Source organism: Diuraphis noxia, unplaced genomic scaffold (genome assembly GCF_037042655.1).
Source record: "Diuraphis noxia isolate RWA-SAM2 unplaced genomic scaffold, SU_Dnox_SAM2 contig0004, whole genome shotgun sequence".
In the NCBI taxonomy this organism is placed as follows: Eukaryota; Metazoa; Arthropoda; class Insecta; order Hemiptera; family Aphididae; genus Diuraphis; species Diuraphis noxia.
Genome location: NW_028301714.1, coordinates 55,152,463 through 55,224,551, shown reverse-complemented (window position 1 = coordinate 55,224,551; position 72,089 = coordinate 55,152,463). Strand labels below are relative to the sequence as shown.

General features: G+C 29.5%; 1 protein-coding gene across 4 annotated transcripts; it reads right to left on the bottom strand.

Annotated features, from left to right (window-relative positions):
- Nucleotides 1-18,010: 18,010 nt before the first annotated feature.
- LOC107170691 (Resistant to dieldrin) lies at nt 18,011-70,526 on the bottom strand. 4 transcript variants are annotated; one of them, XM_089226662.1, is made up of 10 exons: nt 70,186-70,523; nt 69,389-70,099; nt 59,893-59,978; nt 52,543-52,610; nt 26,754-26,980; nt 26,166-26,248; nt 25,745-25,882; nt 24,710-24,994; nt 22,623-23,053; nt 18,011-22,319 (listed from the first exon to the last, which is right to left on the bottom strand). In XM_089226662.1, the coding sequence occupies exons 2-10, from the start codon at nt 69,826-69,828 to the stop codon at nt 22,026-22,028; spliced, it is 2,052 nt and encodes a 683-aa protein (XP_089082788.1). In that variant the 5' UTR covers nt 69,829-70,099; nt 70,186-70,523; the 3' UTR covers nt 18,011-22,025. The 4 variants fall into 4 exon arrangements, with proteins under 4 accessions (XP_089082788.1, XP_089082789.1, XP_089082792.1 ...); XM_089226663.1 differs by lacking the exon at nt 52,543-52,610 and adding an exon at nt 36,834-36,901 and having other exon boundaries at nt 69,389-70,526; XM_089226666.1 differs by lacking the exon at nt 52,543-52,610 and adding an exon at nt 36,834-36,901 and having other exon boundaries at nt 18,011-22,316; nt 69,389-70,522.
- Between the last annotated feature and the right edge of the window lie 1,563 nt (nt 70,527-72,089).

Genomic DNA, 72,089 nt, shown 5'->3' with positions numbered 1-72,089 from the left:
TAACTTAACTGCACCATAATGATAATTAACTTCAAAAAGTTAAAATTAAAAATTAAAACAATAAAAATTTAACTGAATAAGTTAATAAGTTGAAAACAAAAATAATTAACTAGTTAAGTTAAAAAGTTAAAAAAAATTAACTTTTTAACTTAACTTTAACATTTTAACAAGTTAATGCCCACCATTGGTTTTTGTTGCCTTTTTATAAGTATAAAATTATTACACAATTATTATACAATATGTTATTCGACGACAAGTTTACTGTTAAACGTCGTTTAATTAGATAATCGTTAATTAAGATAACAATAAGATAAAATATTATCGAAGACCCAATTCGTATTTATTTTAAGCAATCATATATTGCAGGGCCCAACTCAAGTTTTCCCTCCGTTACATGTTTCTCACAAACATTATAAAAGGCTTTACACAACTTTTTAATAGGTGCCTGTACTTACTGTTTTTTTAGTAAAAGGATTTAAATAAAGAATGTTTTGTCTGATATTTACATAACAATAACAGCCAATGTATATTAATTTAATTTTAATATATATACACCACTATACTCGTTAAATACGAATGATTATATAGATACGTAAATAATTAAAAATATGTGGTTTAATTTATTATTTAGCAATTAATCATTCAACATAGATTTCAATTACTGAAACAATAAATTATGAATGTTTTTGAAGATCTTAATAGTAAAATAAAAATTAGGATATTATACAACTACATTAAACATAGAGTAATAATTGTAATAATATTGATATCCCAGAGATGAACTAAAAATGTTTGTTCGTAAATTATTATGAATGTACATTTCTAAAGCCTAAAAAATAATAGACGAGTTCCATTAACCACTGGTGTATGTGTGTGCGTGTGTGTGCAGATAGGGAGGGGTTATTATGTACATTAATCAATAGTGAATACCAAAAAATATATATTCGATTGTACAAATTTCTAGTAGCAGAATAAATATATGTACACCACTACAGTGTATGATATATATCGCCAGCATTAAACACGTTAAATAAATCCAAACTTACTAGCAGTTAGGTAGTAGTGTTATTTTTTTATGGATACTACGAGAGTACGTAGAATTTACTAGAAACTTAAGGAACGAAATGAAAAATCATTTTTTTATCATTTTACATTATACGTTGGGGGAGACCGGTAGGGTGTATATGATTATAAAAATCACTAATTAAAACTACAATAATATCAAAGTATTCAAAATCATGCTTACTGATGTTTCAGTCTGGCCTACACATCAACTAGTCCTCAAATGGTATCAGGTAGCAAGCTTTGGGTGGAATCAAACTCACAATTATCATTATATTTAGAAATTATCATGATACGAATTATATTAATATGATATATATACACTCAGATTTTTGCTAAAACGATTTTACCCTATTGTAATAATAATGCATCATATTAAAATAAATTACTTTATAGCAATAAAAAGTAAAGTTGGACATGGATCAATCCATAGTTTATGATTTTTATTTTTTTACGAATGTGAGTTGTAAATGTCAAAAAATGTGATAATCTTTTATCTCTTATACATATAAATATTTATATTGTTTTCTGTTATATTATAACACACTCACTATAATATATTCCTCACTTGTTTGTACGAAAACAAAGATTACACTCCATCTACTTACATAATTATAAGGAACGATGAAATAATATAATTTAAATATTACACGATTATTATTATTGATATTGTCGCTGTTATTTGTTTAAATATGGAAATATATGTATTATTACGTCGATCAAATGATATTTTTAGGATTTGTTTATTATGTTTTTTTTTTTTTTTTTAAAGAGCTTGATGTGTTGTACAAGTCTAACACACATGTATACAAACACATATAATATTATATTTTAGAATCTAAAACAAACGACTCATACACAATACATAAATGTAAATATAAGTGCTGACAATAAAAACTTATTTTTCTCGCATTGTCTAAACGCTGTGGTATAAAACGGCAAAATTTCGTCGAAGATTTTTTGTAATACTGAACTGAAATAATATCTACCAGACTTCAACGGTACAAAAAAACTCGCAACTTAGTTTAGTCCCCGAAGTTGTTTCGATTTTTTATATCGCCTTTTATTTTTATTACTCCGTTAGGTATATACTGTGTATGGTTGTTGTCGTATATCGTATGCATGGTCTGCTCTACACAGATATAATATGATATTTATACCCACACGCGTTACGGTTATTTTACGTTTTTCGATCTTGGAAATTTTTCAAGCAAATCTCATCCACCATGTAATGTTTTCATATTTGTTGGGGGTTTTTTTATCGATTAGAGAATTTTAAATTACATAATTGCGTTTTTAGATAGATGTCGAAAATATTGTAATATTAAAAACAAAATATTAATACAATAATCGTCGTAATCATATACTTCAAAAACAACAGAAAATACTTAGTTATATTTTTATTTTAACTATCTATAAAATATTTTTTGCTTAAACTCCATAATATGATGTATTCAGAGCAAAGCGGTGAATATATTGATTTTAAAATAATTAGTGTTTTTATTTTTTCATTTATTTTTTTATTTTTTTTAACATTTAAGTTCAAGAGACACCCATGCCTAATACAATAAATAAAAATAAAATAAATAAACGGTCTCTCCATATAAATCCACCAAATTAAACAGGAGGTATTGTTGATGGACGGTTTCCTCTTCAAGCCAATCAATTCATCTTTTTATTACTATTATTATCCAATTTACTTATTGCGTTTTATGTATAGATTGCAAATATAGCCATTTAAAAATAAAACATTTAAGTTCAGATACAATGTACGAGATTAGATATTTAAAAGAAGAAACACGATTCAAGATATTTTTTTATCGTCAAAAATTATTATTTATTGATACTTGAAACTTTAAAAGTACATCAATATGTGCTATCAACATAATGACATTTCTAAATATAATAATCTTTTAAAAAAAAATGGATTCGATTTATAGTATTACTTATGGTAAAATAAACTACTTTAATAACAATAATATCGTAAAATATACTTGATAAAACAGTTTAATAGACCTGATCGTTTTTCTTATACAATGATTTTATGTTATTAATTACAATTTTCTTAAAATTTTCAATTGCAGTGACCCTTACGATACATAATCTAAATCAGAGTGGTACTCACTCACTCACCAGATTTGAAATTTTACTCAATATTTTATATAAGTAAGTAAAGAAATTAATTTTGCAATTGCAAATTTTTAAATATGCAATGTCATATTTATTTTGAGTTTCATCAAATTTTTGTAGTTAATATATATATTTCATAAATCAAATCATCAACATTTTCTAACCTGTACAATACGTGTCTATATGTCTATATTTTGCCTCCCTAAAAACGTAATGCCAAAACACTACTTTAGTTTAAATTGGTAACATATTTTATTATGCATACTTTCCAAACGGAAAAAAATATAAACTACTAAAACCAAACTATTTTGTAAATAACGCATGCACGTTTATTTTGAAGCTGCTTTTTTCTCATCGTTTTAATATTAAATGTGGCTCTTTGATTTATAGAATCTATATAGATGTACTGCTTCGGCCAGTTATTTTATCAGAAAAACGTTTTAAATTTATCAATCAGTTTTCATTAGTGCTGAAGTGGGAGTACAGTTAGCTGCAGTAGTAATCCAACGATTCGATGACGATGTATACAATATATTATATAATAATAAGTAACAGTCTATTTAAACATGTTAAATTAGTATTTTATATTATATATACTATATAATAATAATAATATTCTAAATTGTATTTGTTCCATTCGTTAGACTCTAATGATTAGAGTGTAATAATTACCCATTTACAATATCACATTATTATTATTATTATTATACATTGTTGTATTTTTGAAATAATCGTACGTACACATTGCCGAATAGCGATACCTGGAAATCGGACACGCGACTCTGATGTAGCTAAATTGTCTATCCAATACGCCGTGTAACATGATAATAAAGTAAATCATAATATTATACTAATATTTTAATGAAAATTGTACTATTAAACTTATTTCTCCGGCAGTAACGAATATTATCAAGTATTTAACTGTAGTATACATTTATATTAATTACTAAGTACTTAAAAATAATTTATTTTTTTATGTGATCATGAAACTATTAAAATACCTATAATTTTGGTATTAATCTATGGTAATCAATTAAAATTAAACTTTCTATCTATTGTTTAGCTTTTTGATTCAGATGAAATGTATAATACAAATACAATTATAAGTCTTATGATTTTTAACTTTTTAATTCTTATCATATTATGTATAAAATATGAAAAAAAGATCTTCCTAGTTTCAAAGAATCTATTGATTAAACTTTAATTGATAACAGTCAGTGGCTTTGATTTTATAGATGAAAAATAGAGAAACATATATTTAAAATATAATTATTTATTCATGAATTAAACTGATAGAATTATTGTACAAAACTAAATTTAATATACAATTGTATAAATATCAATGATTTAAATTTAGTTATAATGTGTCAGTGCTATCGTTGGCACGTACCCTGTATAACAGTTTATGAGTTGTTATACATTCAATACATTCAACTAAATAGTTAGGTTAAAAAATTAATGATAATTTATTGAAATCGAAACAACATAAAACCCAAAGTTAAAATTATAAATTTGAATATATAATATTAAAATGTGTTTGGCGACGATTACTTGCAATAATAATATGCATAGTTATGTGTATTCCTGTTGACTATTTTCGTCGTACTGTATTTTTACCACGGTAATAACATACAATTTTGAATTTACAAACAAATTATAGCTGAAAAAAATATGAACGGAGAAAACGATACTACTGAAGAACTTCTACAAAAAGCAAAGAATTAAAATTCAACTAATTATGGTATATTGTTATTGTTATGCTCAGCACACATAATGTTTTCTTATTACGATCATATGTTATGATAACCATACATTTTTCGATTATATTTAGATATATTAGTTGTTATTCTTATTCTTATTATTATTACGATTATGAAATAAAATTGTCGGTTATTTTCTTTTTTTATTCACGTCACAAAATATATATTAAACAATACTGCAGAATATTAGCGCATACATAATAATATATATTAAGTTGTACTTTTTATTTTTAAAATGCAAATTTTTTCAACGAATTAGCTCGTACGGCGCTTACATTAATGACGGTGCAGTAAAATTAATATTTATGAGTTTTACCTGTGCTGCTTATTTTTTCCTTCTATTCTTTCGTGTCCATAATGCAAGAAAAAATGATATACTGTATACCTATATAATAATATTATGTAGATTCCAGGTATACTTAAATAATAATAGGTGCACAAAATATATTCAATTTTTTTAATTTGAATAATCATCTAACGCTGTGGTCCCAAAGATTTAGATGTAGATATTTATATACACTTGGACAATGAAAAAACTTATTACATAATAACTTTATAACCTTTACAATCAAATACAATAAATATTAAGATATGATATACGTGGCCAGGACTTGAGACTTATAATATTATTTATTTTGTTTTTTCAAAGAAATCAAATTTATAACACATTATAATAATACACAAACTCATTTCATTCTATAAAGATTTTAGAAACATATATTTTTGATGATTTTTTAATATATTTTAGGAATTTTTATGATTATTTTGACGTTATTTTTTATAAATTTTGTAATTTCAACTAATGCCATTTAAATTAAAGCAATTAAATTAAAATATTTTCCTTTTTGGCATATTATTTTCTATTATTAAAGCAATTGATGCATAAGAACTTTATATATTGTATTATTTTAATGTATTTGTATGTTTTCAGTTGGGATTTATATAATTATCGATATTATACCTACCACTCAATGATTAAATGTAAATATATGGAATTAAACATTAGATCGCAAATCATCTCACGTGTTTTTGATCCATAAAAATTAACCCAAAATTGAATAATAGGTATAATTTGTTATAACTATTTTGATTTGGAATTTAATGAGGTGAATTTTCCTCATAGAAATAACTACTAAAAATATTTTATAATAATTTTTAATACCTATTGTTTTTTTTAATTTTTATTAAGTTGGTCTAATAAATGTTATGTTCATAATTTATAAATTTGTTTTTTTTTTATATAAATTTGAATATACACCTATTTTTTTCTCTGTTATTTTAATAATATTATGTGATTGATAATAATAAGTTATGTCAACGAAATGTTTATACATTTAGGTCCAATAATATATTATATCTAATTATTTCACATTTTTTTAAAAATAAATCAGTACAATTGCAAAAAAAAGTCTGGTCACTATTTGAGTTTGTAATATTTCAATTCAAAATTATTTGTAACTATTAATTGTAGTGAAATACAATATTAACTTTTTTTTAAATAATTTACCCAAAAAAATAAATATTTTTGGGTTATTGTTGCAGTTTAGAACTGGGAAGTCGATCAATAATATTATCATAAACATGTGACAAAATATTATTGAACTATTTACAAACTGTAACAACGTACCTTGTCTTGTAATCCTTCTTGCACACTATAAATGCTCAGACAGCCCTATATCGCTCTATATTAATAAATACTGTGTTCGGCAAAAACGTAGAAACGATGGCATTATGTGGATATATTGTTATGAGTGGACGTCCGCAAATCCACAGCGATAACACGCACTGGAAGTATATCACACGTGTGTAACATATTATTATATATTAAACGTGCACGCACATTATTATATAAATATATATATAGCATTTTATTTTTGTTTCCAAAACGTCCGATTTTCAAAAACGTGAGGTTTTACGAGGGTTTTATACGATGGACTTTGGGACTCGTGGTGGGCGCAAATCCACCAACTGTTTAATAATATAGAAACAGCTATCATATTCCTTTCAGCTGTACCTATATTGAATTTTTAATCTTCGTCAATTATCACGGTGGTGGAAGACGATATAAAAATAAATTAGGAGCTCGCATTTATTTTATTGTGTCTTGCTATTTCCGTAATTTATGTGTTATGACGCCTATGAGTTTTGTATTTAATTACTTGAATGAAAATAGCTCCTTGCCTCGACGTTTAAACAGATATTGTATTTAGTTACATATTACCATCAATGATGTAGCTTATGAAATAACATAGATTCCTAGGTACGGCTGTACTATTGGGCAATTGCCCGTTTTTTTCATTGAATAAACATTATTATTATTATTATTGAAACACACAACCCTTGAAATTCTAAATACACGAGATGTCATGATCTATCATATCTTTCTCCACTACAGATTGCAAATGTAAGTAAAATTAATATCAAGGAATGAGAATATAATTTAATGTAGGTGACACGGGTATAGCTTAGATTAATTAAAATGTTATGTCATAAATATTGTATATATTATAGGGATAATCAAATAGTTTATTTTTGATAGATCGAATTTGAATCTTTCAAATCATAATATCAACTTATACATATTGATATATAATTAATATAATTAATTTAAAAAAATTTAGTGTCGTAAAGCATAAATACAAAATCTACTGACATAAAAATAGAAAAAATATAATACCATAAAAAATTACAATTTTAGTTTAAATGTCTTAAAATTTAAAACTTGTTATAATGATTTATACGAACATAGAAAAAGTAGATATGTTAACACCTAGTAGTATCAAGCTGAACACTTTAGTATCGGGCTGGTAGATGAGATAACGAAAAAGTGTCCGAGAATATATTACTTTGATTTTAATTTAACTATTAATTTCAAACTAAAACAATGTATGCCAGCTCCACTATACCTTATCCTAAAATCATATTTAGAACGCAGAAAATTCAAGGTCAGACACGGCAATGCTTTCTCTCCACTGTTCAACATCGAAGCAGGTGTCCCTCAAGGTAGTGACCTCTCACCTGACTTATACAACATCTTTACATTGGACATCTCTAAAACTGACAACACTCTACTTGCTATATTTGCCGACGATACTGCTATCCTCTCAAGTAATAGTGACATAACTACAGCTGCACAACACCTTCAAGAACATTTAAATCTTATAGATAACTGGGCCAATAACTGGATGATTATTATAAACGAGAGTAAATCTTCCCAAGTCACTTTCGCTCTACGCCCTGGCATTTGCCCTACCATCAAACTGAAAGACAAAAGTATACCTATTTCGAACGAGACAAAGTATCTAGGTATAATTTTAGATAAACGTTTAACTTGGAAACCCCATCTCCAAAACAAAAGGAAACTTGCCAACAGTAGACTCCATCTCTTCCGACCTCTTCTTAAATCTAAACTTAATCTAAAAACCAAAATGTTATTGTATAATACAATGATCAGACCTGTCTGGTCGTATGGTATTACATTTCCAAAACATTGCCCTACGTACTTTAACTGGTGCTCCATGGTACATGACAAACCTTTCACTTCACAACGACCTCAAAGTAACTAATGTCAATGACTACGCCAAAATTCACTACCACCGTTTCCACTCCCAACTCAACTCCAGCACTAATCCTCTCATTAAAGATATGGCTTCACTGCATATCCCAGGAAACCCCCCTCGCAGGCTCAAACGAAATTAGAATCGAGTTCTCCTTAAGTGATCTAAATCCAACTATAAGTTCTTAGGTGTTACCAATGGGTGACTTCCTTAAAAGTTGTTGTTTTTTAAAAAAAAATTATGTATATATTCTATATCAAAATTACTAAATGTGCTTGATGTACAGATTGTTTTTGAAAAAAAAATAAAATAAAAAAAAATAAAACTATCAATAATCGACATAGACTCTACCTTAATAACTGTAATATCAACTTGATATTTTGCTTACAGTTCAGTTTATCACAGAGTTGAGATGATGACTAATATGAACTTTAACAGCTAAAAAAAAAACCATTTCCAAATTGTTTATTCAATATGTTAAGTGTTAAAATAATATTTTAGCTCACTGGCATTTAGAACCAATAAAACAATATTTTGTATACGTCTAACATTAAATGTTAAAGTACATTATATTATTTTGTACTATGTATACCTTGTGTATTATCCTAAGTATGCTTTTTTAATATAGCATATTTGTATTACATTAGGTACCTATTATTCTATGTTAAAAGTCTGATTTATCAGAGAGTATATAACGAAATATATATGAACTCAATTATAACAAATTAAAATCGTATTGACTTCCTTAAAAATGGAATTAATAACTAAATTTTATTATAAAATGCACTAAAATTAAATTGTAAACTTACCTTTTAAAAATATCATAATAAATTCCTGCAAAATTAGATACAGTAAATATTTATGCATTACTTAAAACTCTCTCCAAGATTTTAGGGATAGTCACTATTACACCATATATCAACTAATGGTTAACTTGATAATATTTGTAAGAAAATGGAAATATTTGACTTCAGGTCTTGAATTTGCATATAAAATCAATAGGTAAATAATATGTTTTTGTATTTTTTTTAAGTTTATTGGTAAAATCCAAATAAAAATCTTACTAGAATGCAGTTATTTAAAATATTCAAAATTTTTTTATTAATAAACATAATTATTCACAAACTGAATATAGGTATGAAAATATTACAATACAATGAGACAACTTGAAAAAAATATAGCAGGTAATCTTCAACATTGATATAAATTATTTTTTAAACATATTAAGTTATAATAAGGGAGATATTTTTAAATATATTATTGATAATAATTATTTACAATAAAAATCTTAACTATATCATCAATTGTCAATATAATTTTAAATATTTATACGTCATGCTTAAAATTTATTACTCATATTTAATTACCTGTTAAAACATTATTTCATAAAAACATTAAGCTATATGATACATTGTATTAGAAAATAACTTGTTCAATGAAGTAAAATATTATTCTACGCCGTACAGATTGAATATTAATCACATATTTAAAATCCCGCAACAAGAAATTAACATAATTAATGATTTTTATATCTAAATTGAATTGTGTTTATTAACATTAACTTTGATTTATAATTTAATCTTCATAAGAGACTTGTGACTTGACTTTGCATTGTAATAATACTTTTCTAGTCTTGAAGTCAATTATGTACCTAACTTATACAGGTGCAAGGCATTATAGCATGAGCAGAAACATCACTATTAGTCATTTAAATTATTATTGAAGGTATATTATAATATATACTTATGTACTTTTAACGCTTTCCTCAAATCAAAAGATAAATGCTTGATGTTTGGAATTGAATTTACATATTATGAATGCGTGGCGCATATGTTTTCATTTTTGTTTGAAATTAAATATTTTCTAAACAAAATCATCAATAATTATAAGTTTTTTTAAAACCTTTTTAATTAATTAAAATTATTCAAGTACTTTTATTAATAAAACACTGATTTACCAAATACATGTTTGACGATTTTATTCAATGAAATGGGCGGCATTTTTCTCCGGGCAAATCACGGTATCTGGAGAACAAGTGCCGCCATCCCCCACTCCGGGTCATGGCAGAAACCTACGGATACTCCATTAGAAATTCTGCCAAACAAGCCTCCGGTGTAGGTTAGGTTAGTACACCCGGACAATAGCGCCACACGAGTATTTTTTTTTTTATTCAATGTAATAACAATATACCTATTTAATGTTTAATAACTGTGCGTTTATTTTGTTAAGGAAAAATATTTTTTCTTTTAATTAACCCGCGTAAATATAGGCCATTGAGTTTGGAGAGGATACTGTAGATTTTTAGGTCGGTTAGGTCACAATTAATAAAATAATTATTCAAACAAGAATGTATGTATAATCATTACAAAACTAAAATTGTAGATTGAGAGCTATTTAATTACTAAATATATACTATATAAATAACTATAATAAATTGAATACAGAATACCAATAATCAATAATCTAAAAATTAAAAATCAATAATTAATGTCCAATAAGCAAATTTTGAAATATGAAATATCCAACCAAAATATAATATACTAAAACAGTAAAATAAATACTCTAAGTTGAAAGTAGATCAAAAAATACTAACGGTATACGGTATAATATGCAATTCTTAAAATTTACTATACACAAATTTGTATGACATTGGTACCACTACGGTAAAATATGTACTTTAGTTCATAATATCTAGTGGTCAATATTATCACATTCAATAATTAAAATCACAATTTATTACCTTTTATTTTAGATTCTGAGAAGAGCAATGAATGTATTGATTTCACCAGATGTGTGTTTTTATTTTATTTTTTATTTTTTTTTTGTGTCTGTCATCACGTTTTGGAGCAGTAAAAGTGCTTTGATTTTTGACTTCAGTACCTCGTTTAGATCAGAAAGTGAATCTAGTTGGTACTTTGGGGGGTCAAAAAAAAGCCAACTAAAAATTAAGGGAAAACGGGAAATTTTACTCATAATCAGTTTTCGAAAAAATCGATTTTGGTTTTCGATGTAACTTTAAAACAAATGACCATAGAGATACATGCAATTTTCACCCAATTTTTTTAAAAGTATATTCCATCTACCATGCAATTTTCAAAAATGTTCGACTTAAATTGAACTATTCATAGGCATTTGAAATTTTCGAACATTATTAGTTTTTTTTAAATTAATATCGATAAAAATTTATTTGTTGGGTAGAAAAGCTTGAAAATTTAATATAAGGCTCCTAGCATATTTTTACGATATCAGTTGAAAAATAAAAGATACCTATATATCGGCACAATTTTTTTTTACAAGCGTTCAAATTTTGAATTTTGACAACATACGTAAAAGTCACGAAAATTCGCAAATTATTTTAAGCTAGAAATTCATAAAAATTTTTCTTTTTAAATCTAAGATTTCAAAATTAAATACAAGATTCCTTAAAAGTTTTTCAATCTTTATTACAAATAAAAAGTCCACCGGAAATTCAAATTAAATTTTCAGGAGCATTTTAAATTTAAATTTTTACAACATTGGATTTTCACTTTTAGTGATTTCCTTATTTTGGTGTAACTCTAAAACAAATGACCACAGATACTTGACATTTTGACTGAATGTTTATATAGGCATTTTCTATATTTGATAAAATTTTGTTTTGAGTGGTTTACTGACATTTTAAATTTTCAACTTTTTTGGTTTTTTTTTTTCTATGAATATCGATAAATGCAGATGACACAGGCATAATATCAACTAATGTTGACCTAACCATAGCATCTGATAATCTACAATCCCATCTCAATGAACTTCAAAACTGGTTCAACTTGTGGAGAATCAAAACAATTCCAAATAAATCTACCCACATAGCCTTTACTCTACGTCCAAACCATAGTCCCCCCTTGACCCTCAACAACGACACGATTCCCAAAGCACAAGCCACCCGTTACCTTGGAGTCCACCTCGACAGTAAACTCACTTTGGCAGTTCACATAAAAACAAAAAGGAAATCACTCAACTTTAAACTCCACAAAATGAAACACCTTCTTACATCAAATCTCCCTCTCAACACAAAACTCCTAATCTATAAACAAATTCTCCGCCCTTCAATGACTTACGGAATACAGCTATGGGGTACCTCCAAAAAAACCAACATTCAAAAATTCCAATCCTTCCAATCAATTTGTCTTCGTCTCCTCACAAACGCACCCTGGTACGTCAGCAACCTTACACTCCACTCTGAACTTAATATCCCATACATAAGCACCCTAGCTTCCCACTACTATAAATTATTTCACAATAACACAGTCAACCACCCTAATCCATTCATTTCCAATCTCTCATCCGTCACTCTCCCCGATAACCCCGATAACCCTCCACGTCGTCTAAAGCGAAATTGGCCCAGGGACCACCTCAATCATTAAAAAAAATAAATAAATAAATAAAAATAAAAAAATATCAATAAAAGTCTAGATTGAAGTAGTGTCGTTTGGACACTCCCTTCCATCAAGCCGTCCAGTTTTGTATATTAATCAACCATATTACTTATTGTATTGTTTATACAGATTGTATATATTTTCTTTTAATTTTTTAATCACTATATGAATAACTTATGAGGAACTTTGTATTAAATTTTCAAGTATTTTGATAGGGCCAAAAAAAATTTATCAACACTTCAAAAAAAATGTTTAGAAAAATTGAAAATTTCAGTTATCTATAAATACGAGTACCTCAAAAAAAGTCAAAATATTTTGAAAATTAAATCATGTAAAGAAAATGCCAATCTAAATAACTTTTTGAATTATAACAAATGTTTAAAATCGTTTGAGGATATATCGTTATTGTTACGCTATTTCGAAAAAATTTAAAATTCAAACGCACTTAAAATTGTTCCTATAACGACGCTTCGAATTTTCTCTATAGCTATTTGAAGGAAAACTTATGGAAAACTTAGTGTTATATTTTTTATAATCCTTAGTTATAAACAAAAAAAATTTTATGATTTTTAAACTTTAAAATTACTTGCAAATTTTGGCGTTTTCGACATATTTCGTAAAAATTTTAACTATAAACGCTTATAAAAAAAAATTGTGACTAACGATTTTTAATTTTTTTTAACTACAATAAGAACAATTTATAAGGAACATTGTATTAAATTTTCAAGTTTTTTTGGTCGTCCAACATTTTTTTACCGACACTTAAAAAAAAATTCTCAAAAAAATCGAAAATTTCAGTGGTCTATAAATAACTCAAAAAAAGTCAAAACTATTTGAAAATTAAACTGTATATATATATAACACTAACATAAACATTTGATAAAATTTTCAAGTATTTACAGTGATTAGTTTTTGAATTACAACCATACAAAAAAATCAATTTGGTCGAAAACTGGTTTTGCGTACAAATTCCAGGTTTTCTGTCATTTTTTTTTTGAAAACTGATGGAAAATGTTTACTTTTGACCTTTATAATGCACCAAGGATCTTCAATTTTACATCGGAAACCACCTCCAAAGTTTGAAATCGAAACATTATTTCAACTAGTTATGCTGTACACACACAAAAAAAAAACACACACACACATCATTGTAAAATCAATACATTCATCACTTCGTTCAGAATCTAAAACAATTCGTTTTATAATTATCAGATCCAAATTATCACATTATTTTGATATGCATAAACTATATATTTTAATATTTTTAAATATTTTCATCACTTTTGAATTCTTAGAATATTTTCATAAATATTTTTTTGAATTACTTTCAAGCCGTGTTCCACGTCCACCACGTGTAAAACGGCTGAGAGTGCGCGCAATAAATAAAATGATAATGATATTATAAACAAGTGTCGCAAGCGTTACTTATAATATAATATACCTAATGTAATTATGTGCGTAATATATAACTATATAAAGTATATTATAAATGTCTGCAGGATTGTAGATAAGAGAAATAATTCAGTTACGAAATAATTTCACCGCAGGTTTAGCTATCGTGCAGACTTTTGGCGCGGCCACCGACTACATCGTACAATATTACATGTAAGTATATCATATGTTATATAGCTGAGGTACGGTTCTAGTGGATGACAAAATGGTTGGCCGCACTACGCAATAATTAGGTTACTCCATATATATATATATATATATATATATATATATAGATTACTATGAAGAGAAATAGGACGAAAATCCAGAAACCCTCCGAGTTCTATAATATATAATATGTAAGGGTGCGTGCATGCGTGGTGCGGTGTACATAATTGACTCAAGAGGGCGGGAAATCTCTATATAATATTGTTATATACATTATATTATTATAGTAATGCCATTATATGCCACAGTAGTGGATTTAAGGGAAAAAGCTCAGTCCACAAACATTACAAATGACCCGGTAAAATAATCACTCAGTGGTAGTGTGACGTTTTTGGGTTTTTTTTTTTTTTTTTTTTTAAATTAAAATGCTCTTAAGTTAAATTATAATATAACATTAAACTATGAATTAGGTGTACCTTCGAGAATTCAACATTGAAATTTTAACTAAATAGCTATTCTGAAATTGAAATAATATTTATGGTACTGATATTATAGAACTCTTAAGAAAAAATACTACCTATGCAGAGATAAATAAAACAATTCATAAGCACCTAATAACTACCATTACCATTTGTTTTAAAGGTTACCTTTGGATATTGTTCTCGTCAAGTTCAAATTATCTGGCATTCGTAATATTTACAGTTATAAAAATTATGGAATATAATATGTATTGATACTTTAAAGATAAATACCAATATGAATATAAATCGTCAATATACAAGTTTGTACACGTTTGAAGTGTATGACTATGCCTATAATCTACCCAGGATTTAAATACCCTTAAAACTATAAAAAAATAATGAAAAAAATAACAAAATAATTTAAAAAATGTCTTTTAAATGCAATAATAATGTCTTTAAAAGATAATCAAACATTTTTGTAGGCAAGTAACTATACGCTATCGATAGGAAAACTGTCATGGTTTTTGATAAAATATTTTGAATTTTCTAATTTATACAACAATTATCTCGTATAATGTATGAATAAGGATATTATTAACTAAACATAATAAAATTAATAAAATAAATACTAAAAAAAAATTCTTTAAAAATGGAAAAACATCTAAAAAATCAAAATAAATGATGTTATATTGTGTTATTTTATGTGTTACATGATACAAATTAAGTATACTTGGAATGCATTACCTCCAATAAACCATCAGCTGTTTATTTATTTAGTATTTACCTATTGCACACTCGATGTACATATGCCACATAGTTTCAAGAATAATAGAATAGTCTCATTTTCCACTATGCTTAAAAAAAAAAAAAATATATTAAGTATTTTATACTTACTTGGGTAAGGCTATTACTTATAAATTAGTAACGTTGAAAAACTTGCAATATTAAATAAATACATTTTTTTTTTTTTTTTTATTGAAAAACTGACATTTAGATTTTTAAATTCTGTTAAATGAACTTATTATTGCGAAATCTCAGTTGTAAATAGTTGGATTGACAGCTGTATTTCATAATATAACCCGTGATCTGACTAATAGGTCCCACTTATAAATTAACGTGGTTTTCTATTTAAATTTAAATTTACTTGATATAACATATTATCATCTGACTGGCCAGGCATTTAGAAATCCCTATGAGTATTAAACTTTTTTTCTGTCAGTGTATAATATAATTATACATTCTGATTTTATCGTATTAATATTTTTAATAGTCTCTTAGACTGTATTAATATAAAATGCACTATATTAAAGAGTATCTCTGAATTCATACACGATTGTACGTTTACTTATAAAATGTTTTTTTTAACGTATTTAGTAGTGTAAAATTTAACTTTGTCATCAAAATATTATTCAGGTTTGGGTAGAGGAATTGTATATATATGTTTTCATTAAAAAGTAAAACATCTGAAAAATTAATTTGATAAAAAATAGTGAAACATTATAGTTTTTTTAAGAAAAATGTTATTTTCTAATGACTTAAAAGGTAATTACGCACTTAATAGTTAAATAATAGCACAGATGGATCACTTGGTATCACCTATATTGAGGCACAAGAATATTAAGGAGTGATTCAATTTGACTTTAATTTAATATAACATTTACTATGTAGAAAAACGAATGAATAAAAGGCTTACAAAAAACCAAACGAAAAAACAAAACATATTATATTTGCTTCACCATATTTATTGAGCGTATTGAGATTCAGTTGACTAATATAATTTTTTCATACACTTCAATTGAGTATTTAATTATATTTATTGTAACTTAATCGACGTGTTAAATATTATATATAATAATATACGTATATGTATATATATATAATAATAATAATTTGATAAAGAAAAAGAAAGAAAAAAAAAATACCGGAAGCATACAAATAAAACAAACAATATAATAATCATCACAATAATAATAATAATAATGTATAAACTATTTGTATATAATTAATAATACTTATTATTGACGTAAATAAAGGGAAACATAAAATAACATATAAATATATATACATATTTAATATAATATATGTAATTATATAATTATGACAATAATATATTATTTTTATGTTATTTATGAACGCAAACGAATAACGGTCTTACAATAATAGACTACGTAAACTTAAAATAATAACAGTTTAATATAATATAATAATATTATGATTACCTAACGAGATTTAGAATATACGACGGTAGTTTCACATTTTTACAAATTTTTTTGTTTTTTTTTTTTTTAATCTTTTCAAATAGAAACGCACTACCGTTGGCTTATTTAAACACTAAGGAAGTCAAATTGTATTATCGTTTAAAATGTGCGAATCACAATCTGAATGTGCTTTAAAAATATTTTCATTAAATAATTATTATATTAATGTCTAAACATATGCAATATTATAAATATATTACATAATATCATATCGTATTTAATAATACATAATATCAATAATATACCGTTGTTAATAGTACACCTATCATTAGGCAGGTACACATTATATTATTATTATTATATAATATCAATAAAAAGATGAACAAAAAAATATACATAAAATACGATTTGGGTTCACATGCCACGATCTAAAAAAAGCAAAAATCATATGTATTATACACGTCTAATTATCGTTATAAAATACGATATGAGATACCGCTGATGACCCATTTTTTTATTACTAAATTATTTGTTTTTAGTCGTGCGTTACCTATGTACCTATGTGGTTTCACTATTCTATATAAAAAATAGACTCTAACTGGGTCTTGGAAATATATGTTGTTGTTTTTTCACGACAAGCGGTTTGTGGTCTGACGAAAAGTTGGTTGATGTATCGGATGAGGAGGAGGAAATGGTCGAAATTTTTAGAATTTGTGTTAGTTGCTTACGTCCGGTGAGATACAAAAATCGGTAACCCCGCGATTCCAACATTATGCAACTACTATAGTAATCAATATCTACGCTAAAACCATCTAAAAATCAAAACAAAAATAGTTATACATTATAATCGTATTTCATTTATAAGTATAGCAAAATATAATGCACTTTCTGGCCATGTAATATTGTACGCTTCGTATTGTTAATTTTTTGTTTTCTCTTGATATAATATCATATAATACCGTCGAATGCGAACACTGTAAATACAACGGATTCGATCGACCCTAATACAATATAGCATATTATATTATTAGTATGCATAAAACGTCACTTAAACACATTTTATATAATATTAATTAATTATGTATATTGTATAGTTGGTAGTGTATGCGCGTACACCACCTCACGCACATACTACACGCATGGGCATACAATTAATATATAAATACATAATACCTTCATCGTGTTACACATCATCACCATGTATTAGGTATAGATATATTATAGTTTTATACACAAGGATATAATAATATCATAATATTAGTAATAATACATATACAGATATATATATATATATATATAATTTGCGACTTACAAAAATAAATTTGAGAAATTAGAACGGTGACATCTAATCAAATAATAATAGTATGTTCCAAATCAATCAAACATTAAAAAAAGTACTCTACCACTAATTATTACAATATTTATTTTCGTTTCATTTTAATAATACATAATATATCTTTATACATATTACAATAATATATAGTTTTGTAACCTAAAATATGCCACTGAAACAAATGAGCTAATCACTGGGCATTCTATATAATATAATCTATATACATATATATATATATATATATATATGTATATATTACCCTAATCGTATAACAACTAATGTCAAGTATATATTTTTATGTACATATGGCATAATATACATAGTAATATATTATATAATAATTAGGTATATTTTTTCAGTATAAAACACTACAAATAGTCGAGTTTTTATAGTATTATAATTTAATAATTATTACATAAATTGCTTTAATCGTCATAATTTCAGTCCTAACATTATCTTAACGTAACCATAATAATATAATAGAATTTTAGAACCTATTTTATATTAATAATTATAATTATAAACAGTCGCAGGTGCATTTCGCGGCCATAAAAATACAGTAATACACATATCACATCAATATATAGAATAATATGTACGTACATTTCATGTAAGTATACAGAATCGTCCAAATAGCGTACGTGAATGGAAGTCAAACGCAAAATTGAAAATTGTTCGAATACGAATGTTGTATACAGTGCGATAAGACTAATTTACCTTTGCTAGCAACTTTATTATACTGCAGTATTATTTAACAAGCGGTAAGCATGCTCACCCCTTTTTCTTAATTTATTGAACAATGCGTTTATTCAAATTATGGTTTAAGAGTTTTTAAATATACCTAAATACCACAGTATTTAACACTTATATTTTCAAATTCTTGAGAATTTTAAGAAATGTAAGCACAGTAAATTTATCAATTGCTTTTTAACAGGTAATTTTTTTTAGCAAGTGACCCCCCCCCCCCCAAATTAAATGACTACGAGACCAATATTTCAAAAAGATTATATTAATAGTCCACTCTCACGCAGACCAATATAATTATACTCCGTCTAGTAGTATAATTTATATGAATTATTCATAAAATATCAATTTAATGAAATTATTGTTGATATAAAATGTAAAATGATCAAACGTTTGAAAGGTTGGCGAACCTCTACTGATAGTATATTATATTATATAGTATATTATAATTCATCATACTTTTATTATTATCACCATTGTCACTGCTATTATAAAATGTGGTTTTAATTATTGTTGTATATTAAATAATAATTTAAAATATATATACAAAAAGTGAATAATACGATAATAATGTTTAAGTATTACCTTATACAATATGTATAATAAGAAGAAAAGGTGACAAGGTGTTCCTGGGTGTGTATTTATTCCCTATGAAAACCAAAATCATCATAATTTACCAAGTTTATAGAATTTAAGTAAATGTATGCAAATTTTTTGGTAAAATATCAAAAAAATATTTACATACAATTTACGTTTTTAGATCTTTTATATTTACCACTTAAAGAGTGGCCTGCTAAAATACAAACTTTGATTTAAAGTCATATAAGTATAGAACGCTTCTTAACTACTATGAGCCATTCCAAGAATTTGAATATATCGTCTCTAAGTGAATTTAAAAAAAAAAAAAAAAACTTAAATTGAATAAATTATTTCTAAGAGATAGTGAAGAGTACCTTTGAGCATGCTTAGTGGCTGGTTAAATTACCTCGTATAACAACTATGCGGGTATAGTCTAAAGTACAACACGTTCAATGCCACACCAATATTTCTAATCTGGTGCCACACGCCGCGTATCTCCTGATATTATCATACAGGGGATTATAAAATATATAGGTATATGAAAAAACGTGGGATACAGAAACCTACTACCGTCTGAAAATAATTTTTTGTTAATATGTTCTAAATGGCCGTGATAAATAATAATACAGTCCTCTATGGCCGAGTTATTATAGGCGTTTATTTTCAATAATATGCACTAGTGACGACCACGGATCGGCGGTGACCCCATTCTACCACCGTCGACCTGTGTTCGACAGCGGCGGTGAATGTGTAAGAATTTTATATTAATTTATTGTGTGAGAAATTTTCGTCTAGCCACTAATTAAATACGAATTAGTTTTGATAAAAATCTATCGGAATCAAGTGCAAGTGTAAATATTTCGGTTCAAGCGTTGCGTTCGATTTCGCGTTTGAAAATGTCGTTTTGGCGATGATTTTTTCGTACGAGTAATATAATTTACATAGACGTTATTGTACTTATTTGATATTATAACATACAAATATGTTTATAATGTTATGTATTATGTATTTTGTATAATGTGAGCTAATATATTGGTTTAATTAGTTGTTGAAAACGTTATAAGGTATTGTCATCTATAGTTTTTAATGTTTAATATACACGAATTTTAATAAAACATAATATTATTTTGTATAGTTATTATATTAACAGGCTTTTGAAAAAATAATGTTTATCGGTGAATCATTTTCCCTCAACGTTTTTTTTATCGATTTCGGTATATAACATTAGTATCATGATAAATTATCATTATTATCATTGATAATATTATTATTCATATCAGTCTCCGTTCTGTGCGTTTCTAGGTTTCGGTGAACACGACGTAATATTATAATAATATTATTGCTTTCGCATTACAATTAAATTGTTTATTGCTCATTGGCATAATAATTATTGCTATCATTTTTAGCGAATTTTTTCGTTATCGAACAACTATAATTTTGTACCGGTTGAATTATAAAATTATCATAAATAATATTATCATTTTTGTGGACGTTTGGAATGAGATTAATTTATTTTACTAAAAAACCACGAGCTGGTTATTGCCATAGAGGTGCCTACCCGGCCCTGGCGTACCATCATGATAATCTAATAATTATATAATAATAATAATAGTATTATTCTTTGATCGACAGTTTATTTTGAAAACGGGATGAAAAAATGCCCTGCTCTCAACGTCCACCGAGCATTAGTGCAATCATTGTCACGCGATTGACATATCGCTCAACACAATAATTATAATAATATAATTTGTTAATAATTATTATTCCGATTTAGTGTATAATAATAATAATAGTAAATATCATATTATTATTAAAACGTAGTCTATTCCTATTTCCTATGCGTATGAGAATCTGTGAAAAACCCTGCAGGCGTTAGATTCATCCTGTCTATAGACTTATATCATAATATAGATGAAGAGAATATTCTATCGTACGTAGTACATTAAAATTTAATAATAATAATTGCGTTAACACTACTAAATATCGTATAATATAATATATATATATATATGTATGTATATATAAATCTTACGGAATTTGTATTTCTTTGAGCTCTTATCACCATCACTAAATCTAAGTGTACAATATAAATTACTTAATCGCATGTAAGTAGTTTTTTACATAATATAATATTATATGGGTGTGTCGGTATATAAATCTGCAGCCCAATATAGACGGTAACCGAAGAATTCAGTCTGCGCCCAGCAGCACCAGATCGTCGGCGACCACGTCGCTAATGTGCAAATATATGATCCAGTACATGAGGTTAAAGCAAATGAAACACACTGGGAACACGATCCTCGAGTACTTGTCGATGTCACTGGGCGTGATGCCGTACAGCTTGTTAATGTCCTTGTTTGGGTGCATGACATGCTGCGTGGGAATGGGAGTGATGTTGTCGTCATCCCCGCGGCCATTGATGGTGTTCTCCAGCGAACCGCCTTTAAGGTAGTTTTTTGGATCGTGGGCCTTGAATCGCACCTCCTGGAACAAACGGGAATCACTTACAAGGGGCACTGCAATATATGTATTAATCGGGGACTAATAATATTTAAAAATATAATCTTAATTTCTACAACTGTTGTAAATTTTTTCAATTTTAACTATTAGAAAAATTGAATTTCAAACCAATACTAACGGCAAAATGAATAATTAGCTAGCTTCTATTTTTAATCTTTGAATCGTAGATGAAAAATCCTGAAGAGTTTCAAAAACTAGGAGTTTTCTATTTTTTTTCGAGCCCTTCAATTACGAAATATTAAGCGAGTAAATATTTGCGACGCTTACGGTTTGTCGGGGTATGTGATCCAAGTCTCCAACCATCAATGATCCAGACAACGTTCCCCCGTGGCCCATATTACTGTGCCGGTGACCGCCTCCGCCGCCGTCGTAACCATGACTGGACATAGTGCCGTGCGACGCCAGTCCGTGGCTGGACATACCGTGAGGGAGAGTACCGTGGCCGGACTGGGGCCCGTGGCCACCTGACAAAGTGCCGTGTCCCGACAGGGTACTGTGGCCGGATATAGATCCATGGCCGTGACCGTGCCGTGACGAGTGGTGAGGATGTGCGTGCGAACGCCCATCGTGGGCAGAGTGACTACCGACGCCGCCTCCTCCACCACCGCCTTTTTTCTGTTCGGCAATCTTTTGTATGGCCAAGAAACGGTTTTTTCGCATTTGTATCCTTTTGGCCATGTACCCCACAGTGGCGTATTCTGCAAAAACCGACGGCAACCGTTTCCGATTTAAGCTTGGATTTAATAATAATAATAAAATAACAACAATAGAATTCGTTTGTTGTAAACACAAAATCTTATGGCAGAGCAGTTTTAAAATTTACTATTCTTTAGCATAGATAATATGTTTATGGGCTGGTTACAAAAAAAGTTTCCGGTTGCCATAGAAACCAAACAATGACATTCAAATTATGTATATCGATTTATCATATCAATTTAACGTTATTCGATGATGTCCATTACAAAATAATACTTGTATGTGAAAAATGAATTTTTTTTATTCCTATAATAGTTATATATGTATCAATAGGTACACAACATTTTTATGGACGTACTATAATTATTATAGAAATGTTAGAAATCATTTTAAAGCAATTTAAGTACGATATTATCACGATTAGATATGGATCATAAAATATATAAACTTAGAGCAAATACATAAATTATGAACAAAATAATAGCCAAACCGGACGTAAATGAATATATTATTTCTTGCGTTATCGTATAACACAATAAAATTAATTTGCCCACTGAATGATAAGACACAGATTGTTAGTGCACTATCCTGTCAATGCACTAACCGGGTGCAACCGAAATAATTTTGTTAGGTGACGCGTCAATTGATTACCTATAGTAAAATATCCTCTGTACGGACGATAATTAATAATTATTAACTGCCTTGGTCAGTAGCGATTATTATTTTGCTGAAATCTCATACCTTCTGACAGAATTTCAAGTGATAAATAACCGGTAGCGACAATTGGTGTGTCGGTGGAGGGAATGGGTATTAGTTTTAGGTGTATACAATGTTATGCGGGCTTTGATGTATCAAACTTATTTCACTCCAGGCCGTTAATTGGATGAACATTTTTACTTCAACATCAAAGGCAAATAACAGTATGGTGTCCATGACGAAGTCTGACACAGACGTGTTTTTGAAATGGTTACAATACTGTAATGACCCGATGGAAAAGTTTATCCACCTTGCAAGCTGTTGTAATAATGGCTCGACGTAATCAACGAAAATAATTTTTTTTTTGTCTCCGGTCGATAAAAATTATTTTTTGAAATTAACGCCAAATGAAAATGTATTTACAATATTAACAATCGAAATAGGTATAATAAATTAGGAAATGACAATTCATGATGCAGAAAAAAAAATACAATAATATTATTTTACTTTAAAGTACCAAACATCAAACTTTAGAAAATAACACATGGACAATATAACAATATTATTATAAACAGGAATTTTCACCCAAATAATTTAATCGAATTTTAGATTTCGGGTACTTAATGTAATCAATATAAAAAATATTTGGGAGATAAAAACCACAATAACTCAGGTTAACGAACACAAGTGTTTAGTCTTAAGCACAGACCAATTTAGAGAGATCAGATACAATACGTAAGTAGGTATAAACCATAAAAAATATATTTTTTGGATATCATCAAAACAACTAAGACCTGCACTCCCCCGTCAAATATTGATTTTATTTGCATAATATATAATATATGATATGTTATAATATTTAGCTACAATTATTCGAATCATTATCTATAGTATACTCATATAATTATTGTTAAAATTGTCAAACACAATATTAATTATATTATTTTAATTTAGTTACTCACCCAGAAGTGAGGCGAACACCATGACGAAACACGTGCCCAGGTACACATCAATGGACTTGACGTACGATATCTTCGGTAACGCCGCGTTGGTGGACGACATGAGCGTGGTCATGGTCAGCACAGTGGTGACGCCCAACGAGACACGGGCCGGCGTTGCGCATCTGTTCAGCCAAAAGCTCACCCACGATATGATGACGATCAGCCCACTGGGTATGTATATTTGGATCAGATAGTAGCCCATGGACCGTACGAATTGGATCTCACAAGCCAGTCTCGAATAGTTGCCTGCAACGTTTGACAGTTGTTGTTAATATATTACGGCGCAATTAACTATAGGGCGCAACCGATTGAAGCCAAAATGAACCTTCCCCTTTTTGGTCATAAGTGTAAGATTTAAATAATTATGAAAACCTGAAAATTTAATATTACCTATTTTTATTTTTTTGTTTGTATTCAACTAGTTTGGCACAAGGATATGTGACCACCCTTATTACGAGTAGGCCATTTTCCCTTGTTAAGTTAATTTATTATATTGTAAACCAATACAATTGTTTTAAAATTATATTAATAAATGGGTAAAATCTTATAAATTCATAAGGCTTCTAATTTAAAAAAAATATATATATGATATATAAAGTTAATTGAAATTTTAAATTTTCAAACACTAGCAATTAACTATACAACGAATTATTTGTATGTATTTAGCCAATAGAAGACTTCATTTATACGCTGCATCGCGAACACAAGCCAAAACTCTAAAAAAGTAACTTTCGAATCTATAACAACAAATATACAAAAATTATAATCGTATCGTAAATGTATGCTTCTTCAACGGAGGGTATAACACAATAATATTTTAATGGACAATTTATTAATAGGTACTTAAATCTTAAATTGGTTACAAAAATATTTAACTGATTAGAAAATTTTATTAGAGAATGGCCGAAAAGAGTCCCACTATAACAAGATATTTTAATTTTTTTATTATTATTATTATTATCATTACTCTTATAGATAATTAATCAATCGTCGTACCCGTCGTCAAGCTTATCTCCATCGCTCGCTGACGGTGCCCTAGCACTTTGAATTGTGGCAATGACACTTCGTTTGAGACTCCCACCGAGTTTGGTCCCTTGTTCCATTTATACCTGATGTCCCTCATCGTGTATCCGACTGAAAATAAACGAATAAAGAAAATCACTAATCAGACGAAATCAAAAATTTATTATTGTATTATACGTTTTTAAAATATTTATATGTTTTTATTGATTCTAAGACCATTGTCGTTCGTTGTAGCAGCCATATTATATTATCATATAACAGTAATAATAACACGTTGATTAAAGTTTTAAGTCAACGCTGTTTATTACTTTCGACAATTATTACTTGCTATAATAATATGATATAATATGCATGAAATAATAACGATGACGGTTGTAAAAAAAGTATATCTTACAGCTTTCAATTTCGATGTGACACAATTGTCGGTCCATTGGGAAGTACTGCAAGTTCATGGGGCACGACGCGGTGATGGTCAAGCTGTGGAAAACAAAACAAAAGAATTAAAAAATTTATGGTTAACGGTATGCTCTATAAAAACGTAATAATAAAAAATATTATATGCACCTATATCACTGTGATTTACCTGTAAGAAGCTATAGCATTATATTGTTCATCGTGTGTGTGGTTATTTGCGGAAACAACTTTTTATACTTATATTCACCTAACATACTCATTCATTTTATATTTTAATATTGAATTTTTTCAATTTATTATTCCTGGACTTGATGAGAAATATTATCATCATCGAATATTTCGATTTTTTATACTGTAATAAATCATAGTACTATAGTAGGGATATTAACGAGTATACTGACAAGACATTAGTGGTTTAAGTGGAAGTGATGCTTCGTTTAGTAATAATTTACAATCCCTCTCGGATTAACATTGTTCTACAAGCGGTATTGACTTCCCCCCCCCTCCCGAGTGTGGAGTGTCTGTTAGCCACCAGGTATTATAATTATAATATAGTCTTAACGTTTACCGAATGCTCCGCGTTATGCTCCCCGAATGGTGTATCCGGATGAATTCATTGCTGGTGGTCGCTATGTGAAAGTACGACTGTTTCTCGTTGACGAAGAACGTGTCGGGCACCCAAATGTTCTTGATGAACTCCGATCCCACGGACAGTGTCTCAACGCCTGGCCGCTTGGTGAACGCCAACCGAGGATCGGTCCAGAATTGTCTGAAGTAAAAGTCAAGCGTGAAGTCCTGAAAAATTCGCGTACAACGACAATGACAGTTAGTACTCGGTAGGTATATGCGTATGATCTATTGTATACGCATATTGGTATATTATAATGATAATATAATATATTACTATGATTGCAGTCTTGTAAAAGGTACACTTCAAAACAATTTTAGTACGATTTATACAGATACTTGTTTTAAAAATACTATTAATAGATACTTTCAAATACTTTAAAATTGTCTACTTATTATAATTTGCTGTAGGTATTTTACTGAAAATTTTTTTTAGCATTTTCATGTTTTACATCAAATTTATGCATAATTGTACGTAAGCTTTTATGTTACGTAATTGAATTGAAAATATAAAAATATTACTAAAATTACAAATTATTTAAAACTTAGTTTATTTTACAAATTTGAAAGTACTTTTTTCAAAAGTATTTGAAGACTATTACTCAGATACCTGCTTTACAAGACTGAGTTTATAAAATTGTCTATAAACTACGATCTACGATCGTCTAAGACATTGTTCGGACAGACCGGATACGATCAAACGTCCCAAGTGATCGCGTAAGGTTTTAGAACAGCTGATTGGCAAATAAATTAACTACCGGGACTTCGAAAATTTGGAATCACGTCTACACGTCACTAACATTGAAGCTTAAGAGGACGCTAAACTAGCCTTTGTTGCACCTCTGTGTTTATAGTAGAATTTCCAAATTTCCATAACACAGAGAATAATTTCATCTGTCACATAGCGTTTTTATTATGTACACAACATTTATACAACTAGGTACGGTTATTATTTTGAGAACATTAAGTTTTTTTTTTGTATTTTTTGTTTTTAATTTAAAAAAAATGTTGGTTAATGCTATCAACAAAATAAAAACGCTACGACATAGATATAGCTCTTTCCTATGCGTTGTAGAACTTGAGTGATTCCACTAAAGAGAGAATATTATAGTTATCTCACGTAAAACAATTTTTGCTATGTTGTATATTTGTGAGATGGAGACAACACATGCAGGTATAGCAGCATCCTCTTAATAATATGTTTTCCTCCGGACCAATAGTCTTAGTGGTCAACTCGAAAGTGTCAGCGAGTTCTCAGAATCACAATACATTGAATGATCGTCATTGAACTTGCACAGTCGGTGTGTACTCGTGGTACATTAGTTCTCCGTGTTGGCATAAGTTTTTTTTAATTTGTGACCGTTCGAAGCGGATTCGAGGGAAAATAAAATTCTCTCAAAGTCAAATCATACGCAGAAAGTTCACTAAGACGTTCGAATGTATCCGATCGTGAAGATATAGTAGGTATTTATAATTACTATAATATTAATATATGAATATATTATTTATCATAGATCGCAATGATAAAGATGTATAACTAATATTTCCGTTCGTAATATTATATTATGGTTATGTTATATAAATATACAAATATTACTGCGATATATAACTATAATAATAATAATAATAATAATATTAATAATAGTAATAATAATAATAATGATAACAATGATAATAATGTAAAATACAAGTAGAATAGATGGTTAGTGCATGCAACAGGGCTAAGATTTAAAACGTACACGCTAAGGTTTTTCGTTAGATACATCGTATATCATTATGCATAGGCATGTATGTATGCATGGTGATTCTCTCGTCGTATCCAAATCTTAGCATGCACAAGGATTTTTTTTAATCAATCGTTTGTTAATGTCAAACTTTAAGGATAGGTACAAAGCTTAGATCATATACTATGGATGGAGCCATGGCCTGATATTTGAAACACATATAAGCGACAAGTCTCTCCTTGAGATTCATTATCTGCGCATGCGCGATTATACTCGTAGCGTCGTAGCATATTTATTCTAATGTTTTTAATTCTCCCAGGGAACTCATGAGTGATAACTAAATAAATATGCGACGAGTAGACTCGCCGCATACGCAGATAGCGAATCTCAAGGAGAGACTCATCGCTAACATGTGCTTCAAATTGTTTACACAGGCGAGATAGGCCATGGCTCCATCCATAGTATATAATCTAAGGTACAAAGTAATACTGTTCAACATGTTTCTTCGTTGATAAGTATTATTATTTTGTCCCTAAAGTGTAAACTCTAAAAAATGTCCACGTATTATAATATATTCTAAGATGTAAAAAATACAAAAGAATCACCTTGTTTATAATAATATTGTGTTATTATTATTCACAATTTTCAGATTGAATCAGTTTTTTTTTCGACATCATGCTTTGACGCGAAAAACCATGGCGTGTATCAATTGCAATCTACGTCATGCATCAAAACATGCGATATCATCATATTTAATAATATACATATGTAGTTTTACTGTGTATCGTTATATTGTCTGCTATTTGACATAAATTAAACAAATTGCATAATATTATAGTATCAAATTTAATATATAACAAATGAAGTTGTACTATAATGTAACTAGGTAGTATTGAGGATATAATCGACGTGATAACAATTTTTAAAATTCCCTTATTCACAATAAGCAAACAACGCTTTTTATTCCACTTATTAAAAATACAAAATGATCCTCAAAATTTGCTTGGGAAACTAGAAAATACACTATACACTATTATGTAATCAAGTATATAGATATTATGATAAATAAAACATAAAAATTCAGGGTAACAGCTATGCTATCTGTAATGTCGTGTTGTGGCCAAAATATGAGTTTGGCACAACTCTTGACATTTTTCGGCAGATAATGGTCATTGGACGAAGCTATGATTATAAAGACTTATCGAAATGTGATAAACGGTAGATACGAAAGAAGACACAACCCAGCTTAATACAACATAATATAGATACGCGCACATATTATACCCGATTTCGTTAGGTATATAAAATATTACATATTCTGTTATTGGTCAAATCAATATACGCGACGTTGTCGTTCATTTTAAATTTTTAAATACAAGTCTATCAACTGCGTTGAATATCATTTACATCAATCTAAAATGTTTATCCGAATTCAGATTTGACGCCATATAACGTGTATAGACAATTCAGTGCGTGTCGCGTCCCGTGATATTAAAAACTAAAACCATATTGTACCTACATACAACAAAGTGTATGCCCTTTTTTAATCATGCGAATCAAATAATATTGACGAAAACAATATAAAAATTGTTTTTTAACACGAGATGGTCACAGCTTTTTGTCGTTTCCCTTTTCGTCGGATTTTAAAGTGGACCAATAAGTATTTATATTGATTTTGATAAACATGTTTTAGACATAGTTTATGGAATATCTTAAAAACCACCGTATTTCGGTATTTAATGTAAACGTTTTGTACATTTGAATCGAAGTCGTTATTATGGTGACAATAACAAAAGTAAAATAAAAATCCAAAAATCCAAAAATAGTTGTGTTCGGTCATATTTTATAATATTATAATATGTAATGATTGAAAAATTATTTTCTATGTTAGTAATAAATGTGACTAACCTATATAAAAGGCTGGGCATTAACGAGTTTAAGTTAAGTTTAACAATCAAAATACTTTAAAGTTTTAAGAAAGTTACGTATGTAATGAGTTTAATTTAAAAAAAAATAATTTATGGACTAACGAGTTATTTTTTCCCACATAAAATGCAATTACTTATCATTTTTAATTAATTTTATTGTTTCGTTAAGTTAATTTTTTTCTTCACATATGAACATCATATATTAAAAATATATTATGTTTAGTAAAAATCTTGGTATTTTTTAAAAAGAATGAAAATGAATTATCATCAATAATTATTGTAATCCATATGAAAATACGATCTCACCCATAAGTCAATAATGAGACTACTAGATATCTGATCAGTTCTTCATCTGATGTAAAATTCGTGTGGTTATCTCTTAGAAAATTAATTTAAATAATACAATCAATGAATACAATTATTATTAGAATGATCTATCATTAAATGCGTTCTTTTATTATTATTTTATATTATATACTTTTGCTTTTTTCTATAATATTCATTGCTTTGACATTGATTTCAATTAATTCAGATAAAGTATAACAGATTTAAACATAACTAAGTTAAATAATTTTGAAGTGAAACTTCTTTAGGTGTGATAGTATAATAGTTGAATTCATAGGCTTAGCCAATGTGACCAAAAAGCATAACGGGCATGGCGAATTTTGGTCATCTACCCTAAGGTTTGTATGGTAATAAATAATAATCAATTTGTCTTAGTTTTGTGTAATAATAATAAATTAATCTCAACTGAAAATTTATTTTTCTATTATTAACTTAATATTTGACCGTGATAAACTTTTTTCTTTACATACTCTATGAAGAAGTTTAATCTCATCCACGGGTACCATTGCAACACGTCAGATTTTTGTTCTATCTAGCTCATAGCTTTTGTTAGTTAAAATCAAAAGATATAACTTTTATAGATTTAAAATGAACTTACAATTTTTCTACCCAAACTCAAATTTATTGAGTACCTAAATAAAATTGGTTAACTTGTCTAGCCTTGCAAATACATAAGTAGGTACTTAACATGTATGGCTTATAGTATTAGGCTGCTTGAGATTTTTACTTGTTGAAGGCAACGTCGTTTATGAACTCACGCAATGTATAAAAAGAAGTTTCGCGTGAAACCAACATAAAACGTAAATATATAATAATATACAAACGAAAAGCCGGTGTACGTTACACGCGCATTATATAGAACAACTCGAGTGAAGGGTGTCTGTGTTTTTTGACACTCGGTCGTTTGTGTATAAACATGACCTTGAATCGGGGGTTAAGAGCGGAGGAAAAATATTAATAACGGAAAGAAACATCATTCACGAACGTCTCTTTATATGTATATATTATATATATATAAATACATATACGTGGTAGACGTCATAATATCGTGTAACATAGGAGTCTCTATCGTTCCCATCGAGTCAACGAAGAAATTTGATCAACACGTTTAGTGTACAACGTATTACAGCGATATACCAAATAAATATATAATATATATGTATATATTATATAAATAGCGAGGCGTCGCGCGTGAATAAAGTACACTTGAGAGGCATTCGATGACGGAGATCGCGGTCTCGGTTAAGTCTTCGTGTCGTGTCAAATTATATTTGAGCACTGAGACGTGCACGACATTATTGTAAATAAAATTATAATATTACTCGTATTATGATGATGCGTATCGTTAATGGATCCGTAAAAAAGAGCCGTTACGTGTGCATAATATATACTGCTACAGAGCATGATGTGTTCACAGATAATATTATGACGCACGCTGTTGGCGACTGTGTATAATAATATATAGATTAGGTCGTAATGCAATATTATTGTTATTATCGTACAATAATATGTGCTGTTGCATTGTGTCTTAAGCGCCACGAGTTTGGTATTGCGTGATATTTCCACTCGGTAAACTTTTCGACGGATCAATAATAATAAGACTCGAGAAAAATACTGTAACAAAATAAACTAATAATAATAAAGATATCCTACAAATGTCAGTTATATAATATATTGCATGTATAATCTGGCAATAACAATAATAATAGATAAACCGTTATATAATCTGCTTTTTAAGGAAAATCGAACGGAGTGGCATAATAATATTATAATATTATATCCTAAAAGATATTTCCCGCAACATTGATCACATATCACTAGGTTAGTTAATATGATTATAGATGATGAGAAAAGAAGTTAGTTTGAATTGAATTAAACGTGTTTATTTATTGAGTTGAAGAACATTCCATACCAATTGTCAAGTAAAATTATTCTATAAAAATATTATTTCCCCAATAATCTTTGCATCTTTCATCCCCCAAGAGTTAACTAGGTACTTAAAATATAAAATGAACACACTATCTAGAGTTCAAATTTCAATACAAGTAGTTAACATTCAGTGAAAATAGAGGAGTTATTTATTGTCTCATGGTAAATAACAATCGAAAATAGAATATAGATAAAAGATCAAAGGACTTGTTCACTATTCTAAATGATGGGGTAACCAAAATGGTAATCTGCTGGAATCTAAACGGAATTTAAGCTGATTGACATGACACTAACTAACTACATGAAATTGTATTTTTTTTAAATCTAGTAAAACGAAAGGATCGCAATTGACTCATACATTAAGTTTCTTACGATGTGTGACTACTTCTATTATTACGCAAAGGATAGTTCACTTCTACCGAATATGATTTTAACGCAATTCTATGCTTTAGTTTTTGCAACGAACGCGTTCGTATGTTAATATTTTAAGATTAGGTTCGGTGATGGCGATTGATCGACATTGGTTTGTTTGGAAATGATTGTAATGTACGCTACGAGCTACGAGGACGGTTCGCATAATTTTATAACGGAGTGTAAACTATTCAATAATAATATTATACAATTCGTGGTTTTTATCATGAAAACGTGTTTGACGCTGTTTAACGGAACAAAAACAAACTACAGTAAAACCTCTCTATAACGGACCCTCTATTAAACTGAATCCTCCTTATGACGGAAAATGTCAATAGTCACAGTGCAAATAATATATGCAATTTCTATCTCTCTATGACCAATTCTTTATAACGGAAAATTTTGGTCCAATGCGATTCCATTATAGAAAGGTTTCATTGTATTCGAAAATTTCCTTGTAAACTCATAGCGATTATTTTATTTTTCATTAGGGCAACACGCGTTTTGATTTCACATATATACGTGTGTCGTAATATTATATTATGTTATAATATTGACTATCCGGTTAGGTAACCTCATATTATAAATTTAAATTATATGAACACTCTTATTGTGGTGTCCATCAATTATGTGATGGATACTTCAAATTTAATTTAACGAGTTTCGAGTACATGAGACCTCAAAATTATTATAATACTATAAACGATTTGAATTTTTGATAAACATCGGCTATTCGAAAATTTGTTTCCAGTCAGTTTTTTTCAATTTGGATATTTATATCACCTATGAATGTTAGACAAATACTTGCTAGACAATTATTGAACGCCAATGGGTTAACTAAGACAAAGAAAAGTGAACAAGGTGAATAAAGCTTGTGAAAGTATTCTGGTCGATCAATAATATTATGATGGTAATGATTGCTTGGTCGTTAATTTTATGATGTTGAATCGATAAGTAACACGATAACCGTATTAACTCAAAAATATCCAACGTAAATCAAAAATTTTCATCGATGATCATGTTATAGACTATCATCAATAATCATATTTTTTTTTTTTTTTTAACAAAATGAAACATAAATATATTGCTTCAGCACCAGGTAAGACCGTCCCAATTCAACGAAACCGTTAAGCACAGATTATAAACTATAATATTAATATTATATATGGCGTGGATCATTAGCAAAAATGACCAGTTATTGTCATGGTCTGTCAGACTCTCTTGGATGATCGCCTGTTAGTCTGCTTTATACAGAGTAATTCACCAAGGATGCTCTTTTTGAGTATGCTTTCTTCTCTTTAATAATGTATTTATTTTTTTAATTCTGATTTTGGGAATTTTCAAGTATTTATACTGACAATTCATATTTTTTAATACTCATATTTTTTATACAACTCCAAGAATTTCCATAATAAAACATTTTTCAAATAATAACCTTAGTTTTTTACAGTAAATTTTGGTGCTATTATTTTCCTTACAAAATGTTTACAAATTATAATTATAATAATTGTCAAATCATTAGAGCTCTCATTTTTTCAACTCATTATCATAGGCTATTATACTTAAACATAACTTATAATGAAGTTCATACTCCAACTTAGATGTATATAAAAATTTTCATTAAAAAAAAATTTACTGAAAACGGATGTTCCTCATTTAAAAAGTAAAAGTTTGTATCATCATTGGATACGTCTAAATTAGCTTAAAAATCTATTAATAATATAATATAATAAACATAGTTTTAAATATGGAATCTTAAATTGCACCTAAAAATTCTGAAAATCCAAATTTAAATAAACACATTAATTAAGTGAAAATGAGGTTGAGCATACACTGCGAATCGTTTTGTCTGTAGTTATAATAATATAGCGTATAAAATCCATAATGCGTCATACTCGAATATTGAAAAGGCATAGGTAGCGGTTAAGATAGGTAATACATTTTTAATAATTATTTACCATCCCTTAACTATATTGTTTAAAATGATCCAGAGGTCTCGGATTTTCAAAGATGAATTATTCATTGTTTTAAATGCTTCTTTTGGGGGTGCAGTGGCCGAGCGGACTAAGGCGTCGGTTGCGACGCACGCAGTCGCCGGTTCGAATCTCGGTCACGGGCGGCATCACTCTTTGGGCATTTCGCGATGTCTGGAGAGAGAGGCCGCTGGCCCCCAACCGGGCATGGCAGAAACCCACGGGTGCCCATTCAAAATTCTGCCAAAAACCCACGAGTTAAAACCTTACAGTTCCTTCCCCTACAGTTCCCCAGGCTAATGACCTCAGTTGTCGAAGCACTGACCATAAAAAAAAAAAAAAAAAAAAAATGCTTCATAAATAACTATTTTTTGTAGAAAAAATATTTTGTTTTCTAAAACTTTAATATTTTACATTTAAAGTCATCAGAACGTTATATAGATTATACTTATTCACTATGCATAATATGTATTTAGTGTCATATAATACATAATCACAATCATATTATATTATAAAAAGTTATAATTATATACGAGTATAATTTATAAACACTGACATCGGAAATTAATGGACCTAATAAAAACGCAATATTTTGGAACTGGATTAGAGTTATCTTTCTACTTGTTTTGATCTACTTTGATCACTGTTGTACAGCGTACATCATAATGATATTTATTATTTGAGTAGAGGTAACATATTTCATCATACGTTTTATCAGGTGATAACACAGCGCCGTACATAATATTATACCTAGATAATTATGTGGACATCTCAATATAGTCAATCATCAGACTTGCATGCAGGGAACGTCATTTGGTTCCTTTCATAGTTTTTGTAGCTAGTTTTCGTTATGACGAATCATAACATAATATAAGTATAAAGTTAACAATAACAGTAAAACTGGCTCGCTAAACAAAATCGACATTTTATATAAAATATAAAATATAATATTTATATTATATTATTTCATGTTTTCACGAGTAATTTAAACATTGTGTTTTGAAACAAAACAATAAGCAAAAGAAAGCGTCTGTTCAAACGGACGTATTATTGGAACACAAAATAATAAAAACAATTATTAAAATATAAAGGCATCAAGGTAATATTATACGACCATATATATGTATATATATATTTATGTATACAGAATGATCAGGATTTCGTGTTCCAGCAATGTTCTTACACATGAATATTCGAAATGGAGAAGGATATATATTGTAATATGAGTAAAACTTTATTATAAATACAATTTTTCAAAAGGCTTTTTTTTAACTCCCCTGGTTAGGTTAGATCATTCCAATTGTATAACCAGCTAAACAACGATAATACAATTTTTTGACGTACCTAAGACAATTAGAATTTCCATAAATGTATGTGTTTCTACAATTTTGTATTTCTACGTTTTTCTCAATTTTGCATATTTCCATTAGAAAATCGCTGCCACATGAAATTCCAATCAACCTGTACATGTAAACACTATACACACATAGTATAATATAAATCTTTAAAAATGTATGCGTATTTCATACATATAACACATAGATATTAATATTATATGAGAGACATATAATATCGATTAATATAACATAATATACGATTTTAGAAACACTAAAAAAATCATATTATTTCGTATCATATGATTAGGTAATTTCAAAAATTTTAAAATAATAAAAACGTTTTAAAACAAAAAATATTATTAGGTTATTTGTACCATGAGTACTTCGGACACGGAGCTTATACTGAGAACATACATGGTGACTCCGACCTCTACTGGGGGACCTGCAATGATAGGTTAAAACGTCAATACTTATTATGTATGACTATTCAACAAGTATACATAAAAGGATTTAATTTTCTATGTATTATAATAGTAATGGATTTACAATTTCAATATGGTATAATTAAAAAAAAAAAAAACGAAAATAAAACATAAACGAAACAGAAAAAGATTAACAAAGAATTTCGTTTAATATCTGTATCTTTTAGAATTACAAATCTCATATTTTTACCTTTATTCCCCTCTGATCCCGTTGACAAACATAATCAACCTAAAAGGTTAAATGTCGTATTTTAATTAAATTTTTTATTTTGAAATTTTTGAATAACATCATCAGATTCAGTCGCAAATGGATCAATTACTGAACATAACATAATAATACAATCCGTACATTCATAAAATACACAATACGACTATTTAAATATATAAACTATTTATGTTTTCTAATTATAAACATATATAAAACTATAATGTTAAATCGGAAATGTGTTTTTTACACCTGCTAAAAATTCCACATCATTGTAGTCAACTGAAGTCATAACTGACGAGTAAGTAGTATAATTCGCAAAAAATGATTCTTAGTCTAAGTCTCTCTATAAAATATTATTGAACAATTATTGTTGAGCATTTGAGCGCTTAGTTTATAGGTAGCTGTTATAAAATGTCTGTTGAATAAGCGCGCATTGCAACGAAAAAGTTCCAAAATGTTCCCTCGTCACTTATCTTTAAAAATCTAAATATTACAAAATAACCACTACTCTCTATGCCGTCGAATTGGCCTAGGAACGATATATTACGTCTAATAGAATTTATAGACACTATTTTGGAATCATTTTTTTTTTTTTTTTATCTGTTATTTATGGCTATCGGTTATTACGACCTATATTTTCCGTTTCCTTGAACTTCATTATATAAACAATTTCTACTGTTACTATAGGAAACTGCGAACAATGAAATATTACGACAAACTACCAACTGGTATTTGTAAATCTCTTAACTCTTTTCGGGTATCTGAAAAAGCTTCACTTTGTGTTATTTAAATAGGGATTTTATATTATATTGAAGAGTCTTGAAACACACTTATATTTCTTTCAACGGAAACTGATGTGTGGTTCATAGCCCGCTCTTCCTCCTCCTCATATTTTTCTCACTCACCCGTCTACCTACCACCAAGCCAAAATAATATTATAATATTTTTATATCAACTTTTATAGAAAAATAATTTATGCAGTGGACCCTCGATAATTCAAACGTTCAATAATTCAAAACCTTTGGTAATTCGAAGTAAATGCTCGGTCTCTTGAAAATCACGTGGTGATTCAAATAAAAACTATTCATTTAAGAACACTCGGTAATTCAAAATTTAATTTTGAGAAAACTGACCATTACCACACAAGGCCTCGTAACTGACGCGAGCGTCTAGGTGTCCGTACCCCCCTCCCGAAATGTTTAAAAGTAGAAACATTTTAGCGGTTAAGCAATGACAAGTATTCAGCATCTATATTTGGAAAAATTTTGGGTCCCCCCTCGCGAATTTTTTTTCATATACGACCTTGCTACCACGTGACAATACGAAGTATCACCCGTATAACGCTCAGTAATTCGAAGTATATTCACCTAATGTACAAAGTTATGAAAAAAGAAACTAAATTCAATGAAGCAAAAAACCATTACAGATATCTACAAAAAATAATAATCTTTTAAAATTATAATCTAATTTACATAGTATAATATTATTATATAGTTTAATTTAAAATTATGTACAAAACTAAATTAATTAATTTTATGCTGGAGAATGTAAAACAAAATAACAACGAATCTAATCCATTTAATAAAATAAATAGAAAATATTTAGTAAAATATTGATTATTTTAAATATAAATACATAATATTTCTTTAAGTACACGTTGTCCTCATACAAAAACAAAAATTTGATTCTCAGTATAACTACAATCTGTGGTAATTAAATAATTGAAATGATATAAAAGTTTATGAGGAAGCATTTGGTAACTTTATATTATTTGAAAACTGAAATGAGATGCCATTATCACCGCTTAACCTAGCGTCTTCAGTTTGCATGGTTTTTCACTTGGTGAATGTATTATTATTAATTTTCCGATAATCATTACTAATGGGCCTTGATCCCGAAGTCTTGAAATATGTAATTAAAATATTATACTGAGTAATTCGATCATGTTTGCTTCTTTTTTTCAATTATGCAGTAATTAAAAATCTGATTTTTTTTTATTTTGATTTTTAAATATACTTAAGAACAATATTTTTAAATTATTTAATGCATTTTTTATATTACTTAAAGAACGTGGAGGTACAAACTTTTGTTTCTTGGAAAAGATTTCCTCTTTTCAATGGTAATTTATTTGGTAGATAATTTTTCTGTACATTCTGTCACAACAGAATCAAAATGTAAACGATTATTTTTTTAATTATTTTACTTCGTGTACTTATTAATGATGGGTTGAACGCTGAAAATGCGTGGTAGTTTGAAAATAATATTTTAGTGTTTATATTACTTTATCAACATTTAAAGTTTGTAAAAATGGTCAACTTACAAATACTAAATCTAATATTATATTACTTAACTGTGAAATTATACATTAAAATTTTGAAATAGGTACATTGAAAAAATAATAATATGAAATAAATTATTTACAGTATATGGGAGGGGGAGCCCTAATTTTAAAATCAGAATTTTTTATCGCCTTACGATACTTCTCAAGTGGTAGTATATAAATATCTCATTAATGTTCGAATATGAAGTAAACATATTATTTCAAATGAAAATTTGAATAAACTCATAAATAATGGGAGAAATGGGAGTGAGCAAGCTTGGTGAATCATCCACCCTGTATACGATAATACACTAATACACAATAGTTTCGGGTGTACGAAAACTTGTTGGGTCGCCGTGCAATGGAACGAGTGCGAACAAGTCTGACGAAAACGTTTACAACAAGTTTTTTTTTCGATTTTTCCCCAGCACCACTCATCCACTAACGGGAAAACCAGTTATTAACGCTCGAATTCACCGTAGGATTTTCGTAATATTTTCTCTCTCATATCTTTTCATCACGTCCTTGTATACTTACAGCCATTGTAATACTTTGAATGATTTTAAAAATAATACTCTACTTATCCATAACTACACATATCACACGTATATTATTAAAAATTATATAGGTAAGGATACTATCATACTTCCAATAACTACACCATCACAAGATTATTTTAATTATTTTTTTCGGTGACACAAATTTGTTTACATAATCACATTGACAAGTCTTAACGCCAAACACTAACATATTTACTTGGTAGGGAAAATGTAATTTCTTCGTGTCACAAAATTTTCCGTCGACATAATGGTTTAGTCATTGTTGTAGTACGAGTATGCGAATACTATACAGTTATTTTGTTGAAAAAGCACTATTAAATTTGATTTCAAAATAGCAACTAGATTTTAAATTTTTTAATGGTTAATAATTTATACCTATGTCCGATCTAAAAGGCAGGGTACTGATTTGTAAATTTTAGACTGTTATGAAATGAATAACTGTCGGTAATTTCACGAACCGTTTTTTTGATCTTGTGGTTTGGTGGCAATTTAATAAGCAAATATTATGAATGATCATTATTATAATATCATCATGCCATCTGAGTATTTGCCGTCAAAACTATCACCTCGTGAATAATATTATTATATTAATCGATTTTAAGACGAAATTGATTTTAATATAATACAATTATTTATTACATCATGGTTCATTATAACACTTCAGACCGAACGTCCTAATGTAATTTAAATATACCAACATGTTAAAACCATATATTAACATACAAGTTCAGCACCTGAATCATTATCATGATCGGATCGGGCCACGAAAAGTATGACATTTTAATAACGTGAGTAATAAAATCACGACGCTGTACTATCATTATTATACATGAGCGATTAAAAAGTTAAAATATTGTTATAGATATGTATTTTGTCTACCACGGGCGTATCGCAATTGAATGTTTTAAAGGAACTATATAATATGTCACTTCAAACCGCTTTCTATGAATAACATATTATTATTATTATTATTATGTGTATAACTATGTATATGCACGTTTTACAGAAGAGCAAAAACAACATTTAATTTCATGCATGTTATAGATCAACATAATATAAATATATACCTACCATATAAAGTTACCGAAATGATTAAATTTTTTTAAGAAGTTATTACATCGTTTGTGTGAAACTGATATAAATAAACGATTTAAGACTTTAATGCGTACCTACTAACGACGGAAAATCCAGGGTGCACAAAAAAATGAAATTTTATTACAAACATATCATATTTTATCATATAATATCATATTATTATAGAAATCCATCCCATGAAATGTACGTAGGGATTTGAACATATTTGTACAGAATCGTAAATATTTAAATTTTTTTCTTCATATTATAGACCTCTTAAAGAATAATCAATGATAATAACTGACCAGAATATATAATATAAAATTCCATTTTTTTTATGTTTAGATTTTGACTTCTGATATATTTACTAAATGAATTGGATCACAAAAAAAAAAAAAACTATAAGTAGGTATGATGATATGAAAATGTAAGTAATAATTATTTATTAATTACACGATCATCTGCTTAATAATTTACAGTTAAAATGTTGGTTCTCAAGTTTGTATCGACATTCCTATTTCATTTAATGGTGTACAAAAATCTAAGAAATAGAAAATATGGTTTTTAAGTGAAATATAATACAAATTCTAAATTTCAGAATTTGAATAAATTAATTACCATAGAAAAAAATCTGAGGGTGACATGCTAGCGATAATAGAGGATCACCCTGTATGTATTGCATATTTTGACAAAATTCAAAATTTATTGCATATTGAAGTGAAAATTTAAAAAAATGTATAAAATAATATTTTGTCAAGTAGAAAAAATTAAACTAAATTTCATAGTCACTAAATATTAATTTATATATATATTAATTTAAACCTTTATAAGATAAATAATCGATTACGATTAAAAATTCATTCTATTTCTGGATCGAAAGGGGCAACACTTACTACAAAATTAAACGAGCTTTCCAACAAAAATTAAGGTCTGAAGATTCTACGAAAAATTAATTCAGTGTTATTAGGCGAAAACGTTCAGCTCGAAGATCTTTATCAAGACCCGACCATACTAAGTTGCTTCAAATATACCCCAATAACTTCGGTTGACGTCGAACGTTCGTTCTCAGTCTTTAAAAATATGTTAGCCGATAAACGACACAACTTCACAGAAAAAAAACTTGAAATGCATATAATAAATAAAATTTTAAAAATAAATTAAGGTTTTAAGAAAATTCCCTAAATTTTTTTTACTAAGCATTTAAATAATTAATTATTATAAGTTTTACAGTAAATTTTAAATAAATAAAAATGTTTGCATATTTTTTTAAATATTTTCATGATTTTGACTGCATATTTTTTGCATATTTTCATGATTTTTACTGCTTATTTTATGGCATATTTCGATACTTATAAGTGCATAAAAATCCACGCTCTAATTATAACTATATAAAATACAGTTTTCGATTTCTAATTGGATCTAATAGTTCTTTTTCAGTTCATCTAGTTTACTTCTGCAGTATAAGTAGAGTAAATAAGTAATTTCAGTATCATTTTTAGGGGTTTTGTTATCATCAATTGTCCGACAACATAATGGTGATGGTGCGCAGCGTAGCGGTTTAAGTTCTGAAATCGTATCGACCGACTACAGGCAGCTATGCGACCGAGCCCTGGGAATTCGTAATTGGCCTACTTGCTATTTATAATAATATTATCATATTATTATGTATGACTGACGAGCGCATATCGTTATGTTCACCACTGGCAGAAACGATACGATGTAGAACTGAGTGATTTGTTTAACGGTTGACATTTAATATATTATGCATTAAAAAGTAAAAAATTCTTTGAAAATTTTTTTTAAATATAATTTGGATTCATTGGAGAACATTTTAAAATAAAATAACATACAATATTTATTATTTACACACAAAGGTTTTAGGGTTATCCTAAAATATTATAACTATAAAAATTATTTTTTTCAAAAGAATTATCTTTTAATGACTAATTTACGTCAGTACTTTTACGTTAATATTATTTTTTCGTTTACTGTTAAAATTATCACCTTGTGCTTAAATTATTATTACTGACACGACGAAATGTAGTTGCCACCTGATGTAATCGTTATTTTAGAATGAAACCGGTAACGTTTTGGGAGGCTTTTTTTACATAAAAGTGCATACATTACATACATACATTACATCCGCTTGTTTTTCAAATATACAGAACGCGTATAATAGACTATAAAGTGATAAGAAAAATGCACGATTTTATAATATTATATTAAACAAATTTTAACTTTTAGAAACGATTTTGCTTTAAACTAGGAGCACACAATCTTAGAAGTCTTGAAAATTGTCCAAATTAAAACGATAATTCTGTATTGTTATTAAAAGTAATTATCTTGGTGGAATATACAGAATACATAATACAATATTTACCACCTAAATTGTTTTAGCATTGGTTAGTGTTGTGCATCGTCTTCTCCGTGGATTCATACACATAGTATAATATATCACATATATACTTATAAATATACGACTCCCGAAAGTATATTATATTATTACTATTACTATTATTGTTATAACGAACTGCTTCATATTCGTTATGGAAACCATACTATATAACATTATAATATACGACGTGTGTAATACTATGATGAAACTTTGATTAATGTTTTTCGCCATTTTCCTGATACGTTGCACCGGGGGCCCAGTCGGGTCGTTGTGTATTTATACAGCATGCATTGCATGCTATATGCTTTTACTGTAATATGTAATATATGGTTTGAAATTTGATCAAACGGTGCTATTATTGTCTTAGGTAAAAGCAAATTATTTTGTGTGGCGGCCCAAAAGAGGCTAACAAATATCGGGAACCGGAACCGGAAACTTTTTTACTCTTAAAAAATAAGCCTTTTCTGCTTCTTGCAATACGTACTAAAATTGATATATATTTTCAGATTTCCGTTAGATATAAAAAATTTTGTACCTAACATATTTGGAGTTGGTGAAATAGCGTTTCAGTCAAATACAATGTGGTTTAAAAAATAATATACCAAAACATAACAACGCTTTTTTCATTACTGGTGGATTAATGTGGGCTCAGAGATGTACCTACGTTAACTTTATTTGTGTTTGTTTAAAACATCACAAGTCTGTTTAATCAATAATTTTATTTTACAAGATATTTAATCTCCATTCACCGTTGATCGATGACATCTAATGAATATAATATTATCTCCTACACGATCGTAGAATGTGGATCTAAACAAATTATATTTTTCAATTTTATAATTAATATAATTTTTTAATTAAACTGCTTAAAAAATGTAATGAAAACAATGTTCATTCTTCACCTCCCAATTTCCGTTATTAGAACACAAAACTCTTTAGTTTTTATTGTTTTGATATGCATCTAAATAAGGACATTTATAAATTATTTTATATTCAAAACATCATTCCGTTTTTGATTTAAATACATAACGGTTTTAATGTGGTACAATGTCTTTCCGAAACTGACCTTTCAGTAATTTTAAAATATTGAAAAGACACGCGCTTTTATTAATTTTTTTTTTTAAGCATTTTAAGCTTAAATTGTTCATCATCTTCGCTTAGATTTGTTTTTCCGTATACCAACAACAGTATATACAATTTATTAAATTTAAACTGACTTTATTGCATGCTGTCTCGCTTTTATAACTTTTTTTAAAAATAATAGCAGTCAGTCGCTTTTTCCGAAGCACTTCAAGGAAAATAAGAATTTTTCTTAGTCAAAATATTGACCAATATCACCAAAAAAATATTCTTTATTACTTTTCTATAGACATTTCAAGCAGTTCAATATTAATATTGTTTTTTAATATGGCTTTATGGGAGGAGCTTAAATTACTTTTGAGCCAACTAAGCTCTCACAATCTCTTATGATTTTCTTCGAAGGATTACTATAATATTTTAAGAACTATATATTATATTCAAAGAAAGACGTATGCTTTGCAATGACTTTAATAATAACTTAAAATTATAATAGTTCCATCGAGTTTGACAAACGCATAATAAATATAACGGTTTATACGAAATACCAAACCGGGGAAGTTTACTAAGGTTAGGTACGTATAAAACGTATTTTTATTTTGATATATTTTATGAACATGTCCCAATACGAATAAGTTTTCAGCTGAACGTTGATGAGAAAATCAATGTCAAACCCGTTCACCGGGCTTAAACATATAATAATATATCATATTGTATATTACACTTTAAAATAATATATTATAAAATATTATTTTATTTTCACTCCCCCACTGGATTGTCACGCCGCGTTACGACGACGTCGCCGCTCGGCACTGTAATGTATAATAATAGGACGCCGTCCTTATTCGTACATATTATAATATAGTTTTACGTACTGCTGCGCTGCAGCCTTCTGCGGAAAATGTGAGTTACGTTTTTTCTATTATTTTGTTGATGTCATTATATCAAAACTCAGCCAAGTAATATTTTGATATATTATTTATAAATAAACTATAATATGATGTAGAAAATACAACAAAAATATAATACATCGCGTTATTGCACCACACGTACCCGGTACTTATGATGGCGTGTTTATGATGTTCTGTGCAGTACTGGTGATCCAATTCGTTTGTGAACAAAAATCGTAATTTTTACATAATATTATTAAATCATTGTAGTTATTTTGATTTTGATTTTTTTGATACTAATATAATATATGTATATCTGTTAGCGTAGAACTAATAACTTACATTGTAAATTTCGATTAAAAATCTGAACGACGGCATTTCTGGTCATGGCAAAATATTGTTTTCTTTTAAATTAAATATCTGTTTTTAGATTATTTTCCAACTAATTGCATTTCTACCTGGATCTTTTTAGGTTTCTATTTCATGTTGTTTGCCATTCCACTTCTAGTTCATCCAATAACTTCTTAACTCTGTATTTCTATTTTATTATCATGATATTCTTTTGATATTTGTCCTCTTATATAATGCCTACCATTGCTATATGGTCCATCGGTCCAACAAAATTGTCAAAACCCATTTTAATCTTGTTATTTTGATGAACTGTACTAAATTTTTTCTTATATACATCTCATGTAGTTAGGCATCGGTTTTGATTTTAGATTAAGATAAATTAACAACATATTATTTTTCTTTCAAAATACCATAAAAATAAATTTGTAGACAGTAGTCATCGGTGACTCTTATTTGTATAAAATTAAACTTGCCATCTAAAATTTGGCCGTTTCCATAATATAGAACACTGAAACTAATTCATTTAGTAAGTATATCGTATAAAGTATAATAATAATTAATCAAAATAAAATTATTATTCCAAATCCGTTTAGCCGAGATACCTGATTTTTTATTTAAGATTCTTGAAGAGTAAAAATGCTTGATGACGCAAAGACTTGCAAGATTACGGATTATAAAAATATTGTTATTACTATTATTATTGTATCATATTATCAGTTGCTATCATGTGGCTGACCTGGCGCAATGTGTAGGCAAATTATGTACATTTCTATGTCAGTATACTGTAATATAGACTAACGGTCTAACATAATAATTATTTTACTAAATTATCTACATTATATGTGCGTCGGTAGGAAAATAGAATAACAGATACGACTTTACCAGAACATTTATCACCCAGCCTGTATAAATCTATAATACGGTAAGAACATAAAAGTGGAATAAAATCTTCGCGATTCAGAGAGATGCATACGATTTAAAAATAAAAATATAAAAATATATAAAACCTCGTAAAATTTACTCAATGGAATTTATGAAACTCGAACAACGCCAATCGCTTTGTGTTGGTGAAGCTATTAAAATGAGGTGCAAACAAAATAACACGTTCCCCTTCTGATATCGTTAGAAAAATTCAAAACACCCACTACATAGCAAAACAACAGGACAAAAACATCACATACTCTTGGATTCCTGGCCACTGTAACATAGACGGCAACGAACTTGCAGACACAGCCGCCAAACTCGCTCACACTTCCCCAAATTCTATCAACCTACCCATTTTCTCTCTCAACGACATAAAGAGGGTCATCGAAAATGATACATTACTTCAGCGTCAAAAGGAATGGAATGAAAGGTCAACCAAACTGAACGAAATCAAGAGATCCGCCTTACCGTATCCTTCTCCAGATAACATCTCAAGAAAACACGAGACCTCTATAAACCGTCTCAGAATTGGCCACACACACCTTACACACTCCCACTTAATGAAGAAGGAAGACCCCCCAGTTTGCACATGTTGCGGAACACTACTTACTGTGAAACATATCTTAACCGAATGCAGAATATACGACAAAGAAAGAAGGCTATATCAAATATCCAACCACCTTGCTGAAGCACTCAACCCAGACCCCAACAATATACACAAGATCATACTATTTCTCAGACAAACGAATCTTATAAACAAACTGTAAATTGTAAATAATACTATTCACTTAACTCCTAATTATTACTACTTTGTCTTGTTTTAAATACTAAATCACTTTGTATATCTTTTTAAATATTAATGTAATATGTAAATATACTAATATATAATGTACTGTTACATCCAATGGCCATAGACGCCGCGGATAGTTGTTTAATAAAAAAAAAAAAAAAAAAAAAATAACACGACTGTCTCACAAAGGAATCGGCAGTTACTGTGTGTCGCGGATATACCACACTTTTATACATACGTCTTTGACTCGTTACGATACGTAGTTACTGCGGAGAGCGGCGACCCGTTGTTATAGAGCTTACGACGATAACTTTCAAATTTAAATATATAGGTATAGAAAAAAAAAGTATATTATAATATATATATGTGTATGATATAATATACGACTGTTATTCAGCACTCAACCGCGAGTGTCGTTAATATAACTTTCAAAAGAGTAGAAAAACGATCATAACTCGACGCCTCGTTTTATTTTTTTTAATTGCGAAACGACAAAACCACCACCGTATTTATAACGTGTATTATATGAAATAATAATAATCCACCAAGTATTCTGTTTATGTCCCTGTGGCGTTTTTGCCGTGTCCTCGTCTTCTGTGTGCCTGAACTCTAGGTTGACCTGATTATGATATAGAGTTTTTTCTTTGGTCATTTTTACGTCATAATTAATCAGAATGGACTTCGAAATGGTTTGGATGCCATCAAGTTGGTTGTTCGTGGAGACCGATCATCGTCGTGACCGATATGATGTTCGAGAAATCGTTTCACTTGGGTTCGCAAAACTTCAACAAAAACATAACAATAACGCAGATAAAAACCAAATAAAAAAAACCCTCAATGCTCCAGACAGCGGAAAATATATATATACAAAGTGTTCACTGCGTTTGTCTTCGTCACTCTACTTGAAATCTTAGCCACTAGTTATGCCCCTATATCCCATCCGTTCTTGAAAAAATCTAAAAAATACACGACTTTTAATGAAACTATAAATATAGTGGGAGGTTTTAAATATTTACCACGCGGATACTGATAATATATCAAAAGATTTTAAGATAACCGTTTTCTATTTTCCTCCTCATCTTCCTCGTTTTTTCAATAAAGGAAATGTTGATATTTATGCCGAATTATATCAAATCAAGGAGTAATTATAGATGGGAATTCTCTCCACATGTTCCAGTCTTCGGAACCGATGAGTTGTTAGACTGATGTAAATAAAATTTCTAAGTTGTATTTAACGGTAATGGAAACGTATGATATGTTAAACTAACACGATATATCAACGTATATGTACATTTATTCAGTATCTAAAATAGTAATAACACAATTAATTTCACCATCGCTCGAGTAACCATGTTCTTGAGGGTGCAATTGAATAACACGCGAAGTGACGATGTACGAGTTGAACAATTAAATGTTCATATATATTAATAAATTATGGTGGTAAAATGTATTATTATTTGTCTGTAATGGTGGTTATTATATCTATAGTAAATCGATTTAAAAGTTGACTGCTGTAAGTGACTGCTCCTCGATCAAAAATCGACTACAATGCTGTCTAATAAGTAGATAATATATTATGCATTCACACTCGACGTTCCTAGCTGTGTTCTGTTCCCCTGAGAAAATTCACCGAGTGACGAGTGTGATATAAACAACGAGTCAATGTGGTAAACCATTATCGTTTCATATAAACTACCTAACAACATTTAAATAATATAAATAAAGATAATATTTTTGGCTTAATAGTGACGATTTTTTAAAACTCTTGTTTCAATTATATGAATTTTATTATTTTAAAATGTGTAGCTACGTTGACCCGAACAAAGACACGTGGTGATACGCCCTAATGCAAAAATCGACCGAAATGATAAAGAAATGCGGTACCCTTTATATATTATATATATCTATATATATTATATATATTATATTTTTATTATAATATTGTATGTATACGTTGCGCGCAGGTTTCCGTTGTAATAATGGCACGAACAACCAACGCAGCCGCCGTACAGCCCATGAATATCAAAACAGTCAGCCTCGTTCAATAATGCAAAGCCATCCTCGTCCGAACATAATATCATAGGTACCTACGTCCGTCTTTTCAACGAACGGCGATACAAAAGGGTGGCGTAGTATAAGCGGTGGATGCGAAACCGTCGTCTGCAAAAAAACAAAAAAAGTTGTCCACTCGTGTGGGAAAATTTCCAGTCGAAAAAAAAAACTATAATATTCTACACTAAGCGTTTATATTATTTATATTATAATAAACGATCGTAAAATTGAAAACGTTTAAAAACGATTTCTGCAGTCATGTAAACCTACACATAACATATAATACTAATAACATCACCCATTTCCGGTCAGGTGATAATTTCCTGGTAAGATTATGTTTTGATCGATTTTTGTTTTCACTGGAAATTTTGACCGCTAAATCTTTTCTTTTCTATTATAAGGAATATTACCATTCTTCAAACGTATTTTTTTTCTTTTCTGGTATAAATTTTTCATCGTGCTTATAAATTATAATTTATATTATACACAACTTCGTGTAACACGTACGCTGAACGATACTACCGTCATTTTCTATTTTTATTCGGAAATCCTTGTGGTTTCTAGAAGTGTGTTTCGAGACTTAACAAATTTATACATACTTTTTTATTTTACCCTAAAGATGTGCTGACGATGTACGGAATACGATCCATTTGTCTGACTAATGACTATACGTATCGATTTTCGAAGTCTAATTTTTAAGCGAAATGACAACGGATACCCTACAAAATTAACACTATAAGTGTTTAATCAACGTAATATTATATAGAGTCAACTATTTGATAAAAAAGACCTGTATTTTTTTGAAAATATTCCATTTATATAATTTTATATCATTCAAAATAAATGTTTTGGTTAAAATCAATATGTTTAACTATGGTTTCTTAAATAATTATCATTTTGAAAGCAATACATTTTTAATTCATATTCTAAAATAGAATATTATTCAGAGTATTTTGATATCAAATATAAAATTTCGGACAAGTAGTTACAGTTAAAAATATTTTAAGTTATAATTTATTCACAAAATACTCGTCTGAATTGTTTTTTTTGTGGTTTGAAGAACTCCAAAAAATATTCTTCTTTGAAATAAAAAATTAAAAATGCTAGCCGTCAATTCGTAGTATAAAAAGCAAATGATTAAAAATTAAAGCTATATAAAATTAGTTAACATATTAAACACGTTTTTTCTTATAGTTTTATAAACAAAATTATACTTTAAAAAACTTTAATGGTTGTGTTTAAATAAAATTCAGCCCCGTTGAGACATTTTTATGTATTTCGAAAGTTATAATCTAAAAATGGACGAAATGTAAAGTAAAAATAAAAATTGTTTTGGTATATTTGTAGAGCGTAATACTAATATTTTAAAAGTAAAAACGCCAGGCTAGTTCTAGAAAATAAAAGTGAAGCCAGTTAAATGGATCACATAGCTGATGTTCTATATAAGATCTGACGTGCAGAGCGCGTACAAAATAATATTTTAAAAAACAACCATCAACGATCCTTATAATATAATATTTCAAATGTTGTAATATATTATATTTTGTTGTATTATGTGTGTATATATATAATATATATACACAGGTATCAATAATATTATTATCACGCTGTTGGTTGGTGTTTCCCGCGTTGCAGAAGATGTGAAATCCGTAAAAAATGGCGTCGGTGGCCACTATTAAATTTCATTGGTATTCCCGCGAGAAACCTAGCGTGTTATTATTTTATATATTATAATAATATACGTACGCGAACATCGCTGAATTTACATAAAAACGTACTAAAACGAAAATGATTTTCCGTAAATATCTCTCCACCGCGATTCTCGGTCGTCCACGGTTGCCACCCGGTGCCATTATTATTATACGCTATGTACCTATTATAGGTACGTGCGGTTCGTAGCTCGGTTGATCGGATCGGTGATTTATCAAAAATATATTCTCCGTGGAAATCCGGAAAACGGCGTACAAATTTTCTCCGGACCCGAATGCATTATGGGTGATGTGTGGGTGTGGCCATAACGTCTGAGTGCGTATACAACATGCTACGTTTGAGAAAAGTTCGCGGCGGGTGTCAGCGATAATCGTTATGTGTATTTATTTTTTTTAAAGCCTTTTTAGTGCTTTTTACATTTTATAGACAACAATGGGACCGGAGTTCTCTTGTTATCCACAACCCCATTCCTTGAATCCTCGAATTTTACTCCTAGTCGCAAAAATTGAAACCATTGAGCATTTGTAACGCAATATTAAACGCAAAGGTGGACTCCTGGCAAAATTACATTTCTCGGTCACTACAAAATACGCATTTAACTGACTCTATATTATTACATTTTGTCTATTAATAATAGTATGTACTCGTCTAAGTAGTACGCACTACGTGTAAAGCTTACTACAGTATTACCTGTTGCGTTATCAAATGCAGCGTGTTTGGATTATTATCATACAGTTTGTTTTATGTTAAATACCTACTCTTTTCATAGTTGATTCCAAAATATTATATTAATGTTTATATTATACATGTGTATGCATTATTAAAAAATTTCCGGGGCATTTATTATATTACAATATATGTATATACCTATATATAATAATATATAGCACAACAGCGAAAAAATGATAGTCTACAACGTGCTTCAAACCCAACGTTTATGTATTACAACAAAGCGTTCCAAATGGTTTGTAACATAATAATAATAAGTAATAATAACAATAATGAGACTAGATGAGGTTAATGGTTTAAGATTATATTCATTTGGATGCAACTAGTTCAGCTAGGATGATATAATTTAATATAATAATAGAAAGTGTGTATTTGAATGACGTAAAAATGTTTAAATTATAAAACAATAATACAATTAATAATATTAATAAATAAAAACATTATATATATATATAAAATATGGTCCGATATGCATATCAATATAATATAGAATGCTTAAAAATGTAAGAATTTTATTGTACCATTTGCACTTCAGACAATGAGCTGATGCTCAGCACGTACATGGTGACACCAACTTCTACTGGAGTACCTGAAACCCGGCAGATTAAAAAAAAAAATCAAAATCAAAATTAAAAATGATACGAAATATTGGAAATTCTCCGAAGCAGCAATAATACTTATGACGTATTGTATTACATTATCATGGTATACACTTGTAAAATAGTATTTAAAACATTATTTTAATTACCTATGTCAATTTTATAAAATAGATAAGTAGGTACCTAATCTGTACCATCATCGACTTAATAATAATTAATATTATAAATTATCATATATGTTACCGATGATAATATAGGTAACGACTAAGCAGACAACTTTTTTTACCATAAATATAATTTAAGTGATATTAATTAAACCGAAATATTGTCGAGTTGTACAATATAATGTACATTACGTCATATTATTATACGGACCACGTATACCTATGTCTTCGGCTATATAATACATACGTACAAAATAAAAATACTAGCTATGTATATTGAATAATTTTTATGGTACATAATATATATTACTATGCAAATTTTATGTATATATAAAATATATATAATAATATATATATAAATATATTGAACACTAATTTGAAGATCTTTCTCTACTTTACAGATAAATGGAATGAGTAGTACTATCCCGTCTATCCCATACAAACCAATATAATAATAGAGATATGAATAGTTTTTTATGCTTTTAATTTAAAATTTCAACTCAATTAGAGTGAAATTCAAATTTTAAATGATAACACATATTGTTATTACTTCTTACCTATAGTCATTTATTTACGTCAACTAATAAAAAATTATCGTAAAACTTCGAAAACAAAATATAACTATCAAGTCCTTTCGAAGAAAACGCAAAACAGGATGCATTCGAATAAGCGCCATACAAAGGTTATCTCAATAATATTATAATTTTAAACAGACATTATTATTACACGTCATATTATTATGGTCAAAATTTTTGATTGATAACATAAAATAAAAAGATGGCGTATAAGTGTAGAGGATAAAGTGAATCATACAGCTTGCTCACCTTTTTATCTTCAATTTATTTATTTAAAATCAGTATCTTTTTTAATATGCATAATTCATACCCAACTTAAACATAATATTTTCAAATTTTAACGATTTTTTATACTTAATAAGCATATTCAGTGCCTTATGGAAATACAAACTTTTGTTTTTTCAAATGAAAACCATTCTTTTCTACTGTATATTATTCGGAGGATAATTTTTGAGATCGTTTTGACATATGAAAATCAAAATTGGATTAACCAAATTTAGGGTTATTATTATTATGTAGTAAGGATAATTTAGGTCTAAGAAAATGAGCTAAGAAGATAATATGTGGATCATAGAGATTTGAAAATTTTAATAGTTAATAGTTATAATCAGTCAATAAAATTTGTAAAAATAGCTGAAGAATAGTAAAATATACTAAATCCAATATTGCATAATATATTTTATATTTTAGTAAAACAATTATTAAGGTGATTAAGGAATATTTTTTTTAATGAGTACATCCATTTTAATTACTGAAAAAACTTATCGCTCAAATTTTGAATTTTGTGTATTTCAATTTTCAAAAATGTATCTGCTAAATAAATTTACAGTAAAAAAGTTACATAAGACATGATGTATATAATATTATGTAGGTATATTTAAAAATTCGAAAAATTGTAAAAGAAGGATGGGCGTAACTATTGATTCACTCTGTAATCTGTATCATACATTTTAAAACAAGAAAATCTAACTCGATAATTCTGTATGTATACTTCACGATGCTTTGCAGGCGAATGTCGCGAGATTTTAATTTATTTCGGTTGACCAGTCACGTATTATGGTGAGGAAGTTGTGGCCTAGATAAAGGATTAATGACGTCGAATAAGGGGTTTTTTTATGGTTTTTTTTTCGTTCAAAAGCCACTGCAGCATGAATATAATATCATATATTACATACTTCTCATGCCGATTTATAATTATATTGCTTGGTCGAAATGCTAATACTGAGGCCACAGTGTTATTTGAACGTGGTTGCCACAGAGAAACGTGGTTAAAATATTTTAGAAATTCTATAGAACATAATAATATGCTGTCGTTATTGTTTTCATGCTGTTTTCTTCGAAAGGGATTATTGCTCATTTTCGAAGTCTATAGATATAAAACAAAATATCAACTATTCAGACTACCCTGATCTGCGCAGAAAACTATTAGGTGGTACCTTCTGCTATACAACCCATTGGTGAATTTATTTTTGAAAATCGCGTTTGACTAGGACTCGGACTCGTATTTCCTGAAGGAAATATATTTATGTGTAGGTGCGTGCGTACACATGTTTATTTACAAGAAATATATTCTACGTTTAAATTGTATTCCAAGAAATGGTACGATATAAGCTGATATAATTATTTTAAAATTAAGTATCATCAAAGTTTAACTCCGTAAAATTCGCATTGTTGACAATAAAAATGTGCGCCATTAGTTTTAGGTATTTTAAGTTTTTTTTTTAATTTTCTTTAATGTTAACGATTGAGTACATACATACTTTTGTATACAATAGTATTATACACAATTTTTTGTAAAATGCTTTAATTAAAGTATTCAAATACGTATTTTTAGTATTTTTAAAAAGTAGGTACTAGGACGGACACATCATTTAAAAATTTAAAAATTTAAAAAAAATTAATGCAAATATTAAATAAAATGTTAATACAATAAGGAAATATATTAATATATTATACAAATATAATATTATATAATATTTTATAAATATAATTATAAATAATAATACAATATTAAATTTAATATTCTTAAAATAAATACTTTTTTGTAACCGTATTTTTACTGGTATTCTTTTCTACCAAGTATTTGTTTACGCATTAAATAAGAATCTAAATCTGTAACTAAATACTTTTAACATTTATTTTTCACAATACTGATTGAACATAATATAACTACTATATTTTTGAATACCAGATGAAGCTGTAGGAATAGTAAATGAAATTTGCAGTATGAATACGAAAGAAAATAATGTAAAAAATGATATGCGTGTCGTATTAGGTACACTGACAAACAACTGCTACCTAACCTATTCACATAGGATATCATATTCTATTGCATATGACGTATTCTATATGTATGGATCTGCGTACCTACACCTCTTTCGGGTCTACACCGACCGCGACGTAAGTCGAACAACGCGTATATATATTATTTATAAGTGCGCGTGCGTATGTGTATTTGTATGCATAGTTTAGGTCTTCTACACCTAAAGTGCGCGTGTATAATATATACTAGCATATCGTGTTCCGGGGCGTGTTTAGCCTAAAAAAGCCGGGAGCCGGTGAAATCGAAAATAGAGTCACGGCGCTACAGGTCAAATCGATTTCGGGGAGATGATGGCCGGAGTTTACACGCCCACACACCGTTACACCGCCACCACCGCGTCCTGCACCGTATAATACGCTACACCACCCAAACCCTATGTCGGTGTAACAGTGGTCCACGCCAGTGCTGCTGCTGCTGCTACTACTTCACCATACAATGTGTACAGTATACATCGCAGGCACCCAGAATAACCTAACACCACGACAGTGTGCTTTTATATTATATACGTTTACGTATTTACTTCTACCATCCTTCCACCACCACTCATCGCCAGTTTCTTACTTACTCTCTCTTATCTTTCATTCCACACGAACGTTTTGATAAAGATATAGATATAAATCTAATATTAAGTGTAAAATGATTTAAATCTAGTATCGTATATCAATGCGACCTATATATGTAATAATATGTATAGTGTTGTCCCCGAGGAAAATGGATGACGGTTGCTGAGTGGGTCGTAGATGTATGGCCAGAAGGGTAGTATACGCTATGCGCTCCACACACCCTAAACAGATACAGCCCCCAACCCCATGTACCACTAGATCAGTGTCCAATGGATCGACCTACACCAACGCCGCCTTGCTACAGTTTCTGCAGAATATAGTTGACATCCCAGGTTAGGGCACAATCGGGTGAGATGATAACTATATGGTTGCGTCGCTGATAGACGTAAATAATGTTTATATATTATTACACATGTGCTATGGGGACCTATATATATTATATACTATTATCGTCATCGATATCATCAACGTAGATAGTGTACACATCACATGTATCTATGTTTACAGAATAATGACTACGTGCTTCAGTAGAGTGAGGAAGAATAATGCAATTTACCATGCATCGTGGACCACCCTGTACTGCCTATTCACCACGCTTATGTGAGCAAATATTATATTATATGTATTATATTCATATTCTGTGGTTCTGTGTGTGTGTGTGGGGGGGGGGGAGGATATATGTTATTATTATGTCCATTGGTTTAATCTAATCATAGTTTTATGCATATTAACTTTTTATTTTTTACCATAATTTATATTATATTATATTTATCATATTATTAGCGCATAAATTCCTTATCTGTATGAAATATCATCGAAAGTATTCTCTATATCAATAATTATGATAATGAAATTAAAAATTTCTATAAGTCACAATCCGCGAATTAAATTAAAGTTTTTGAAGTCAATATTATTAAAACCATTGTTTTTAGAAGTCAATACATCTGTTTTTACAATTGGACGATTTTTGTTGTCTCTTCAAAGTGGCAAATTCCTAAATACTGTTTTATGTGTGTGCGTACATCACGTTTAGCTGATTCTATGAGCTGACCCCCTGCTTCCAGTAATTTACATATTTAATAAGAATAGAAACAATAAATGTAATATTAAATGGATGAAACAAAAATGCGTAAGAGAGAAATATCTTGTGATTAAAATTAAAAAAACATAAGATGACTTTATACCTTTATTCAAAAAGAAGTGTATCTGCCTAACCATCTCGGGGGGTGTGATCTATCCTATCGTTATATATAAAGTTGGTACATATTGAAAGTTGATGATGGCGAGTGGTCATTCCGTAAATACGGAGTGATGAATAAATAATAAAGAAAAAAGCCTAAGTGATAAAAACGTTCTTTCATTGAGATATACAATTATCTGACCTATGTGTACACAACCTGAAGTTCTTATGCATTTTCAACGAGAGGTTGTAAATATTTGTTTAATTCGTTAAAAGAAGATAAAATAAATGTTTAGAGAAAGATCAAAAACGAAAATTAAAATAATTATACGTCCTATATTTTCAACGAGTTACGCACATTTTATAATCATAATATTATTATTTTATATTATTGTTCTATATTATTTTATTATATTATTGTCAATAAACTTTCCGAGGTTCCGTATCATAATATTATAACGTATAGATCGATTAGGGAGAGTTCAAACAACATGCCACCGCAACATTCACCCACACACGCACGCACAATAATAATATATATTATATTGTATTCAAACCATTACTCGTTTCTCTAAACTTCGTATAATACAGCATATCTGATACAATGACACACGCCACACTAGCCTACCGATTTTGAGTTTACCATAAACAAATTTGACTCACAATATTTTCGTACTCAATTTGTACATATACGCCAAAAGAGATGTATACAAAGAAAGATCGGGCGATGGGCTAGCGTGACGTATAATGTGATATACCTACAACCTACCTATTTATTTTTTTCTAAATGTTTACATAGTATTTAGTAGGTACCATTATAATATTATTATACAACAAACGGCGCGTGTTGCACGTGCATATCAAAATATACACATAATTCGTATATAGCTTAGAGTGAAGAGAGAGTGTGTGTGGTTCGTTTAAAGTTTATAGACGAGCATTATTCGTGAGTGGCGGCGGAGGAAAATTACACAGTTTCTTCGTCTTTTCATGCTATGTGCGTTGTATGTGTGAATTTCCACATTTAGATCACTTAAACTTTAAACGCATATATTGATATATCTACTATAAACTCAATGATGTAAAGCCATACAGCGATATAAATATATATTTTGTAGTAATATATATATTGTATATTATATTTTACACAGTAATACCAGAGTTTTTGTTCGATAAACTCTTTTGAAATGTATAAATGACTTAAATTATAATATGGCATACATATCGCACATATACAAAAAATTATAATTATTATAATGACGTGCTGTATACACTCGTATGTTTAATCCTCATTTAAATTGAGCATAATACGAGTATATTATATTATACCATAAAATATTTAAAATTATAACATTCACCTTAAAGTTAATAATATGTAAAATATTATCCGAGAAGTATTTATAGTAAAAATAAATAAAACTATTAAATTAAAAAGTAAAACAAATTTAGTCTATTGAAGGTTATAATATCATGAATTTTTGATGTAAAAAGCAGTAATAACCGAAAAATTGTTTCAAGTGAGTTATCGAAAAAAATATAGATGGTATTTTTATTATTTTATTATATGTTATTATTGTATGAATATACTATGTTTTGCATGAGAAATGAGAAAATTATTTAATTTTGACGTATTTATAGACACACGTGTATTCAGCAGTTTTATTTCGAGTTTATGAAAAACAAATTTTGCATAATGAATATTATAGTAATTGATTCTCATAATATGTTTATAATAACTGTAATAATTCTATCATTGTAACACAACTACATTTAGGCAAACAATTTCTCATTTTTACTATTCATACCGAAATATTTTATCAAGTTTGTATCCTTACATACGTAATATCTAACCAGCTAAATCAAAATATAATATTTTCCTATTACATTCCCATGAATAAAAATTGTTGAATATGTCAATTCATTATGAGATTTTCATCGAAATGATTAGTTCTGTGTTGGTGTGTTTTTTTTTTTTAAATTAAAGATGAGGATATGGGTACTAACATAGATATTATGTATATTAAAAAATGTAGTGAACTGATTTACCGTGAAGACTACATAATACCTTCAGTTAAAAAAGAAATTCACCTCTTGTAGAATAATACATCTGTCGTTCAATTATATAGATGAGAAAATATTGTATTCATGTATATTTTTATATAATATTCTACGTTAAATATAAAACACAACACCTATTAATAATGATAATGCTCTTGCATATCACAATGCCGTGCCTATATTATTTTATGATGTAACAATGTATAACACCAGAGTTGAGAATTTCACACGATTGTTGTACAAATAATTATTACAACACTAATTTTTGTATAAAAATATTGATGATTTTTTTATAATTATAAAAAATAATATACGAAGTACATGTTGTTATGATAATAACAAATTATAGTAATATATAGTTATTATTTTATGTATATTTATATTATATAATAAAAAATCATCAACTCACCTCCGTAATTCGGTCTTACTCTTTTGTCGTAACTACCGCTGAATGAATCGAGTATGGCCGATATGTTCACGTCTCCGTACATACTACTGCTGAAACAAATCGATAAAATCGTCACAGTGTGTTTGTTCATGAAAATGACCATCGTGCGAGATTATCATTTGGTATCTCACACGAAAATCGTATTCAGTGTGGTCTAGTGTATTATAAAATATTTATGTTACGCTATAGCATGTAAAATATATTGTATCAACCACATTTACAACATATTATTGTAAAATACACGAAACGAATAACGTTGACATTTAATGACTGTAAGTTGCAAGTATACGCATAATTTATATTCATGTAATATTTAATTTTTTTTTTTTGTTGCATTATTATATCATAAGAACAATTAAAATAGTTTAGGAAATATTATATGATATATCTACATACTAATTTATATTTTTGCCTTTTGGTAGTATGTTAGTTGTTGTTAGATATAATTTATTTAAAAAAAAAATTAATATATCATGATGAAGGCAGAAGAAGCAAAAATTTCAAATAGTATGTACCTACACAATGTAGGTGTACAATACAGTGAGTCTATTCTCAATGTATTATTAAATACTTTATCCATTTGATAGAAATACAGTTTATAGTAGGAATGAAAAATATGATGACATCATGAAAAACATCTGACGGAAAATTTGCATATAAGAATCATACATAATATTACTGTGACTATTACTGTATTACTATATTACTGTTTAATAACAGATTAACTACTACCTTCAGTTAGAAAATAAATATATTATTAAGTTGATTAAAAGTGAAATTAGATAAGGTTAACGACTGCACAATAGAGATGAATGGAATAAATATATTTTTTGTAGTTGCTCTAAATCAATGTTTCGATAAGTGGCTAGGTAATTAATTCCTCAAAATAAACATAATAGTACGGGATTCTTCTGTTTGTATTTGTTGTAAGAATAAGATACTGCCGTCGTGTGGGTGAGACCTTTTTAAAATTGAGAGGTCCGACACGGATGGGTTGAAATAATGTTTCACCGACACGTCATCATAATATGTCCAACAAATATTTACTTTCCCGAGCAGTTATTACTTTCTCGGTATCTAACTGTATATTATCTTAGGGTATCGATACGCGATGCGTGTTTTCCGGGAAATGACACGCGTGTGTGTGTATAGAACTGTCAACACAAAGTGTGTTTGAAACAAAGTTCGTCTAGACTCATCGGCACGCGTTTCAATACAGTTTTGTTTAAAAATATGACATGATAATTTGTAATATTTAACATAGGTAATATTATTATAACATCATAATATCATTCGTGCACTATTTTTAATTTTAACAATACATTATATTATGTATACTAAATAATTAAATTATTAATAGCTTCTATAACACTTATTAGTGCGATGAGTATTAAGAGAACGTATCACTGGCATAATATTATGTTGTCTCTATCTTACAAGTGAGTAACATATACGCTCAGCAGATCACATGTAGGATGTAGCTAATAGCTATTCAATGTTGTTTGTAAGTCTTGTATAAAATAATGCTCATAACTCATTTAAGAACTGAATTATTTAAAAAAAATCCTCATACAAGCATAAATAATGTTCATATCATCAAACTTCATAAGAAATCAATTCTTTCTAATTTTTAAACAGATGAAACTATGTGCGATATGCTTAGCGAAAATTTACTATGTTATGCATTTGTCAGACTGAGACAATAAATATCAGTATCAAGTCCTTTAAAAGTATATAGGTTGATATTTTAAATCCAATAGTATTAACTAAATACTATTATTAATAGTCTATTAACTATTAATATGTTTTTAAACGTATTAAAATCTCATAATTTTTTTTTCAATTTCTTCTTATCGTTATAATTTTTTAACTTTCTTAGTCGTTTCAATGGCGAACGTATTTAATTTAATATTCAAAAGAAAAATATTATTTTTTGAAAAAATGTCAAACCAAGTTTGATACTTCCCAAGATGATATTTATTTACCGTTGAAATAATCTCTCTGTTATAATAATATGGAGCAGCTACTATTGTTATATTGGTCGGGCAATCGACATCCAATGTCCATGCAGTATCGCACACGCCGTAATAGTTAGGACAACGGAACAAAATTCAAGATAACGAATCAGAGTTTACTGCACACGGATTTTTCTTTTCTTTTTCTTTTTTGAGATTTTGCCAAGATTGGTAAGGCCATGCGGGGAGTCAGCCGATACATTTTATATTGTATCCATATTAGATGTACTCAATGCAGTATGGGAATCGGATAATGGAAAAGTTCGTGTAACACGCTTTGATAGATTTATGAAAGACGTGATATATTTTTATCTAGAATTTAAACCACTCGTCCGTCACTACAATAATAATATAATATTATACCTAAGATTGTTGTTATCATTATTGAATAACTGTTACAACCATAGCATGATGTATTTACCATCATATTGTTATTAAATATCATCAATCCGGTGGGAAATCAAAGTTGATTAAAAGTGATATATATTTACTGCATGTGATTAATTGATTACGTACTATACAATCAATGGTTTAAATAAAATGTTTTAACAATATATAAATGAATCTATTATTATTGTGATGTATTATGCACACCAAACATTAAAGCCTACACGTTATACTATAATGATATGATACGTACCTATAATCGAATGCAATTCAAATCGAAGCAATTAATATTATTCTATAATTTTAACACGCACTGTCTTCTTTGCTTCAGAAACTATTCACTACATGTTTTATAATTTTATGCTGTTATGTCTGGTTATACTGATAATATCCCCCCTCCCCCGATGATGATAAGATTACAGACAAATTGTAGCAACTTGAAAGATTAATTCACAACCACAAAAGTTATCCAACGATTGAGGAAAAAGAATAGCAAAAAATACACTGAATAAGATTGAACGCATGAAATTACAATAATAAAAAATAAAACTATATTTTATCCAAAAAACAAAGCGGGGAACAAGAAAAATCAATTAAACGTTATAAGCTGACGACGATAAGAGCGGCGATTAATCAGTCCAAAGAATTATCTCTCGGTAAACTGCAGCAGCGGTTTATTGCTCTATACATTAAACCGTAAGTTTTTTCGAGCATTATCCGGTTGAGCACTCTTCAGACGATTTCAAAGATTTTTTAGGTACAAGCATTCAAATTTATTAACTAACAAACTTAGATTATACTTTAAATACTAATGTTATATAATAAGTGAGGTACTTACGCCTTATTAACAATGTTTAAACTAAATGCGTTGATTTTTAATTACTAGAAATTTCTAATATTATTGTGTATTTTACTCTGTATTGCACTTCGTATTATCAAATAAAAAGTATACTTCAAGGAAATATTTGAAAAGATAAACTCAAATCTCAGAAAAAAAAGAGTTCCCCGGAAATCTTAAATAAAGTATCATGATTTTAGTTTCTTAGTCAAGCAGGGTAATTATGTATGTGTCGTACCTATAATTCTGAAGACACTTTTTAGTAAACTGCATTTCCATTCAATAAATTTTCTGGTAGAAAAATGAATCTTGTTACTTTTTGGTGAACAAAATTAAAAATTCATACTCGTAGTGCTTTTTTATAATATTGGAAATAAACAAAACCAAATTAAAGAAAATGGGAATTTTTGTACAAAACAAGTTTTTGATCTCTATTTCTTTTTCTATTTTGTAATTTAAAAAAAAAAATAACTGCGTACTTGAAATTTTTACCAAAATATTAATATGTATTATCATTTTCAATAATATTTTATGGTTAAATATTTTTATTCCATAGGAATAATTTTAAGTATAGTTTATAAATATTTAAGATTTTTAATTTTTTTTTGTTTTAATTATCTAAATATGCTAGTTAAATAAGCTTAAAAATATAGTTTAAAATTCCTCATTTTTTGTGGAATCAAAAAGAAAAAGTTAGGCGTAATTTGGTATCGCTCATAAGTCAATAACAATATTATATATCTATATAGGCACGTATACATATTATATATTAATGTGATATAATAGAGTTTAGTTACTAATGACTAACTTCAGGTACGATTTTAATATAAGTTATAGCATTAGATTTCGTGTAACCGAAAAGTAAGTTTAGTTTTTTATTCAATCCCTTTAAGTTTCTATAGGTTTGTTCATAATCATATAATAACAGCAAAGGTTTAATTCAAATCTATGAAGAAAAAAATCATCCATTAAGATGAAATTTCTTATTGGATGACGTTCCATTGTTGATGATGTGATTGTTTATATCTTGGTAACCATAGTAGCTATCCATAAGGGTTCAAGCGCTTTCAATGTATCATTGAATTTTATTTTTCAATTACTATTATAATAACGCAAGCAAACATAGTTACGTAGGTGTTACTATGAAGAAAGAGTTTAAGGTAGTTATAATTAACTTTTAATAATAACTTTAAATATACGTCGTGTTAATGGCTCGTTAGACATTGTGATGTATTGTGCTAGTGTTGAAATAAGATATATAGATATATAGGTATCAAAATAAAATATTGAGCTAAACTATAATTAGAAGTTGTGATATTTGGCCGAATAATAAAATCATGACCAATTCACCCAACGGACGATATTTTTTTTTTTGTATGGCGCTATGCTCGGGAGTAGGCACGAAGGCTTAGTTCAGACACCTATTTGGCAGAATTTCTATTGGGGCACCCGTAGGTTTCTGCCATGCCCCGGAGAGGGGTATGGCGGCACTTGTTCTCCGGACACCGTGACTTGCTCAGAGAAAAATGTCGCCCGATGGTCGAGGATCGAACCCGGTCCGGCTGAGCCACTGCCGACGTGTTAGACCAGCTCGGCCACCTCGTCCCCGGACGATAATAAAACGACGGGTTTGAGAAAAACTATGCACCTTCAACTTTTGGCTCTTTACAGCAGTCGTCGAAATAATATAATAAGTGCACTGTGTGGTTTCGGAAGGGTAGAAATGAGTTCGCAGACTTTAGATGAATCTATATCTATAACAAACGCGCGTCGCGTAACCTACTAATAATAATAACATTATGCGTATACGATGTCGTATAATATTGCATGTTATATTCAATATTGTAACACATTTTGCGTGGTTTTATGTATCGGAAGATTTTCGCGGCTATAGAACACATGTTGCTCGAAAGTTAAAACTTTTTACGTACTCGTCGGTTTCTCGTCGATATTTACACGAAGTGTATATAAACAATAATATTATATAATATTGTATGCGAAGGCGAAAAACCGATTCACACACACGCATACGTAACATTGTACAACAATGTACATATAGTATTCTGATGATATTATTTCTCCGGTTCGAAAAATAAATAAACAGCATTACGTCATGCGCAAAAACACTCGAAAAGTCCACACTCAAATAGAGAGTCCACGTATACATATTGTGTTTGTGTGTGTGTACATGTATGTGTATATAAGTGTTTTGAAAATGATGGGAAATGACGGGAATAAGACCGTCGATCGACAGTTTAGTGTTAAAACATTGTTGCTGGCTCTGACATTCTACTTTGAACGTGGTATAGACGTATAGTGTGAATGCAGCGCGCGTAGGCGTAGTGTTCGATGACTTTTCCGATCGAATATTTCATAATATATATTACGTAGTACACAGGTACGTGAATATAGCGATAATATTATTATAACGAACGAGCGACGGATCTTAACTGTCAAAAATATATGAGAATTATTCTCGATGATATATATATATATATATATATTTTTTTTATATTATTAAATTATATTCTAATTTTATTATGAATAATAAAAACTAAAAGACTTACGTATTTTTCTACACATAATTAATACATGACAAAAATAAAAAGAATAAAATTATACCTAAATAGAATGGTTATAGATATACATATTTATGCATTTATAATTAAAAAAAATTTCTACAATATTCATTTTATTTCTCTCGGATAAAGATAGTACAATATTTTAAGATAAATATGATACATGGTTTTGGAAATAATGAGGAATAAAAAATAAGTCTTTATTTCAGATATTATGATTATTTATTTCAATGGAAATATTAGATGTTATTAATACTCATCTGCCATCGCATACAATACATTTTTTAGCAACCACTTCTAAACGATTTTATATTATAAGAAACGCGAAATAATGGTTTTTTTCCGGTTTAGGTAAACTGAAAAAATATTAAATATTTTGATATTAATTGTGGATCTCTATAATAGCAGACTTATAATTTTTTTTTTTTTTTTTTAACAGAAAAAAATTTAAACGAATACTTTGAAATCTGCAATGCAGGTGTAACTAGTGGGAGAGTTAAGCAAAAATTAAATTTTTGTCATCATATTGAGGATTTCAATAGGGCCGGACCCAAATTAGATTGACGCATATAATTCGCATGTATCCCTCGATTTTTTTTACTGTCTTATTAACATAAAATAATAATATTATTATAATAGTTTTTGCTAATAATATTATAATAATATTATTATAATATTATTAGCAAAAACTCCATTGCACAACGTCCAAAGTTAAATAATTATTTTTATTTTTGCTAAGTCGTGGTGTCTAAATTAATTTTATTTTAATTTTATTATTTATGGAATTAATTATTGATAAAAGTGACATTATATTATAGAATTGTATTATAATAAACTATTTTTTTTGCAGTCAAATATTTTAAGTATTATTTACAAATATTGTCTTAATATAAATTAATTTACATTTTTGATAATAAATGATTACAATTTAATTATTTTTATTAATTTATTTATTATTCTCATTAACTACTATAATATTCGTCAGATAGATACATGATTTTGTTAAATGTGAATAATATTAACTTAAAAACCAGCCAACTTCGAGTTAAAGGAGTGTCTGCAAAAATCACTTAAACATAATATACGTTTATTGTCCGTGAGTGATCAATTTTTTATATTGTACAATTTAAAGCCATAGTATCAATAATTTTAATAATATATCTCCTTATGTATTAAATTATTAAAAACCATTCTTTTAATTTGTTTTAAAGAATTTCTTTTCTTTTTATTGGATATTACTATATTATTATAGTAGTAGTATAATAATATAGTACGAATTGTTAGATTTTTAACATCTTAATCAATTTAAAAAGAAAATGCAGTAAAGATTAATCTTTAAATAGGTCTAGTTCAGCGGATTTTGTGTTTAGATCTTTATGTTTAGTTATAATTACTTTAAAAAGAAGACCTATTCCCAAATATAATATTTTTAAAAATAAAAATTGTACAGCAGTGTGGTCGCCAACAGTGGAATTTATAATATTAAATGATTCAATAGACGTGTGGTAAGATTCTCCATAGCATGTCAAAAAAGTGTCTATCCCGCCCAATACAATCCAACCGATATATTGAGAGTTTTTAAATTAAAAAACAAACGGTATAATATATGCACATATAACATAACATAAATAATATTTATTTAATCCAGTATTTTCTACGACAAAATAATACAAATACATTTTGCTGAGAAGGCAAAAAAGTCTTTTGTTTGTATAGAAAAAAAAAAACGAGTGAAATGAAAATTGAAATAAATATCCATCGATCGATTCATAATATATGTATAATGTGTTTATTTATCTGAATACACAATACTAGTGACGGTGACATGATTAATAATACAATTTAAATGCTTCCAAATCTTAAGTATCTACTACGCTACACGCTATTAAGACAAACAGATGGATTGAAAAATGGAAATCGAAACAATAACGACAATCAAAATATTTTTAAGCGACAGTCGAATATTTCTACAGGAAAAGAAAAAATCCGGGTGCCTACATTTTATGATATAGCTATACCTCAGCTGCGAAAACCGTAATCGTCTAAATGCCACGATGAGCGTGTCAATAACACACAATATTATTACAGGAGCGAAGGGGGACGCGCGCGCACCCGTTTGAGTTCCACTTGTATACGAAACGAAATACCTACGTACCGGACAACAAAAAATGTGTAATACCTACACTAGATGTTTGCTAGAATATATATATAAGTACTATTTTTGAATATCGATGCCGAACACTGCTTAAACCTTACCTATCCTATTATCCTAACCAAAAAAGTGGTATAACACGAGATCCGTGGCCACTTTGCTTCAAAAATTAGATGGTGTGATCTACATGTGTTCGGTCTCTCTCTCTCTCTCTCTCAAAAAAAAAAATAAACAAATATAGACTATTTTCTTCCCCCGTTAATTTTTCACCATTACCAAAATACGAAATTACCATCTTCTATAATTCATTTGAATACCTATTATTTTTTGTAGGAATGAATATTACAAATTATCGCGATAAAATGTGGTGGAATATTAATTTTTATTAGATATAATACATTTTGAGCTCTAAGATACGACTATGAACTTATAACTTAGGTATGTGAAATTATAAATGATCATACTTTACAGGTACCTAATCTTGTCCTTTTTTCTAAATTATAGAATCGGTGACTTAGAGTTCGACTATTTGGTGTCACAATTTCGTATGTAAAACGAATTATGATATACACGATTTTAAGAATTAAAACATGATTATATTATAGTTTTGATTTATTTTGAATAAAAATAGACTTAACAATAATACTGCCTAATAAAAAAAAAATGTGCGAAAAAAATTAATACTTTGTGTTTAGAAAAAAATTAAATAAAATGAAAACAGTAAATATCTCATCTTTGTAGAAAAATCGCGTTCCCACCTAAAAATACGTCTCCTGTTTATTGTGTAGGCCTAGCTATCACTCCATAACGAGGAGGTCTCCTGGAATATACAATAATAATAATATTTTTATGTGTAGTGGTACGTTACACTCGAGACCCGGGAATTGTGTGCGGAACGCGTTTCGAGGACATACCCTCACTATTAACATCTATATATATATATATACACCAACTCGAACGAGCTCTCTACGTCTCGAGGACGCGACAATGGTGGCGTCGTTTAAATAGTGGCTGTTAATAACGTTTATTATATTATTATTGTTATCATATTATTATCTGTATGTTCCCCCGAGTCCCTCGAAAGCGAGTGGGCTGCTCGAATAAGACGGATCTCCCCGAAAAAGCATTCTGCTTAACGCGAGTGTCACTATGTAGAATATATACACCACCACTGCACAGGTCCATTTTTTAAGTGCGAAAAGTATCGTCCACAAGGCCCTAAACCTACAACATATTTCGTCATCCTCATTTTGTTTTTGTGATATCTCGGAAAGTGTTTATACACAAACAATAATTGGTGCACAAACGATTCAGAACAGTCAAAATTACTCATTTCCAAAGTGCCCCCCCCCCCGCTCTACCGTTGCAATTTTCACTCGCAAATTTTCTTTTTGTGATATTTTAGTTAGTTTTTGACTTGGTTCATAAACGATGTGCAAAGTCTAAGTTTTGAGGAACACAGAACAACAAAAAACGGTATACTCACGCGGCGTTTGTGCAGGGTGTCGATGGAGCCCAGAAAGCGACGCAGGCCACCAGCCACGCGGACATACGGCGGACAGCAGCTGCCGATGACGAAGAAGAATAATTTTGCCGGCGCGTGGCAGCGGGCACGTGCTTCATTGCGGGCAATGGGTCAGCGGCCGGGTACGGTAGTCGGGCGCGGCTATCGGTGGCCACGGCGGCCCGCAGCCGGGATGGGTCGCGCCCGTGGCGGTCGTGTCGGCGGTGATGATGATGGTGATGGTGGTGATGATGACGGTGGTGGTGGTGACGGTAGTAGTTGTGGTGATAGTGGTGATGGTTGCGGTGATCGTGTTGGTGGTTCAGACCACGGCGATTGTGCTGAGGGTCGCCGGTGTGCCGGCACCGGCGTCGGTGGTGTCGGTAATACGACGGTGATAACCGCCGGCCACCACACGTCATCGTGGCAGGTACGGACGGTGATTGTGGTGCTGTCGGCGCGTCGTCGCGGTCGTCCCGCGGGCCAACCACCGATCTGGCACGGCCGTCGCCAGAGTACCATATACGGTAACGTCTTCGCCGCGGTCGTCGTCGCGGTCGTCGTAGTTGCGTGTACAAGTTTTGTGTGGAGGGGGGGGGAGGTTGGCCCGACCGCCGCCTTTTCCACTTCCGACGTTCCCGAGGGTCGTAGTCGGCCGGGTTAGTCGGTCGAAGGAAAACGTTCGCGATATCACTAAAACGCGACACGCGGTAAATCTACGCTGCTATTTTTCGGCTTGTCAAATGCGTATAACAACAACAACATCAATATAAATATACCTGTTTAACAGTGCGGCGGACGAGTTTAGCCGGGATATGTCCGCGGAGCCGGGCTCGCGTATACACACGTACACAACGTACCTATACGTGGTGCAGAGTGCGACGCGCGCGCCGTGCGCTTTGCGGACGATGCAGAGTGAGAGAGCGAGACTAATTTGGTACGAGAGAGTACGAGAGAGACCGCGCGCGCCCGAGCGGCCGATAAAGAGACGCCGCCGCGGAGCAGCGACAGTAGATGTGGAATAAAAAGGACCGGAAAAATAGGAAAAAGCGTGTTGGCACGCGCGTGCGTATTATTACATGTGCGGGAGTATAGGTGTGTGAGTGTGTGTGTGCGCGAGCGACCGTCCGTCCGCGAGCGCGATTGTCCGTGCGCGCCACGGTCCCGGAGAGCTTTCTCCAGGGTTGTTTGCGCGCTCCGGCAGCTGGGCGACGGGACGCCCCATACCGCTGCCGCCCGGGTATTCCGCTTGGCGCGCACCGTCACTTTCATAAGCTTTGCGGCGGCGGTGGTCCGGCACGTGGTGGCGGGGTTGGCGGCGGTCGCGCATAGTTGTACGCCGCGCGCGCCGTATTGATTCGGCACGGGCCGCCCGACACCCGGTCTTCCGTCCGCGCCGTCTGCGAGACCCCGTCTACGTCACCCACCTACACACTCGCGTAATATTCGCTCGCGACCTCCACCGCCGCCGCCGCCGCCACCTTGTGACGCCTCGCCTCGCCTTAAACCACCAACCCTCTGACCCTCCCTCTCACACCTATACTTCTCACGCGCTCATTCACATACGCCACCACCACCGACACCACCCAATTACCTTATATAGGTTTTTTCGATACACGTGCACCCGGGTGCGCTCGCGGCCCTAAACTTTTGATGAAAACACGCTCACCCCGCCGCTGTGCCTCGAAATATAATATTGTTGAATTATTATTATCGTCCTATTCGAGAATTATAAAATATTATTTAAAATACTCATCGCCCGATATTCCATTTTCATATATTTATGTTGTTAGGACTTTGGACTTAAAATATTACTGTTATCGGATATAATAGTACCATTTTCGTGTTAAAACGTATTTCGTATCCTCGAGTGTTATCTGCAAGATGGAGTGTGGTCTTTAGAGTTCGAACCACCCACATCCTACAATTAATCCGTAAAAACCCTGAATGCTTGTCTTTCAAAATAAATAAACGATATTCTAAATTCTAAATACGAATAACATAATATTGTATAGATACACACGTGTGTATAATAATTAAATTCATTCTCAGTATTTGCTACCTTTTTTTATTGGTAATAGACAAAAATCTATCAATTTAAAATTCCATAGCCCGTCTATGATTCTACCGAGTTGACATTTGAACACGTAACTATTTCTTCATATTCGAGAAGAAGCTTAAATTGTACTGATAATGATTAACTGAAAATAAATTGGCCGGTTAAAAGTTGATCGGAGGGCCGGGTCAACGCTCCCCGCGGCCCGCCTCCAGTCAGCCTATTCTGCGCAATTTTTATAAAAAGTTTTTTCCCTATTCTAAACGCATATATATATATTTGAACGGTTTGTTTGTACGGCTGTTTAATGTTCGTTTAAAACCTTCTCAGGAAGTTCAAAACGAATAACACTTATTGAATGTCGATTAGTCGACTGTAGAATATGCAATATAACTAATATTAATATGAAAGGCATATCTATACTCGTAAGTCATACAGCGGTGAATATGACAATAATAATATTATATTATATTATATTTTTGATAATACAAATGCTGACGTTTGCATTATCTTTGGTAGACCGGTGCAGAGTAAACATATTTTTTTTTTTAAATCTCGCAATCGTCCCCTGGTCGATCAGCTGCAGCAGTTTTAATAAAATATCGTATTAATGCCTCTCACTCCACC

Bases quoted from the DNA above. Each gene is read 5' to 3' on its own strand.
- LOC107170691 (XM_089226663.1), bottom strand. From the start codon at position 69,828: ATGACGTGTGGTGGCCGGCGGTTATCACCGTCGTATTACCGACACCAC. The intron at 36,902-59,892 runs GTGAGTTGATGA...CTATCATTGCAG, and splicing joins AGTAAGACCGAATTACGGAG to GTCCCCCAGTAGAGGTCGGA. The intron at 25,883-26,165 runs GTAAGATATACT...GTTTATTTTCAG, and splicing joins TCACATCGAAATTGAAAGCT to TCGGATACACGATGAGGGAC.